At 47.0% G+C, this 72,089-nt stretch overlaps 1 protein-coding gene across 2 annotated transcripts; it reads right to left on the bottom strand.

The window, feature by feature from the left end:
* Positions 1-29,234: 29,234 nt before the first annotated feature.
* LOC123041010 (uncharacterized) lies at positions 29,235-65,326 on the bottom strand. 2 transcript variants are annotated; one of them, XM_044463711.1, is made up of 22 exons: positions 64,275-65,326; positions 63,465-63,580; positions 62,013-62,221; positions 60,467-60,586; positions 60,263-60,391; positions 60,048-60,173; positions 56,119-56,174; positions 55,914-56,013; positions 55,689-55,806; positions 35,226-35,435; positions 34,815-35,127; positions 34,070-34,163; positions 33,627-33,735; positions 32,957-33,228; positions 32,737-32,864; positions 32,326-32,560; positions 31,741-31,929; positions 31,375-31,661; positions 31,115-31,295; positions 30,765-31,007; positions 30,146-30,228; positions 29,235-29,884 (listed from the first exon to the last, which is right to left on the bottom strand). In XM_044463711.1, the coding sequence occupies exons 1-22, from the start codon at positions 65,126-65,128 to the stop codon at positions 29,740-29,742; spliced, it is 4,317 nt and encodes a 1,438-aa protein (XP_044319646.1). In that variant the 5' UTR covers positions 65,129-65,326; the 3' UTR covers positions 29,235-29,739. The 2 variants fall into 2 exon arrangements, with proteins under 2 accessions (XP_044319646.1, XP_044319652.1); XM_044463717.1 differs by lacking the exon at positions 62,013-62,221 and having other exon boundaries at positions 64,275-64,883.
* Between the last annotated feature and the right edge of the window lie 6,763 nt (positions 65,327-72,089).

The following is a 72,089-nucleotide window of genomic DNA, read 5'->3' as shown; positions in this document are numbered from 1 at the left end:
CTAACAAACAAAAACCGTTCGTTAAAATGATCTAACCGGTGAACGTTCGCTAAATAAAGTAAAACTAAAACGAAAAACAGATCTAAACTAAACCGATCTAAAAAACCGAGAAAAATCGAACGGTTTTATACTGTTTAACTAGAGAACCAGCGGCGGCGAGATCCGGCGGCTCCGGTGGTGGGGCGACGGCGGCGAGGCGACGGCGAGGCGGTGGTGCAGCGCAGGACGGCGGCGGCGACGGGCGGTGGCACGATGCGGCTCGGCGGCGGGGCTGCGGCGGCTGTGTGTGGAGGTCGAGAAGGGGGTGGCGGCTTTCAAAGGCCAGGGCGGCGGCGGCGGACGACTTGGAGGAGGGGTCGGGCGGTGGTGGCGGGGCGCGCTCGGACTCCTCCGGAGTCCGGCGGCGCGGCACGGGGAGGCGGTGGCGGCCTGCTGGGCCAAGGCCTGGCTCGGCTGGGCCGGCCTAGAAACTTTTTTTAAAAATAAATTTCGCCGCGGAAGAAAAATCCTAATAAAATATAAAAAAATTCTAAAAATACCAGAAACAATTTTCACCGTCCAAACTAAATATTTAGGACAAGATGAACATTTTTCTAGACTAAATGCAATTTTCAAAAATGCATGTTTTTCTCTAAGTCAAATAAAATCACAAAAAATACGAATAAATATTAATTTGATTTTAAAATTTCTTCTCCAATATTTCTCTTCTGTTGAAGAAGTCATTTTATCTTCTCTCATTTATTTTTGTTATTGGAAATTGTTGGAGAGAAAATATAAAAATCAAAATTTATCCTCTTTTCAAATTTGAAAATAAATTCAAATAGGAAGATTTGTGAAACCTCCAACTCTCTCCTTGGGTCATTGAGTTGCTTAAGATTTCTAGGATCACAACCAAATGCAAATAAAAATATGATATGCATGATGATCTATGTATAACATCCAAATTGAAAATTGGGATGTTACATTATATAATAAAGTTTAGTATGAGTTTTGCTTTCTTTACTTTCATGTTGCAAATAAAGAAAATAAATTAGAAAGAAATAAATGAAGAAAGGAAATAAATCAATAACATTATATACTAATCATATGGTAGGTGATAGCACCACATAAGGAAAAGTATAAGTATAAAATTTTATTAGAGATTGACAAACATATCATTAGTCAATGATGCAACTCATGAAAGAATTAATAAGGGAAGAGAAGATTCACATGTAGATATACTATCCTAGAAATCTTTTGTGATTGTGAGCCCTCATCAAAATATTATATGCCAAAAAAATTGACATTGGACAAGGAAGACAACTTAATGGTTTATGTTTGTTTATATTCACATAGAAGTCATATTGTCATAGATCCTTTAACATGTGGTGCTTGCTCCCTATCTTTGCTAGCCAAAAATTATGTACTAAGTAGAGATACTACTTGTGCATCCAAAAACCCTTAAACCCAAATCTTTTTCAAGTGTCCACCATACCTACCTAGGGATTGAGCAAGATCCCTCAAGTAAGTTGTCATCGGTGCAAAAAGGCAATAAAAATTGCTTCTAAAAGTGTGGGATCATTTAGTGTAAGAGAAAATTGAGCATTGTACGAACTTGTATGACAAATAATAAAAGTGACAAACTGCATAATAAAGGTTGTCATCTTAAGGGGCAATACAACATGACGTTCCCTTGCACTAAGGGATTGAGCATACAAACAAATAAGCGCATGGCAACCTCTGCTTCCCTCTGCGAAGGGCCTATCTTTTACTTTTATGTAAAGAGTCAAAGTTTTTCCCTCTATTCCTTTTATTTTTCTCTTTGGGCAAGCATTATGTGGTGAGGAAAGATCTAGGCACATATGTCCAGTTGAATATAGATGGCATGAGTTATTATTGTTGACATCACCCTTGAGGTGAATATGTTGGGAGGCGAAACTATAAGCCCCTATCTTTCTATGTGTCCGGTTGAAATGTTTTGCTCATGGGTACGAGGTGAGTGTTAGCAATCATAGAAGACTATGTGATGGTTGAGTATGTGGACTTGCCTAAAGGCTCCTGTTGGGGAACGTAGCAATAATTCAAAATTTTCCTACGTGTCACCAAGATCAATCTATGGAGTCATCTAGCAACAAGGGAGGAGTGGATCTACATACCCTTGTAGATCGCGCGCGGAAGCGTTCAAGAGAACGGGGTTGATGGAGTCGTACTCGTCGTGATCCAAATCACCGATGATCCTAGCGCCGAACGGACGGCACCTCCGCGTTCAACACACGTACGGAACAGCAACGTCTCCTCCTTCTTGATCTAGCAAGGGGGAGGAGAGGTTGATGGAGATCCAGCAGCACGACGGCGTGGTGGTGGAAGTAGCGGGATTCCAACAGGGCTTCGCCAAGCGCTGCGGGAGGAGGGAGATGTGTCATGGGAGGGAGAGGGCGGTGCCAGGGCTTAGGTGCAGCTGCCCTCCCTTCCCCCCACTATATATAGGGCCAAGGGAGAGGGGGGGCGCAGCCTTGGCCCTTCCTCCAAGGAAGGGTGCGGCCAGGGAGGAGTCCATCCTCCCCAAGGCACCTAGGAGGTGCCTTCCCCCTTTAGGACTCTTCCTTTCCCTTATCTCTTGGCGCATGGGCCTCTTGGGGCTGGTGCCCTTGGCCCATATAGGTCAAGGCGCACACCCCTACAGCCCATGTGGCCCCCCGGGGCAGGTGGACCCCCTTGGTGGACCCCCGGACCCCTTTCGGCACTCCCGGCACAATACCGATAATGCGCGAAACTTTTCCGGCGATCAAAACAAGACTTCCCATATATAAATCTTTACCTTTGGACCATTTCGGAACTCCTTGTGACGTCCGGGATCTCATCCGGGACTCCGAACAACTTTCGGGTTACCGCATACTAATATCTCTATAACCCTAGCGTCACCGAACCTTAAGTGTGTAGACCCTACGGGTTCGGGAGACACGTAGACATGACCGAGACGACTCTCCGGCCAATAACCAACAGCGGGATCTGGATACCCATGTTGGCTCCCACATGCTCCTCGATGATCTCATCGGATGAACCACGATGTCGAGGATTCAATCAATCCCGTATTCAATTCTCTTTGTCTAGCGGTATTGTACTTGCCCGAGATTCGATCGTCGGTATCCCGATACCTTGTTCAATCTTGTTACCGGCAAGTCTCTTTTACTCGTTCCGTAACACATCATCCCGTGATCAACTCCTTGATCACATTGTGCACATTATGATGATGTCCTACCGAGTGGGCCCAGAGATACCTCTCCGTCACACGGAGTGACAAATCCCAGTCTCGATTCGTGCCAACCCAACAGACACTTTCGAAGATACCTGTAGTGTACCTTTATAGCCACCCAGTTACGTTGTGACGTTTGGCATACCCAAAGTATTCCTACGGTATCCGGGAGTTGCACAATCTCATGGTCTAAGGAAATGATACTTGACATTAGAAAAGCTTTAGCATACGAACTACACGATCTTTGTGCTAGGCTTAGGATTGGGTCTTGTCCATCACATCATTCTCCTAATGATGTGATCCCGTTATCAATGGCATCCAATGTCCATGGTCAGGAAACCGTAACCATCTATTGATCAACGAGCTAGTCAACTAGAGGCTTACTAGGGACATGGTGTTGCCTTTGTATCCACACATGTATCTGAGTTTCCTATCAATACAATTCTAGCATGGATAATAAACGATTATCATGAACAAGGAAATATAATAATAAATAATTTATTATTGCCTCTAGGGCATATTTCCAACAGTCTCCCACTTGCACTAGAGTCAATAATCCAGTTCACATCGATATGTGATTAACACTCAAGGTCACATCCCCATGTGACTAACACCCAAAGAGTTTACTAGAGTCAATAATCTAGTTCACATTACCATGTGATTAACACTCGATGAGTTCTGGGTTTGATCATGTTATGCTTGTGAGAGATGTTATAGTCAACGGGTCTGCAACATTCAGATCCGTATGTACTTCGCAAATCTCTAGGTCATATTATAAATGCTGCTTCCACGCTCCACTTGGAGCTATTCCAAATGGTTGCTCCACTATACGTATCCAGTTTGCTACTCAGAGTCATTCGGATAGGTGTTAAAGCTTGCATCGATGTAACCCTTTACGCTGAACTCTTTATCACCTCCATAATCGAGAAACATGTCCTTATGACCCCAAGGACAATTTTGACCGCTATCTAGTGATCCACTCCTGGATCACCTTTGTACCCTCTTGCCAGACATGTGGCAAGGCACACATCAGGTGCGGTACTCAGCATGGCATACCGTATAGAGCCTATGACAAAAGCATAGGGGACAACATTCGTCCTTTCTCTTTGTTCTGCCGTGGTCGAGCTTTAAGTCTCAACTTCATACCTTACAACTCAGGCAAGAACTCCTTCTTTGACTGATCCATCTTGAACACCTTCAAGATCATGTCAAGGTATGTGCTCATTTGAAAGTACCATTAAGCATTTTGATCTATCCTTATAGATCTTGATGCTCAACGTTCAAGTAGCTTAATCCAGGCTTTCCATTGAAAAACACTTTTCAAATAACTTTGCATGCTTTCTAGAAATTCTACATCATTTCTGATCAACAACATGTTAACAACACATACTCATCGGAAATTCTATAGTGCTCCCACTCACTTCTTTGGAAATACAAGTCTCTCATAAACTTTGTATACACCCAAAATCTTTGATCATCTCATCAAAGCATACATTCCAACTCCGAGATGCTTACTCTAGTCCTTACAAGGATTGCTGGAGCTTTGCATACTTATTAGCATCTTTCAGGATTGACAAAACCTTATGGTTGTATCACATACAACCTTTCCTCAAGAACATCGTCGAGGAAACAATGTTTTTTGACATCCTATCTGCAGATTTCATAAATAATGCAGCAATCGCTAATATAATTCCAACAGACTCTTAGCATCGCTACGAGTGAGAAAGTCTCATCGTAGTCAACTCCTTGAACTTGTCGGAAAACATGTTGACGACAAGTCGAGCTTTCTTAATGGTGATACTTACCATCATTGTCCGTCTTCCTTTTAAAATCCATCTGTACTCAATAGCCTTACGACCATCGAGCCGTTCTGCCAAAGTCTACACTTTGTTTTCATACATGGATCCTCTCTCGGATTTTACAGCCACGAGCCATTTATCGGAATCCGGGCCCACCATCGCTTCTCCATAGCTCGTAGGTTCATTGTTGTCTAGCAACATGACTTCCAAGACAGGATTACGTACCACTCTGAAGTAGTATGCATCCTTGTCATCCTACGAGGTTTGGGAGTGACTTGATCCGAAGTCTCATGATCAATATCATAAGCTTCCATTTCAATTGGTGTAGGTGCCATAGGAACAACTCTTTGTGCCCTGCTATACACTAGTTGAAGTGACGGTTCAATAACCTCATCAAGTCTCCACCATCCTCCCACTCAATTCCTTCGAGAGAAACTTTTCCTCGAGAAAGGACCCGATTCTAGAAACAATCCCTTATTGCTTTCGGATCTGAGACAGGAGGTATACCCAACTGTTTTGGGTGTCCTATGAAGATACATTTATCCGCTTTGGGTTCGAGCTTATCAACCTGAAACTTTTTCACATAAGTGTCGCAGCCCCAAACTTTTAAGAAATGACAGCTTAGGTTTCTCTAAACCATAGTTCATACGGTGTCATCTCATCGGAATTACGTGGTGCCCTATTTAAAGTAAATGTCGTTGTCTCTAATGCCTAACCCATAAACTATCGTGGTAATTCGATAAGAGACATCATGGTATGCATCATATCCAATAGGGTGCAATTATGATGTTCGGACACACCATCACACTATGGTGTTCCAGGCTGTATTAGTTGTGAAACAATTTCCACAATGTCTTAATTCTGTGCCAAATTCGTAATTCAGATATTCATCTCTATGATCATATCATAGATCTTTTATCCTCTTGTCACAACGATCTTTCAACTTCACCCTGAAATTACTTGAACCTTTCAATAATTCAGACTCATGATTCATCGAGTAAATATAATCAACATCTACTCAAATCATCTGTGAAGTAAGAACATAACGATATCCACTACATGCCTCAGCACTCATTGGACTATACACATCAAAATGTATTACTTCCAACAAGTTGCTTTCTAGTTCCATTTTACTGAAAATGAGGCTTTCAGTCATCTTTCCCATGTGGTATGATTTGCATGTCTCAAGTGATTCAAAATCAAGTGAGTCCAAACGGTCCATTTGCATGGAGTTTCTTCATGCATATACACCAATAGACATGGTTCGCATGTCTCAAACTTTTCAAAAACGAGTGAGCCCAAAGATCCATCAACATGGAGCTTCTTCATGCGTTTTATACCGATATGACTTACGTGGCAGTGCCACAATTAGGTGGTACTATCATTACTATCTTTTGGCATGAACATGTGTATCACTACGATCGAGATTCAATAAACCATTCATTTTAGGTGTAAGACCATCGAAGGTATTATTCAAATAAAAAGAGTAACCATTACTCTCTCCTTAAATGAATAACCGTATTTCGATAGACATAATCCAATCATGTCTATGCTCAACGCAAACACCAATCTTGATGGTAGAGGGAGCGTACGATATTTGATCAGCCATGGAAATACTTCCAACACATATCGTCATCTCACCTTTTGGCTAGTCTCCGTTTATTCCGTAGCTTTTATTTCGAGTTACTAACACTTAGCAATCGAACCGGTATCTAATACCCTGGTGCTACTAGGAGTACTAGTAAAGTACACATTAACATAATGTATATCCAATATACTTCTATCGACAGCCTTCTCATCTACCAAGTATCTAGGGTAATTTTGCTCCAGTGGCTGTTCCCCTTATTACAGAAGCACTTAGTCTCGGGTTTGGGTTCAACCTTGGGTTTCTTCACTAGAGCAGCAGCTGATTTGCCGTTTCATGAAGCATCCCTTTTTGCCCTTGCCCTCCTTGAAACTAGTGGTTTCACAAACCATCAACAATTGATGCTCCTTCTTGATTTCTACTTTTGTGGTGTCAAACATCGCGAATATCTCAAGGATCATCATATATGTCCCCGATACATTATAGTTCATCACGAAGTTCTAGCAGCTTAGTGGTAATGGCTTCGGAGAAACATCACTATCTTATCTGGAAGATCAACTCCCACTCGATTCAAATGATTGTTGTACTCAGACAATCTGAGCACAAGCTCAACAATTGAGCTTTTCTCCTTAGTTTGTAGGCTAAGAAAATCGTCGGAGGTCTTATACCTCTTGACGTGGGCACGAGCCTGAAATCCCAATTTCAGCCCTCGAAACATCTCATATGTTTCGCGATGTTTCAAAACGTCTTCGGTGCCTCAACTCTAAACCGTTTAACTGAACTATCACGTAGTTATCAAAATGTGTATGTCAGATGTTCGCAACATCCACAGACGATGTTCGAGGTTCAGCACACTGAGCGGTGCATTAAGGACATAAGCCTTCTATGAAGCAATGAGGACAATCCTCAGTTTACGGACCTAGTCCGCATAATTGCTACTATCAACTTTCAACTAAATTTTCTCTAGGAACATAACTAAACAGTAGAACTGAAGCGCGAGCTACGACATAATTTGCGAAGATCTTTTGACTATGTTCAGGATAATTAAGTTCATCTTATGAACTCCCACTCAGATAGACATCCCTCTAGTCATCTAAGTGATTACATGATCTGAGTCAACTAGGCCATGTCCGATCATCACGTGAGACGGACTAGTCATCATCTGTGAACATCTTCATGTTGATCGTATCTACCATACGACTCATGCTCGACCTTTCGGTCTCCTGTGTTCCGAGGCCATGTTTGTACATGCTAGGCTCGTCAAGTCAACCTAAGTGTTTCGCGTGTGTAAATCTGTCTTACACCCGTTGTATGTGAACGTTAGAATCTATCACACCCGATCATCACGTGGTGCTTCGAAACAACAAACTGTCGCAACGGTGCACAGTTAGGGGGAACACTTTCTTGAAATTATTATGAGGGATCATCTTATTTACTACCATCGTTCTAAGTAAACAAGATGCAAAAACATGATAAACATCACATGCAATCAAATAATAGTGACATGATATGGCCAATATCATATAGCTCCTTTGATCTCCATCTTGGGGCTCCATGATCATCTTGTCACCGACATGACACCATGATCTCCATCATCATGATCTCCATCATCGTGTCTCCATAAAGTTGCTCGCCGACTATTACTTCTACTACTATGGCTACCGGTTAGCAATAAAGTAAAGTAATTACATGGCGTTGTTCAATGACACGCAGGTCATACAATAAATAAAGACAACTCCTATGGCTCCTGCCGGTTGTCATACTCATCGACATGCAAGTCGTGATTCCTATTACAAGAACATGATCATCTCATACATCGCATATATCATTCATCACATCCTTTGGCCATATCACATCACATAGCATACCCTGCAAAAACAAGTTAGACATCCTCTAATTGTTGTTTGCATGTTTTACGTGGCTGCTATGGGTTTCTAGCAAGAACGTTTCTTACCTACGCAAAAACCACAACGTGATATGCCAATTGCTATTTACCCTTCATAAGGACCCTTTTCATCGAATCCGATCCGACTAAAGTGGGAGAGACAGACACCCGCTAGCCACCTTATGCAACTAGTGCATGTCAGTCGGTGGAACCAGTCTCACGTAAGAGTACGTGTAAGGTCGGTCCGGGCCGCTTCATCCCACAATGCCACCGAATCAAGATTGGACTAGTAACGGTAAGCATATTGAACAAAATCAACGCCCACAACTACTTTGTGTTCTACACGTGCATAGAAACTACGCATAGACCTAGCTCATGATGCCACTGTTGGGGAACGTAGCAATAATTCAAAATTTTCCTACGTGTCACCAAGATCAATCTATGGAGTCATCTAGAAACGAGGGAGGAGTGGATCTACATACCCTTGTAGATCGCACGCGGAAGCGTTCAAGAGAACGGAGTTGATGGAGTCGTACTCGTCGTGATCCAAATCACCGATGATCCTAGCGCCGAACGGACGGCACCTCCGCGTTCAACACACATACGGAACAGCGACGTCTCCTCCTTCTTGATCTAGCAAGTGGGGAGGAGAGGTTGATGGAGATCCAGCAGCACGACGGCGTGGTGGTGGAAGTAGCGGGATTCCAACAGGGCTTCGCCAAGCGCTGCGGGAGGAGGGAGATGTGTCATGGGAGGGAGAGGGCGGCGACAGGGCTTAGGTGCAGCTGCCCTCCCTTCCCCCCACTATATATAGGGCCAAGGGAGAGGGGGGGCGCAGCCTTGGCCCTTCCTCCAAGGAAGGGTGCGGCCAGGGAGGAGTCCATCCTCCCCAAGGCACCTAGGAGGTGCCTTCCCCCTTTAGGACTCTTCCTTTCCCTTATCTCTTGGCGCATGGGCCTCTTGGGGCTGGTGCCCTTGGCCCATATAGGTCAAGGCGCACACCCCTACAGCCCATGTGGCCCCCCGGGGCAGGTGGACCCCCTTGGTGGACCCCCGGACCCCTTTCGGCACTCCCGGTACAATACCGATAATGCGCGAAACTTTTCCGGCGATCAAAACAAGACTTCCCATATATAAATCTTTACCTCCAGACCATTCCGGAACTCCTTGTGACGTCCGGGATCTCATCCGGGACTCCGAACAACTTTCGGGTTACCGCATACTAATATCTCTATAACCCTAGCGTCACCGAACCTTAAGTGTGTAGACCCTATGGGTTCGGGAGACACGTAGACATGACCGAGACAACTCTCCGGCCAATAACCAACAGCGGGATCTGGATACCCATGTTGGCTCCCACATGCTCCTCGATGATCTCATTGGATGAACCACGATGTCGAGGATTCAATCAATCCCGTATTCAATTCCCTTTGTCTAGCGGTATTGTACTTGCCCGAGATTCGATCGTCGGTATCCCGATACCTTGTTCAATCTCGTTACCGGCAAGTCTCTTTTACTCGTTCCGTAACACATCATCCCGTGATCAACTCCTTGATCACATTGTGCACATTATGATGATGTCCTACCGAGTGGGCCCAGAGATACCTCTCCGTCACACGGAGTGACAAATCCCAGTCTCGATTCATGCCAACCCAACAGACACTTTCGGAGATACCTGTAGTGTACCTTTATAGCCACCCAGTTACGTTGTGACGTTTGGCACACCCAAAGTATTCCTACGGTATCCGGGAGTTGCACAATCTCATGGTCTAAGGAAATGATACTTGACATTAGAAAAGCTTTAGCATACGAACTACACAATCTTTGTGCTAGGCTTAGGATTGGGTCTTGTCCATCACATCATTCTCCTAATGATGTGATCCCGTTATCAATGACATCCAATGTCCATGGTCAGGAAACCGTAACCATCTATTGATCAACGAGCTAGTCAACTAGAGGCTTACTAGGGACATGGTGTTGTCTTTGTATCCACACATGTATCTGAGTTTCCTATCAATACAATTCTAGCATGGATAATAAACGATTATCATGAACAAGGAAATATAATAATAACTAATTTATTATTGCCTCTAGGGCATATTTCCAACAGCTCTGACACGTGACCCTTCCTGAAAACATGATGAATTGTAGTTGCAAAGTTGACTGAGAACGTAGTTTGTCTGCTTCTAATAGAGTTTTTGCTTTATACTTAGATTGTGTGATGAACTATTACTTATTCATGAGAAGCATATGATAAAAGTTCTATGATAAAAGTCCTATGTTTAATTTTGTTGCTGTTATAATAATCAACATGATGCTTCTGTGTCTGTATTTTGTTTTTATCGACACCTCTCTCTCAAAGCATGTGGACATGTTTTTCGATTTCGGTTTTTGCTTGAGGACAAGCGAGGTCTAAGCTTGGGGGAGTTGATACGTCCATTTTGCATCATGTTTTCTTACTGTTATTTATAATGTTTTTATCCATAATAATGTTTTGGAGTAATTCTAATGCCTTTTCTCTCATAATTTGCAAGGAACACACCAAGAGGGAGAATTCCGGCAGCTGGAAATCTGGACCTGGAAAAGCTACGTCAGGCTACCTATTCTGCACAACTCCGAATGAGATGAAACTTCATGGAGATTTTTTATGGATTATTTAAGAAATACTAGAGCCAATAAACACCAGAGGGGGGCCACCAGGTGGGCACAACCCACCTGGGCGCGCCAGGCCCCCAGGCGCGCCCTGGTGGGTTGTGGCCTCCTCGGCCCACCTCCGATGCCTATCTTCTGGTATATAAGTCATTTTGACCTAGAAAAAAATAAGAGGAGGGCTTTCTGGATGAAGCGCCGCCGCCTAGAGGCGGAACTTGAGCAGGAGCACTTTTGCCCTCCGACGGAGCGATTCCACCGGGGGAACTTCCCTCTCAGAGGGGGAAATCATCATCATCATCATCATCATCACCAACAACTCTCCCATCTTGGGGAGGGCAATATCCATCAACATCTTCAACATCACCATCTCCTCTCAAACCCTAGTTCATCTCTTGTGTTCAATCTTGTTACCGGAACTATAGATTGGTACTTGTGGGTGATTAGTAGTGTTGATTACATCTTGTAGTTGATTACTATATGGTTTATTTGGTGGAAGATTATATGTTGATATATATTATGCTATTTAATACTCCTCTGATCATGAACATGTTTATCATTTGTGAGTAGTTACTTTTGTTCTTGAGGTCACGGGAGAAATCATGTTGCAAGTAATCATGTGAACTTGATATGTGTTCGATATTTTGATAGTATGTATGTTGTGATTCCCTTAGTGGTGTCATGTGAATGTCGACTACATGACACTTCACCATATTTGGGCCTAAGGGGATGCATTGTGGATTAGCAATTAGATGGTGGGTTGCGAGAGTGACAGAAGCTTAAACCCCGGGTTATGCGCTATTTCGTAAGGGATCGATTTGATCCAAAAGTTTAATGCTATGGTTAGAATTCTTAATACTTTTCTCGTAGTTGCAGATGCTTGCGGGGGGGTTAATCATAAGTAGGAGGTTTGTTCAAGTAAGAGCATACCTAAGCATAGGTCCACCCACATATCAAATTATCAAAGTAGCGAACACGAATTAAACCAACATGATGAAAGTGACTAGATGAAATTCCCGTGTACCCTCAAGAACGATTTGCTTATCATAAGAGATCATTTTGGCCTGTCCTTTGCCTCAAAAGTATTGGGCTACCTTGATGCACTTTTGTTACTATTATTTTTACTTGCTCGTTACAAAATTATCTTGCTATCAAACTACTCGCTACTTACAATTTCAGCACTTGCAGACAATACCTTACTTAAAACTACTTGCCATTTCCTTCTGCTCCTCGTTGGGTTCGACACTCTTACTTATTGAAAAGAGCTACAATTGATCCCCTATACTTGTGGGTCATCAGGTCGCGCTCCCACCCTTTGTCCAATTCGGACTGCTAGGGGGGCGCCACCTCCTGTGGCCTGCCTCCTCCTCTCCACTATGGCCCATGAGGCCCATTAACATTCCCGGGGGGTTCCGGTAACCTCCCGGTACTCCTAGAAATCCCTAAACCTCTTCAAAACCATTCCAGTGTCCGTATATAACCTTCAAATATATGAATCTTTACCTCTTGACCATTTTGAGACTCCTTGTCATGTCCGTTATCTCATTCGGGACTCCGAACAAACTTCGGTCACCATAACACATAACTCATAATACAAATTGTCATCGAACGTTAAGCGTGCGGATCCTACGGGTTTGAGAACTATGTAGACATGACCGAGACACATCTCCGGTCAATAACCAATAGTGGAACCTAGATGCTCATATTGGTTCCTACATATTCCATGAAGATTGTGGGAGTCCTGGATTAGGGGGTCTCCGGACAGCCGGACTATCTCCATTGGTCGGACTGTTAGACTACGAAGATACAGGATTAAAGACTTCGTCTCGTGTCCGGATGGGACTCTACTTGGCGTGGAAGGCAAGCTAGGCAATACGGATATGTGTATCTCCTCCTTTGTAACCGACCTTGTGTAACCCTAACCTCTCCGGTGTCTATATAAACCGGAGGGTTTTAGTCCGTAGGACAACATACAATCATACCATAGGCTAGCTTCTAGGGTTTAGCCTCTCTGATCTTGTGTAGATCTACTCTTGTACTACCCATATCATCAATATTAATCAAGCAGGACATAGGGTTTTACCTCCATCAAGAGGGCCTGAACCTGGGTAAAACATTGTGTTCCCTGCCTCCTATTACCATCCGCCTTAGACGCACAGTTCGGGACCCCCTACCCGAGATCCGCTGGTTTTGACACCGACATTGGTGCTTTCATTGAGAGTTCCTCTGTGTCGTCGCCGTTAGGCTTGATGTCTCCTACTATCACCGATAGCGATGCAGTCCAAGGTGAGACTTTTCTCCCCGGACAGATCTTTGTGTTCGGCGGCTTTGCACTGCGGGCCAATTCTCTTGGCCATCTGGAGCAGATTGAAAGTTATGCCCCTGGCCACCAGGTCAGGTTTGGAAGCTTAAACTACACGGCCGATATCCATGAAGACTTGATCCTCGACGGATTCGAGCCTCTGCCTTGTGCTTCACGCGGTCACGATGAGTACGATTTAGCTCCACCATCGGACAGTGTTCAGGAGATCGCACAGGCAGCCGCTCCGACCCTCAATTCGGAGCCAGTTGCGCCATCCATGGACGAGTGAATGGACCCCGCCATGGAGGCCTTACCCTCAGCGGCGATCGAGCCAAACATCGACCTTACCTTTCACAGGAGCCGTGGTGTTAAATTGTCGGATCCTTCTCCGGCCACGGACTTCGAGCCGCCTGCGCCCGTTCCTATCGAATCCCATTGGGCGCCGATCATGGAGTTTACCTCCGCGGATATTTTTCAGCACTCGCCCTTTGGCGACATACTGAACTCATTAAGGTCTCTCTCCTTGTCAGGAGGATCCTGGCCAAACTATGTCCGGCAGGACTAGGATACGGACGATGAAGAAATTCGCGGCCCACCCACCACCCACTTAGTAGCCACTGTCTACGACTTAACCGACATGCTCGACTTCAACTCCGAAGACATCGACGGTATGGAGGACGATGCGGGAGACGAAGAGGAACCACTGCCCACAGGGCACTAGACAGCCACCTCATCATACGATATATACATGGTGGATACACCCAAAGAAGGCAATGGCGACGAGATAGCAGAGGATGACCCCTCCAAGAAGCAACCCAAGCGCCGACGTCAGCGGCGCCGCTCTAAGTCCCGCCAAAGCAAAAGTGGTGATACCAGCACAGGAGATAATAACACTCCGGATAGTGCCGAAGACAACAACAATCCCCTCCAGCAAGATTTAGAGCAGGAGGATGGAAGAGTCGGCCCTCCTGAGAGAGCGGCAGATGGAGAGGTGGAGGATGATAATTACATGCCCCCCTCCGAAGACGAGGCAAGCCTCGGCGATGACGAATTCGCCGTGCCAGAGGATCCCGTCGAACAAGAGCACTTCAAACGCCGGCTTATAGCCACGGCAAATAGCCTTAAGAAAAAGCAGCAGCAGCTTCAAGTTGATCAAGATCTGCTAGCTGACAGATGGACTGAAGTCCTCGCGGCCGAGGAATATAAACTCGAGCGCCCCTCCAAGAGTTACCCAAAATGCAGGTTGCTACCCCAACTGGAGGAAGAAGCATATGACGCGGCTGATTGGCCACCTCGTGGCCGTGATAGAGAGGCATTCTAGCCAAAAACTCAGCCTGCACCCCGACGCCATTCAAATAAAAAGGCATGGGGAGATATGCCAGACCTGCGAGACATATTGGAGGACAAAGCAAAGCATGCAAGATCGATCTACGGATCACGAGGGCGTGCCACTATGCGAGACGATAAATATCACACCAGATACAGTAAAAGTAAATCCAGCCGGGCCGAACACAGCGGGCAAGACCCATTCGAGCTGCGTCGCGATATAGCCCAATACAGAGGTGCCACACACCCCTTATGCTTCACAGACGAAGTAATGGATCATCAAATCCCAAAAGGTTTCAAACCTGTAAATATTGAATCATACGACGGCACAACAGATCCCGCGGTATGGATTGAGGATTTCCTCCTCCACATCCACATGGCCCGCGGTGATGACTTACACACCATCAAATACCTCCCACTAAAGCTCAAGGGACCAGTGCGGCATTGGCTTAACAGCTTGCCAGCAGAGTCCATTAGTTGTTGGGAAGATCTGGAAGTCGCATTCCTTGACAACTTTCAGGGCACTTATGTGCGGCCACCAGATGCCGATGACTTGAGCCACATAATTCAACAGCCAGAAGACTCGGCCAGGCAATTCTAGACTCGGTTCCTAACAAAGAAAAATCAAATCGTCGATTGTCCGGATGCAGAGGCCCTAGCGGCTTTCAAACACAACATCCGCGGCGAATGGCTAGCCCGGCACCTTGGTCAGGAAAAGCTGAAATCTATGGCAGCCCTCACGACACTCATGACCCGCTTTTGTGCGGGAGAAGACAGCTGGCTGGCTCACAGTAATAACATATCAAAGAACCATGGTACTTCGGATACCAAGTACGGCAATAGCAGGTCACGTCGCAACAAACATAAGCGCCGCATTAATAGCGATAATACCGAGGATACGACAGTCAATGCCGGATTCAAAGGCTCTAAACCCGGTCAGCGGAAAAAGCCATTCAAACAAAGTACGCCGGGTCCGTCCAGCTTGGACCGTATACTCGATCGCTCGTGTAAAATACACGGCACCCCAGAAAAGCTAGCCAATCACACCAACGGGGATTGTTGGGTGTTCAAGCAGGCTGGCAAGTTAATTGCCGAAAACAAGGACAAGGGGCCACATAGCGATGACGAGGAGGAGCCCCGGCAGCCACACACCGGAGGACAGAAGAGGTTTCCCTCACAAGTGTGGACGGTGAACATGATATATGCGTTGGAGCCAGTCGCCCCAAAGTTCAACCCATGGTCCTCCTATCCGATCACTTTCGATCGTAGGTACCATCCCACTAGTATCCGTCATGGCGGATTCGCCGCACTGGTTCTGGACCCAATCATTGACGGATTTCACCTCACTCGAGTCCTTATGGATGGCGGCAGCAGCCTGAACCTGCTTTATCAGGACACAGTGCGCAAAATGGGTATAGACCCCTCAAGGATCAAACCCACAAAAACGACCTTTAAAGGCGTCATTCCAGGCGTAGAGGCCCATTGCACAGGCTCAATTACACTGGAAGTGGTCTTCGGATCCCCAGATAACTTCCGAAGCGAAGAGTTAATCTTCGATATAGTCCCGTTCCGCAGTGGTTATCATGCACTGCTCGGGCGAACTGCATTTGCGAGATTCAATGCGGTACCGCATTATGCCTACCTCAAGCTCAAGATGCCAGGACCTCGCAGGGTTATTACAGTCAATGGAAACATAGAGCGCTCTCTCCGAACGGAGGAGCACACCGCGGCCCTCGCAGTAGAAGCGCAAAGCAGCCTCTCAAGGCAATCCACCAGTTCGGCGTTTCAAGACCCAGACACCTTCAAGCGCGCTCGGAGCAATCGACAACTAGACCGCCTGGCGCGATCTGAGCTCGCGTAGCAATGCGGCCCCCACCCCAGTACCAGCCGAATGGCGAAACTCGTGCCACGCATACATCATTACGCATTAAAAATACCATGGGCACAGGTGGGGAGGGGAGCACAACTGCGGCACATCCCAAGACGCGGCTTAAACCGCACTAGGGGCTTCCCATTTGGTTATCTTTCTCTTTTTCAGGACCTTAATCTCTGGAAACCCTGTCCGGCAGCACTATTGCCGAACACATGATGCAGCAACCAAGGAGGCAGAAAGCTACGTCACACCACGGAATTCCCAGGTGGATTACAATAATGAGCGAAATATTTGATTTAATACTGTTCCTCAGCTTGCCCCTGGAAGGGACATAGTCCTACTATTTGCTTATCGCACCATCTGTATCATTCTGCTTTAAATGCACCTTTTTGAATAAACAATGCATAACATTACGACTATTATTGCATTCTTGTTATACATATATGTGTTCATTAATGATGCCTTGCAACCGTACACTTTGGTACGGCCAATACACCAGGGGCTTACGAACCCCACAATATGGTGTGAAAAGTCCAAACACTTTCACAAGTGCGGCACCCCGAACTTATTGCATTATATGCATCAGCTTCGAATCATGTCTTTGGTCAAATGTTGGGTTTGCCCGGCTCCTATGTTTTGGTACCTTACGTTTTGCTCTATCGGCTAAGGTAGCGCTAGGAGAACTACTGCGATTGTGCCCCGGTTCTGCTGGGCTAAGCACCTCAGTAGAGAAAGCTAAAACTGACTGTCATGATAAGGTGAGAGACTGGTCGCTGTTCGGCGAGGTTTTCGAGTCCCTAAAGACTTATGCCGCTTAGAGCGAGGGGCCAGCCCAGTCCGGCTTAAAGGCGTGTATCGCGCCCCGAATTCGGTCTTCCAAATACTAGGGGCTTCGCCGAAATTTAAAATTATAGAATTCTATGGCTAAGTGAGAGTGGTAAAGCATTATTAGCCCGATTGTGCTGAGGACCTCCCTCGAAGGACCCAAACATGGGAACAAGAGTGCTCAGGTTTATCCAGAACACCCCAGCACTCGTGGCATGGGGGCAGAAGCCGAGGACTAGCCATCTCTCAGATTGGATAAACAGCCTAACAGAAGGTAATATTTTAAATTCACACAAGCGTTGCATAGCGCATATGAAACAAGTTTTCATCATACAGGATCACACGAGCAAGTTTACTCAAATATTACATCCTTTGAACATTCGTCCGCTACAAGACGGGCACCCTTCAGGACACCCTCATAATAAATTTTGGCGGTGCGATGCTCCTTGCCTGCGGCGGCCCTTCCTTGATCAGCTTCACGGCGTCTAGCTTGGCCCACTGCACCTTCACACGGGCGAAAGCCCGGCGTGCACCTTCGATGCAGACGGACCGCTTGACGACCTCTAGCCGTGGGCAGGCATCCACAAGCCGCCTCACCAGGCCGAAGTAGCTATTCGGAAGGGCGTCGCCAGGCCACAGCCGGACTATAAGGCCCTTCATGGCCTGTTTGGCCGCCTTGTGCAGCTCGACCAGCTACTTTAGCTGGTCGCTCAGAGGCATCGGGTGTTCGGTCCCAATATACTGAGACCAGAACAGCTTCTCCATTGAGCTTCCCTCCTCAGCCTGGTAAAACTGTGCGGCATCCGACACGCTGTGGGGCAAATCTGCGAATGCTCCTGGAGAGCTCCGAATTCGGCTAAGTAATCGGTAATTTACTTTTACATGCTTGCTCTGCATACAGAATGCCTTACCCGCCGCTATCTTCTTCATTGCGTCGATCTCCTGGAGGGCCTTTTGGGCTTCGGCCTTGGCACTTTTTGCGCTCTCGAGGGCCGCGGCAAGCTCAGACTCTCGCGTCTTCGAGTCAAGCTCCAACGCCTCGTGCTTCATCACAAGAGCCTGGAGCTCTTGCTGCACCTCGCCCACTCGAGCCTCTTTCTTTTCTCGCTCGGTGTGCTCCTTGGCCGCTTTATCTTCGGCCTCGGACAGCTTGCTTTAGGGTCACCACTTCGGTCGTGGCCCCTAGCAAATTCATGATGATCCTGTCATTTTGCAATCGCACTCTTTTTATACATATCCACAGACTAGGTACTACTTACCTTTGTTCTCCTTGAGCTGCCTCTTGGCAAGGCCGAGCTCGTCCTGGGACCCCTTAAGGTCCTGCTTCAGTACGGCGACCTCCGCAGTCAGTGCGGCAGACGCCAGCAGCGAAGCCTGCATATGCATATTGACATACTCATATTAGACTCCTGCGATATTGTTTGATCCTCTGTTCGGCTTTTCTTTGCGAACACCGAACAGAGCATCAGGGGCTACTGTCTATGCGGTAATATTTTCCTATATTTTAAACACTTACCTCAAAGCATGTTAGAAGGCTGGCACAGGCTTCAGTCAACCCGCTCTTGGCGAACTGAACCTTCTGGATCACCGCACCCATGATAGTGCGGTGCTCCTCGTCGATGGAAGCACTGCGAAGCGCTTCCAGCGGATTGTCCGGCGCCTCTGGATGGACAGAGGTCACCGGTACAGGCGTCTGGCCCCTCTTAGAAGGAGGCCGCCTGCCCGAGTCCGGAACCACTGGAAGTTCCGGCGCGGTGTTCGGCTGAGGGCCGAACTCGGAGCTCTCAAGGGCCTTGTCCCCTCGGCTCCCGGAGTCCGGGAGGCCGCCTTGAGGCGCCTCCAGGACTGTCTCCCCTCGACCCGGTGCCTCGTGAGACAGCACCTCGGCGTCGTCCGCAGGATGAGGGGAGGTGGCGGTCGGGACTGGATTGCTATCCATATCCGACGAGCCCAGGGAGCCGTCCGATGATACATCAATACGTGCTCGGGGCGGCCTACATGATCATATTTCGGCGTTAGGTGAAGTAGTGCGACAAAGGAATGCTATGAGTTACTCTGGTATCCGAATACTTACGACTTCCCAAGGGGCTTGGCCCTGGGCAGCCACTCGTCTTCGCCGTCGGCGGCGGTGGTAGAGCTGTCCGGAAGGAGAGTCCTCCCCTTCTTGGACCCTTTGGCCTCCCCAGTTGGGGCGGCCTTCCTTTTCTTGTCTCCCCCGTCTGGAGGGGCAGCATCTTCTTCTGCCTCCTCGTCTTCAGGGGAGGATTGCGCCGTAGAGTCCTCGGACGGTGAGTCCGATGATGCCTGGTGTCGGGAACTCTTTCGGATTCCCTTGGCCTTCTTGGTCTTCTCCGGCACCGTATAAGGAGCCGGAGTCAGCATCTTCGTCAGAAGAGCGTCTGCTGGGCCTTCGGGCAAAGGAGCCGGATAGTCGATCTGTCCGGCCGTCTCCTGCCAGTCCTGTCAAAGGAACGGGAGTTTAGATCCCGCATGGAGTCAATCTATGAAAAATAAGTATCATGTAAGAGGTAAAGCAGCTTACCGCACTGGCTTGGCACTTCGCGCGGAATCCGCGATCCTCAGTAATGGGAGGGGGGACCTTGGCGCTCTTGAACAGCACCCTCCAGGCATCTTCGTGAGTTGTGTCGAAGAGCCTATTCAGAGTTCGGTGCTGCGCCGGGTCGAACTCCCACAAGTTGAAGGCTCGTTGCTGGCATGGGAGGATCCGGCGGTGGAGCATGACCTGGACTACGTTGACCAGTTTGAGCTTCTTGTTCACCATGTTTTGAATACATGTTTGGAGTCCCGTCAGCTCTCCCGGACTACCCCAGGACAGGCCCTTCTCTTGCCAGGAGGTAAGCTGTGTGGGGAAGTCAGATCGGAACTCGGGGGCCGCTGCCCATGTAGGGTCACACGGCTCGGTGATGTAGAACCACCCCGATTGCCACCCCTTTATGGTCTCCACGAAGGAGCCCTCGAGCCATGTGACGTTGGGCATCTTGCCCATCATGGCGCCTCCGCACTCTGCCTGGCGGCCGCTCACTACCTTCGTCTTGACATTAAAAGTCTTCATCCATAAGCCGAAGTGGGGCTTGATGCGGAGGAAAGCCTCGCACACGACGATAAACGCCGAGATGTTGAGGATGAAGTTCGGGGCCAAATCGTGGAAATCCAGGCCGTAGTAGAACATGAGCCCCCGGACAAATGGGTGGAGAGGAAATCCCAGTCCGTGGAGGAAATGGGTGAGGAACACTACTCTCTCATGGGGCCTGGGGGTGGGGATGAGCTGCCCCTCCTCCGGGAGCCGGTGCGCGATGTCGTCGGGCAAGTATCCGGCTCTCATCAGCTTCTTGACGTGTCCCTCCGTGACGGAGGATACCATCCACCTGCCTCCCGCTCCGGACATGGTTGGAGAAGGTCGAGGTGGGAAATGCGAACTTGGGCGCTGGAGCTCGAGTGTGCGAAGGTGGATGAGCAAAGGAGGAAGAAGGCGTGGATGAAAATGTAAATCCTTACCCCTTTATATGGGCGGACGAAACTATGTGTCCCCACTACCCTCGTAAAACTCGCTTTTCCCTAAGCGTCGTAATCGATGGCACGGTTGAGTTACCCACACCTGTATTGATGAGAATCCCATGATAAGGGGACACAATCTCTGCTTTGACAAGACGTGTCAAAAAACTGCCTCGCGTTATGTGCGGGGCTAGTTAAAGGAAACGGTTCGAATAATCATCGGGCCTTGACATAATGTCGTTGCCAAAACAAGTCAGCAAATTGGATTTGTGGAAATATTATTCTCTCTATGGTGGTATGTGGAACTTATTTTGCAGGGTCGTACACTATCCTTATGTTCAAATTCTTTCGTGGTATATTCGGAGGAGGAACCCGCCTTGCAATGCCGAAGACAATACTGCGTGCCGGACTCATCGTCATTGAAAGCCTGGTTCAGGGGCTACTGTGGGAGTCCTAGATTAGGGGGTCTTCGGATAGCTGGACTATCTCCATTGGCCGGACTGTTAGACTATGAAGATACAGGATTGAAGACTTCGTCTCGTGTCCGGATGGGACTCTACTTGGCGTGGAAGGCAAGCTAGGCAATACGGATATGTGTATCTCCTTCTTTTTAACCGACCTTGTGTAACCCTAACCTCTCCGGTGTCTATATAAACCGGAGGGTTTTAGTCCGTAGGACAATATACAATCATACCATAGGCTAGCTTCTAGGGTTTAGCCTTTCTGATCTCGTGGTAGATCTACTCTTGTACTACCCATATCATCAATATTAATCAAGCAGGACGTAGGGTTTTACCTCCATCAAGAGGGCTCGAACCTGGGTAAAACATTGTGTTTCCTGCCTCCTGTTACCATCCTCCTTAGACGCACAGTTCGGGACCCCCTACCCGAGATCCGCTGGTTTTGACACCGACAAAGATCTTTATCAGTCAAACCGCAATAACAACATACGTTATTCCCTTTGTCATCGATATGTTACTTGCCCGAGATTCGATCGACGGTATCATCATACCTAGTTCAATCTCATTACCGGTAAGTCTCTTTAATCGTTCTGTGATAGATCATCCTGCAGCTAACTCATTAGTCACATTGCTTGCAAGACTTATAGTGATGTGCATTACCGAGAGGGCCCAGAGATACCTCTCCGATACTGGGAGTGACAAATCCTAATCTTGATCTATGTCAACCCAACAAACACCTTCGGAGACACCTGTAGAGCATCTTTATAATCACCCAATTACGTTGTGACGTTTGATAGCACACAAGGTGTTCCTCCGGTATTCGGGAGTTGCATAATCTCATAGTTAGAGGAATATGTATAAGTCATGAAGAAAGTAATAGCAATAAAACTTAACGATCATTATGCTAAGCTAACGGATGGGTCTTGTCCATCACATCATTATCTAATGATGTGATCCCATTTATCAAATGACAACAGATGTCTATGGTTAGGAAACTTAACCATCTTTGATTAACGAGCTAGTCAAGTAGAGACATAGTAGGGACACTCTGTTTTGTCTATGTATTCACACATGTACTAAATTTCCGGTTAATACAATTCAAGCATGAATAATAAACATTTATCATGATATTAGGAAATATAAATAACAACTTTATTATTGCCTCTAGGGCATATTTCCTTCACCAACGCCCACCATTGTTATACTACTACAACTGGCAGGCGGGCGCCTGCCATGCCCGCTACTGATGTCGTGTTGGCAGTGGAGGGAGGTCAATGGCAGGCGGCCCTGAGAGCCTGGCCTGCCATTGCTGGGCTTTTGGCGCCCGCCACTGGTAGGCATTCCTGTAGTAGTGAGCAATTTGGCAAGGTGTGCATGATTGGTTTCATGAGCAAAAACAATATGAGCCCTATAACAGGGAAATGATCCATAATATAATCCGATCGCTAAGCCATTGATGGTACACCATTCAAAAGGCCATCAACAAGTATTGTGGTGTGTATGCACGAATGGAAAAGCGGTGGCCAAGTGACGCATCACTCCTTAGCTTATAAGTTTTTGCATCATGTTGTTGCATATGTTGGTCATTTGATTAATTTTCTCTATGTTGCAACTTATTAAACATGTCATTATTTACTTTCCTACCCCGGCCATGTTGCCATGTTGTGCCACAAGGCCGAGCCAAGCCATTCATGATGATGCACTGTTGGGAAAATTTGAATGCGCAACATTGTTCTGTCAAAACCGACAACGCCAAAGCAAGTAATGAAGGTAGGCGGTGGAGTTGGAGGAGGGCTTGCACCGGCCATCCATGTGGCTAGGTTGAAGGAGGTGTAGGCGGGTGGGAGAACGAAAGGATATGCAAGAAGGGGTGGCAACCAAGATAACAGAGAAGTTTAAGAACAACATGTTCAAAAAGGGAGAGGCATGTGCCAAGCATAATGAGATCAAAGATGAAAAGAAGGCGGAGTTGTTTAGATTGTTCATGGAAATTCAAAAGAAGAAGATTGAGCTAAAGTAGAGGAAGCTTGCAATCAAGGAAAGAGTGTGAGGAAAAAAAATGTCTTATACGTTAAGGTAGACGATTTATATCCTGATGCGGTGAAGTTTGTTCATGACTTGTGTGATAGCAAGTAAACAACTTTGCGGAAAAATAAGGGTGGTGAGAGGCCAAAAATAGAGGCATCTAGTAGGGACATCCGTTCATTTGGTTTGATGGGTCTTCGTTCATACGGAGCTGCTTGCAACTATAAAATTTATTGAACATACGGTGCTTTTGCTATTAGATGCATTTGTTTGCAAAATGTACGATCAAATTGCTATTAATTTAGAAAATTTGACAATCATTAGAGACCAAATAAATAGGGAAGAATATAAATGACATAATTGGATGACCTCCATCTAGTCGTATGTGGACAGACACGCCCTACCATGTTCACATACATTTGAAGGTGTCCATTTTGATGATGCCCTAAGTGGTTGCTCATGAGCTGCCAACAAGGCGTGTCATGTTCGTTGAGCATCACGAGCCGTGGTTTTAGAATAGTTCATGTTCTAAGAACATCTCGAACAGTTAGATTAAAAACTAGATATCTAAAAATAATGGAGAGAGAGAGAGAGAATGTTTTAAGTAGGCAAAAAATTGTCTACTTTTATAGCATGACTAAAAACTGGATACCTAAATTTCAGCTCCTACTTCTATCAAAAAAATTGTACGTAATGCTCTAAATAATATGAAACTCGTGTCAAATAAATTGTAAACAAATAAAACACAAATATTACTTAATTGCCATGCTTCGGCCGCTTGTTTTTCTCCATGTTGATCAATATGATCATGGCACTCATCTTTGGGTGGCAGCACAGGGAACAGCCATAATCAGCGGAATAGGGCAGCGGTGACCCAAGCTTCAGCAGCGGCCGTGACAGATGTCCCAAGTGGCGGTAATGAGCGGCGGGGCTCATGGGGGCTCGGGACGGCGATGGCGTCCAGCGGCTGGAATTGGGCAGGGACCGGGGTGAGGCATCCCGGCAGCGGAGAAATTTCAAGGGGCGGTAGTTGGCGTTCCCATGACTATGATTTGGCTTTAGGCTTTGGGTTGGTGGAAGCCTATATTTTGCAATTGGGTAGAAAAATATAGGTAATGGCCAAACAAATAGTAATCCGTAAAGATTTAGATTAGTTGTTGGAGCTGTTTTTTGGCAAAGAAAAAGGCAAAGAAAAAGCCCAAATTTTAGTTTTTTGGTATTCACCTCATTTTTAGGCTAGCTATTGGAGATGCTCTAAGCATCTTAAATTTTAGGAGTGACTTCATCGAACAAAGTTCCATCAGTGTCACCCATCATTTAGCTATGCATTGAATTTTTGTCCCCAAAAACATATATGTTAAGATTGATGTCCAATTTGAGATCCGTTCAATAAAATCTATCGTTTCACATTTTTCAAATTCCTAACCATTGTTTATCTTGTAGATATATTTGAATCAAGATCAAGGCATTCGTTGTTTTTCATTCAAAGGATTAGAATTTTGGAGGCCACGGGCATGGCGTCGTGCGAGCTTACTTAGCGGTGGCTGTCGGCAGTCACGGGGTTGTGTGCCCCCCCCCCCCAGTCCACTGGGACTGGTTGGGAATACGGGTGTGGGCGCCTCCTAGCGGAGGCGTCGACCCAAACTTCGTGGCTGATGTCGGGCTAGGAGTGGAAGGAGGCGCCTTCGACTCTTTCTACCATGGTTGGTACTCCATGATGTGGGCAGTTGGTGGTGTCTTAGACATGGATGTCTGGGTGGCGGCCCAGGAATACGGTCCGCATGGTTGGCTCTCCAGCGGGCGACATGGCGGTGGTGGAGGCTCCCCTTCTTGCTCGTGTGGCAGCAAGAGGGGTAGCGGCTGGTAGCTCGGGCGTGTCTCTATCATTGGCAGTGGCATTGCCCAGATCCGCCCATGGGGTTTTGAACTCATCGCGCATGTCTTGGAGGCCTGAGGTTGACATGGGTGAGCCGCCAAGAGAAAGCTCCACGCTTTGCCATTGACACGACGACGCTTGCAGGTGCCACTCTTCTTAAAGCCATTGTCGTGGTTCTCCTCTCCATGTTAGGGTTTCGGGTGAAGATCCTTGTCCGTTTTGGACTTAGCAGCGGCGACGCTTAGCGCCATTATCCCTCTTGGGGGCGTTGTCGTGGAGTTTAGGTTTGTTAGGGCGTTGTGTGGTGTTGTTTCAGCTCTTCCTATGTTCTCTTTCGGTAGCATAGCCGCTTGCGTTCTACGTGATTCGGTTATCTTAGAATCTGCTTTGTAAGAGGGTTACCTCTTCACCTTGTATTGTTCGGCCGTGTACTTTGATTTGTTGCTTTATATATAAAGCGGGGAGAAAGCTTTTTCCGGAAGGAGGATTTAAATCCTAAGGAATTTTTTCTACATGGGTTGTTTGATTCATAGGATGACACTCTAGTGGATTTTTTTTCTTAAGATTCATTTGTACTAGATTTTATAGAAATAATAGGAAAATTCTATCTGTGTTTAGATCATGCTTTACTTCATGTTATCTCCCGTTATGCTTAAGATAGTCTATTTGTTTGTTCGTCTGATTTTCATCTATAGCTACTTAGTTGTCTTTAGCTCTAATGAACATCTCATAATAGCTGGTTAGTTTTTATCTCAGTGTTTTCCTTCGGTAGTTTATTTTCAGTAAACCTGCTTCTAATAGTTTATTTCCGATGTGATGTGTTAAGAGTTATGGAGTTTCAAAAGAAATTTTACTCCGATCGATATACTTAGATTCTAGACATACGAAAAGTGATTAGTTTCCATATTACTAAAGAAAGAATATGTGATGTCATGCAAAGAAAATTTAAAATAAATCAGAGGGGGTGTGAATTGAAGGGAATTGAGATGTCGGGCAAATAAAATTGAAAATAAATCAAATGGAAACGATTGCAAATAAATAAAATTATAAATAATTCAGATGAAAATAAAATAAGATAAATTAGTGTGAGGGGGTGTGAATCAAAGCGAGAATATCACATGGAAACCAATATCCGGTGGAAACCATGCCGAAATGATGTTTTGAAGTTTCAAGAAAAAATGTGGGGTGCTAAGGGCATTTCTAACCGATCCCCCTAAAAGGCCATACGGGAGTAAAAATTTCGGTCTACTCCCTTATGGCGGACCTAGCCGATCCCCTAAAATAGTTAACGGAGTAAAAAAAATTACTCCAACTCCCTATTCCTCAAAAAAAACTAAATTTACTTCAACTTTGGGCGACCGAGTAAAACTGACTCTCTCCCTCCCACGTCGCATTGCCTCCCGCCCCCGCCGCCGCCACCAATGACCTCCGAGCCGGCCAGAATGCATAGCCAACACCCCCCGCTCACCCCGCCAGCTGCCGGTGCCGGCGAATCGCCACCGGAATCCACCCACGCGCCGCCGCCGGTGGCGAAAAAAAGCTTGGGGATGACAAAGAACCACCGCGTCCAAGCTTCGGCTCCAACCGCGCGAATGGTGTTCAGCGTGGCCACTGCGTCTTCGGCAAGGGCAGGCCGCCTTCCCGCCGCACCCACCGGAGGCAAACAGTCTCGAAAGCCGATGGCGGCGGCGGCGATGCTCACCGAGGCGGCCGCCAAGAAGAAGACAAGAAGACCGTGGCGTCGACTCATGCAAGGCTTACGCCTCGTGCGGCAACTCTGGCTGCCCCTACGGCGAATGCTCCGACTCGAGAAGCGGTCGCGGCCGACAACAAAAAACGCGGCTGCCAAGTGCTCGATGAAATGCTAACAAGGTAAAAAACTCGTGTCCCGTTGGAATTCGATAGTGATTGTTCGTGATCAGTAGTGAGGATCTGTAGTTCTTGCTTTGACATTGTAGAGCGGAGATGACCACGACCGAATTCCTTGCATGGTTGGAGTCCTGGGCACCGTTGGCCTTGATGATTTCAACTATGGTGAGTCGTTTTTCAATCATTCGGCCACCCAAGACACGGAGGAGGCCGAGGAGGAGGTGGTGGAGGTAACTGAATCAAGCATCAAGGCCGCAAGGGCCCTCACCCAAAACTACAACCAAAAGGAGGACCTTGCACTTTGCGATGCTTCGTGTGCCATCTCCATGGATGCAACAATCGGAACGGATCAAACAAAGACCATGTTTTGGGAGAGGATCACCGACTTCTACAACTCCTCCGTGAACGTGCGATCAAGCCGTACACAAGGTTCGCTTGGGCATCGTTGGAGCACCATCCATGATCAATGCAACCGGTCTTCTGGTTGCATCGACCAAGTGAACCATGCTCCACTGAGTGGTGTGCAAGTGGCGTAGTATGCCCCCTACATCCAAGAGCTATTCAAGCATCGAAACACCAAGTTCAGCCACAAGCCCTTCACTTTGCATCATTGCTACAAAGAGCTATGCAAGAATGAGAAGTGGATCCAAAGAATTGCGAAGACCACTCCCAAGAGGTCAGGGTTGAGCATATCATGTTCATGAATCCAAACACAATGGATGAAACGCAAGAGAGTATTGGGGGCTCACTCATGGAGAAATCTCGGCCTCTCTTTGGAATGTTGGTGGTGGCCGAGGGGGTGGTGATGGTGCTCATGGCGATGGTGGTGATGGTGATGGTGGCCGAGAGGGTGGTGGTGAGGGTGATGGTGGCTGAGGGGGTGGCAACGTTGATTTCTTTGCGAATGACCTTGTTTGAATGGTGGTGGCCAAGAGTGTGGTGGTGCACATGCCAATGATTGGCTGGATCCACAACATATACATATGCTATGTTTGTGGTGATTTTGAATCAAACATTATGTTTGAACTTTGAAGTGATGTTTTTTTGGGTGAACTTCGCATGTTTAAATTTGAAAAACGCGATGATGAAACTTTATGTTATGACGATTATTGCTATCCATGCTTTCATTTAAATGATTTTAAGATATGTATTTATGTAGTGTTTGAAATTGGTGTGGCTAGGACACAAAATCAAGACAATTTTATGTTTACTCCACTAACTTTTAGAGGATCGGCTAGGTGCGGCCACCGTTGGTGAGGTAAAATTGTACTCCACTAACTTTACTCTGCCATTTACTCCCTTAAGTTTCAAAGGATCGGTTAGAAATGCCCTAAGATGGTGACATTTAATTGCCATGAGAAAATTCAAGCTCAAACATATCACAGGATGCAAGATATGGAAAGACAAAATCCTGAAGTGTTAAACAGAAACATCACTATTCATAGTTAATTTGTTTTCCATAACTTTCAACTTGGAATTTCGCATGACAATAAAACTTGCCCCTCTTAACATTTCATGTATTTCCAGTTTTTCTTTGATAAATTTTTCTTGGAATGCTGGTTTTCATGTGATACCCCCCCCCCCCCCCCTTATTTGAGACCGTGTGACCAAAATGCCATTTGTGAGGAGTGTAGAAACATCTCGATTCATAGTTTCAAAACCTTGATCATATACTTCTGAAAGGTTAATAAACATGAAAACCAGATGCAATCGACAATATCTTTCTTTGAATGTTGGTTTTCATGTGATATTATTTCTTATTTGAGACCGTATGACCAAAATGCCATTTGTGATGAGTGTAGAAACATCTAGATTCATAGTTTCAAACATATACTCCCCCAAAGGGGGGGGGGGGGGGGGGGGACATAAAGATCAGATGCAATTGATAATAGACCTTTGTACTCCCTCCGATCCATATTACTTGTCTTGGATTTATCTAGACATGGATGTATCTAGACAAATCTAAGACAAGTAATATGAACCGTAGAAAGTACTAAAAATAGGAATGCATTCGTTACATAACACAATGCTTCAGATGGAAACTTCTAGCTTATCAAGCCAACATTGAGCATGATGCATCAGCCCACTAGATCACCCCAGCAACTAACGGCGGGCATGATGCATCAGCCCACTAGATCAAACAAAAATGCCAAAAATGGTAATTTGTTGTGTTCATCAAACTGGACCACGAACAGGGTAATTTCATATTTGATCATTTGCACTCACCCACCCCGCTATCTGTATATGTCGGTGATTAGCTCTGGTAAAGTTGTAAGCCTATGGTGTCTAAATCCTATAATGAATGGATGTGTTAAACCTTCTTATCTACAAGGAAAATGTTATGGCTGCGCAAGATTAACAGCAAACTATAAGCATGCATATGTAGGAATTCTACTTTGTGCTTGCTTCCTCTATCTGGCCGACAAAGAATGGGCTAGCTTTCTAGCCTTCGTTTTATCAACTCCCAAAAACTCGAGTTGCAAAAAGCTCCCATGACCACTTCGGTGATCCGAATGCCATCACTGCCAGAATATAGTTGGGTCGTTGCTGTATACCGCACGATCCTGGATCTCTAAGATGGAGACGTGCCAATCAACAAGCCTTGCTTGGATCAATTTACACGACACGAGTCCAGTTGGGAATAACCACCAGCTAGTTTCATCCCTGAAAAGATTTGAACTCCGAGTTGTTAGGTGCTACACCCTCTGTTCCTAATTGAACTGCAAAAATGTCTTACATTTATGAACGGAGGTAGTTCCTCCGTTCCTAAATACTCCCTCCGTTCGGAAATAACTGATGTGGTTTTAGTTCAATGAACTAAAACCATATCAGTTATTTCCGAACAGAGGGAGTATAAGATATGGCCGACCAATTGCATTTAATGCTCATGTAACCCTTCTTCACAGAGCGGGCAAAGATGCTTACCCGCCCAAATTCCATGGCTGCATGCTTGGATGTCTTTTTGTTGATGACTTATAATGCACAAGTCCACATACAAAGGCCACGACCTAAGTCAAATGCAAATAGGTTACAAAGAGCTTAAAAAACATTGAAACTGGTATTGGAATAGCAAGCACAAAAACATGATAATGATAGGTATAGCTGAACTTGCTAGTATTCAGCCAGAGTAGAATATGATAATGATTGTATAGTCGTAAAATCAGTAGGCATGCTTGTCTGTGAAAGGTGCAACAAACTCAAACACTGACAATATATTACTGTTGTAACGAGCAAATATTCAAATGACATGAATCTGATTCTGCATGACATCCAGACAAACCACTGAACATAATTGCCTAGTTTTACAGCTCGATAAATACGGATAAGTAATATTATATGTGTATGTGCTCTGTTTTGTTTGTGAATGTGTGTGAATATGTGCATGTGCAAAAACTTTATGATAATATCAAACACAATAAACCAATGAAAAACCCCTCCAGAAAACAGTGATAATTTTAACCCTGATTATAGTCCCCAAAATATACAACATTCGAAATGAACTAGTAATAGCAAAATATATATACAGGCAAAGAAGGGTACTTACAACATTAACCAGAGATGTAATGTTCCACAACGCATACACACGAGCAAGGCCTGCTGAGCGACGTGGGCCATGACTAAAGAGAGCATTTATCCCAGCTGGAAATGGTGCCAGTATTCCAAGAGGAAGAACAAACAAGACTAACAAAATGTCGACCATAGAGTAAGAATATAGCTGGAGAGACGTAAGCAACACTAAGCTAAAATCTGCAAGAAGCAATATTGAGATGACCAGACCAACAAGATCCTGCAGTTAAGAAAGCAAAATACCCATGACAAGTGTAAGATACTCTGAATCTCTTCGTAACCACACTAGGGGTTGAAATAATGGTCAGTCTCTGCAAAACAAGTCACCTGATGTCCAACCGGTTTAGTATTATGCAAGATAAGAGACAGGGGATGAAACAAATCACTCCTGTCTTTGAGCGTCATCAAGTTGTCAACATTGAGAATTCCACCGGTTATTCTTTTACACATATAAGCATCATTGCTCCTTGAGTGGCCTAGTTGAGAGTCAGCATCTTCATTCTGGTTTCTGCTCGACATAGGATCATTAGTTAAATTGTGATAAGAGAAGAAAATGAAGAATAACTGGAGCTAGTAACATAACTCACAATGAATGTTGATCAAATATTATTCTAGAGCCACTTTGAAGTTCAGCAGCCACGGCTTCTCCCTCCACAGCATGAATAACAAGACCGTATTGACAGTATCCTAATGCTGTAGCTTGGAACCATGCAAGGTCAACACGTACATGGTATGTGTCTAAGGCAGGATTTGCATGAGTTTCAAGCCATTTGAGCATAGGAAGAAAGGTTACTTTCAAATTTCCATGACGAACCAAACGCAGCTGGGCATTCAGTCCAACAACAAGACGGTGCCATATTGATGATGGTACAACCTACAAAAGATATTTATCAGGAACTGAATAAAACGTTATTTCAGTGATTCGGCACAGAAGGAAATGTTTCAGAATCAACCTGGCTTATAAGACTTATGACTACACTATCACTGTGAAGTGAAAATGGAGCCATGTAACTTCCATCACCGCCAAAAATCAAGGACATTGGAAATCTTTGATGAAGACGAGTGGGCAGATCGGGCCTTTTCTCATCCCCACCAAGGTAAAAATCCAAATAACCCAGCATTAAATCTGGAGTGGCAGCTACCTATAAATCGGAAAAAAGAGACCACCCTCAATCCATAATATCAGACTGCTAGTTATATAACAACTGGAATTGTAGGTGGCAAGGTGCAACCTACGATGTGTACTGCTATAGCAGCCAATAATGCACAGTCAACATGGCCACACTTATAAATCAAACACCACATTCCTTTTATCTGTTTGGATGCCCTGGATATTTCTAGTTATTCTGTGGTGGGTGGGAGTACTATGCATCTGTGGACTCAAAATATTGGATAATTCACTTAAATCAAGTAGATAACACTTAGACATTGGTTTCGTATGAAAAAGTGATACCAAACAGCCTAATTTCAAGAAAAAAATTCAACTCATAACAAACTGCAATTTTCTATGAAAAAATTGGTATTGGAAAACACAATACCTTCAGTCCTTCGTAAAGGGCACGTGAACGGCACGACCGTAAGCACGAATGATCATATTCAGATCGAACAAACTCACGTAGTCGTTGTAACTTTTTTCTTCGGCGCCACTGTTGCCAGGACCATGCCAAGGGGTAGGAAAGTATACACAGAATACTACAAATCGATCCCTCCCACCACTGATAAGCTGCCAGAGCATTGATCTCATCGACAAACTTGTTAAACGCATCCTCGTATCTGACAAAAGAAGACAAACAGCACAACAGCAGTCAATACTCAGTTATATATTTCTATAAGACAAAGGGCTACGTAAAATTCATGAAAAAAAACATGAATATTGGGAAAATTTATAACAAGACAGCTAAATGACTTAAGGGAATTTGTGCAAATGTAATCTTGACCACGGGCATTACACAATATCTGTAATCTGTTCAGGTGGCGTGTGCGGGAGATGCCAAGGTTCACTGAAGGTATTTGGGCCCATGAAAAACATCCTGTGCACATGGCAGTGAGATTCTTCGGCCCTATTTGTTTCCAATACCTATCACATTAGCAGAAATTTCAAACACCACCCAGCATGATCATGCAACAGCTTAATGCACTGAGCCATGACAACAGAATGTATTCCACTACCTCATTCAGTGATTCTAGGAAGGGAAAAGAGTGATCAATTTGGGAGCCATGTTGAGTTGGTGCTGGTCCAGGAAACTCATCAGTACCAACAAACTTCATCCGAGCAATACTCAAAACAAGAGCCAATAAAACAAGAAGGCCTGAAAGAAGCAAGCCAAAGAACCAAGGTCCACCAAAAGTGTATATTAGCTCTTCAAGAGCAGTAAAACAGTGAGGCATACGATATCTATCTGACACACATTTGTACGGGCATGGGGTTTCAGCGACACCTCCTGTGAAAAATGTTATTTAAGATTAGAAAATCAAGGTTAATCTAACAGAAATATTGATTGTGAACACAAATGTTCTGAAACTATAAAAAATAGAAGTGTAACAAAAGAACACAAAAAAAACTTGTAATCCAGTTTCTTGAACATAACACAGTGAGCTAAAAGCAAATGGCTCAGTGGTTGAGCCACACACAAAGCTCTGGCATCTACCCACAGGTTCTTTTGCAAACAAGACCATTAGGTATATGAATTTATAAATAACACCACATCATAAAAAAAAAGATCCCACAAGGTATGTATTTTTGTATAAAATACATGTATGATACACTGGCTATTGAATTCATTTGACCTGTACTGAAGATACATATTTCTCATACAGCAATAAATACAGTAAGAGTTACCTTGGATATGCATGTATATAGCCCGATGAGGGAGCTCATATGCAGGGCATGGAGAACACAAGGACTTAGAAGACCCGGTAATGTTCTTGTATGTTCCTACAGGACACTCCTGCATTTCGCCGTAGAAATTATTGCAACAATGCTAATTAGTAAATTTAGTTACATTAGTTAACTGAGCTAAAATGATAATAGGTATGACAATGGCACGCTGCTATCTCGGTACATTTATCCTATCTGTCTCAAACACTGAAACATGGTAAGCGCACCAATATTCAATATTCGAAAATAGCAATGCACCAAATGGTGCCAATAAAAAAGGTATTATGTGCCTCAAGAAACCGTAATAGACAGAAGAAGAAAAAAAATAATGGGCAACTGACCTTCTGCTCATAACATAATAAATAACGGCACAAAGGAGTGAATGAAACGTGCTTCTCGTTTACCTTGCAAAATGTACCATAAAGACCTTTCGGGCAATCTTTTGCTGTAACTGTGCCATTCTCACCAGGAAAACCTCGGCCTTCGACAATTCCTCCTCTGTAATAACAACACAGAGTCAGCCTACAGGTTTACCAATGTTCTGTGCATTAAGACATCTTCAGTTGTTCGACAACAAATAAGATGGCAGTAAAAATCATAGAACCCTGACACGGCAGAGGGAACATGAAGAAAGGGATTTTTTTTAACGGAGCCCCGACAGTAAATTTTACTGAAAAGAGATGTACTTACAGGAGAGGGGACTGTACAAGGGAGGGGAAGAATTGAATTGGCTGGGGGGAGGGGGGGGGGGGGGGGGGGGGGGGGAGCTGCTATACAGGACTAACAGAGAGCCAGAGCTGGAGGGGCCCTGCCAGCACCTCTTTCATTTAAAATGAGAGAATAAAGAGACAAGAAGCAACTTAACACCAGTAGGAAATAAGTTTTGAATAAAAAACAAGGTATACAAAAACTGCCTTTAGACAAGACAAAGCCACCCAAAATCCTTTAAACTACTCCAAGATTCAAATTAAGGAACTGCAAAGCTACATATATTATTCTGAAACACCAGTGCAACACGGAATAGCCTTAAAAAACTTATAATACAAATAAAAAGCTAAAAAAAAAGACAACCTTACTTCCTGAATAAAATAGCAGGTTGAACGACAGGGAAAAGGCCAACAGAGAAAGCATCAGATTTTCAGGACGCACCTCGCAAGTATTGATCCTTTGACAGTTGCAAAAGGAACATAGTCATCTCCAGTGGGAATGTCGGACCAGTGGAAGTGAATGCGACCGCCTCCACCTCCACCACTACCATTGCTTCCAACCCCACCAACACTAGAAAGTACAGAGTTGTTCTCTAAGGATAAAGTCCGCACAAATAGAAGAATTGTGCCCCCAGAACCACCACCAGGTTCTCCATTTGCAGCATGAGTCGCCACACCAGTGAAACTGCCACCGTTGGCTTCCACTGAACCAGAGAGAGAGAGAATAGGCAGAGATTGCTCCAAAGAACCCATCACTGAATGTGGAAATGAAAAGGCAGTAAAGGCCAGTGCTATTAAGAATATCATGACTTGATAGAGGATGGTCATGGTCCATGTACACCATCATTGTTACCTATTATACCACCACCAGCTGTTGAAGATGTTGTACTGACATTACCACTGCCACTGCCAAGTTCACAAGGCAAATCAGCACTACCATATGCAGCTCCGCCACCTGAATGCTTGCCGCTGTAAAAACCATCCCCGCCTTTACCACCATGCCCACCCCCACCACTAAGGCCACTGCTTAACATTCCTCCTCGTCCAATTCCACCTTGGCAGCCTGCCATCAGAAAAAGGAAACTTAAATTCTACAAAAGTTGGTAGAAGACACATGGCCAGAAGACAAGACATCGAAAGAAGCTTAATACACATGCCTAGAAAATTAGACATATGTAAGCACTGACAAATTTAAACAAGGGTCATTTCTTTCTTGACCTGCATACAGATAATTATGACAGTTCACCTCAAACTAGAAAACTGAAAACTATATAACATTGAGTAAGAAGGGAATGAAGATAAATGTAAACAGCAGGCTGCACAAATAAATGGCAAAATAGCAATTCAACCCAGAGAACTAAATCAATTGCTAGTTGAAGAGGCATAAGATTATATTTGTCGGTACTAAAATTATGACATGTTATTGAGCCTCATGCCTAACAGGACGAGTGGATAGTGAATATCATCAGGCACAAAAGCACATTCAAAACTGTATAGGTATGTTTGTAGTAGGAAAGAATTTACAGAAAATCTCACGCCGCTGCAGCGAGGTCTGCCTCCCAGCTATAACTAGCCACCATGGAAAATATGCTACATAGCAATTTTTGGTGGCCTTAAAATTCACAGTACAAAAGAATTAGCAATTAGAAGATAAACATAATGATCATAACAGCACTATGTCCAAAATAATCATTTTCTTCCTTTAAAAAATATAAAACATATAGTGCGATATATATGCATGATTGTAAATTTCCTGATTTCCGTTGCAGTTCAAGGATTTCATACTACATGATAAATGAATTGTGAATCAGACCTATACTAATCTTAGTTTAGTGAAAAAAGTAACTCGATTTTCATTTTTGTGCTTAAATTTAGAAGTAAAGTTCTAGATAGAACCTAAGGGCAACTCCAACGCGGTTCATCAAAGGAAAAAGTCCAAAACAAACCTTGAAGTTGTAGGTGAAAGCTAAATCAAACCCTGAAATTTGAATCCCGGAAATTGGCACTCTGAACTTGCAATCCCGGTCTATTTTAAACCCTAGACCTGTTTGGCACACTGGGAATACTACAATCCCGACCGGGATAACCTGCTACTCTGACGGACGAGAATTTGGGCCGGCCCACTATACCACAACAGGAATTCGTGAAATCTAATAAATGTTCGCACATTTCTAAAATTGTTCAGAAGTTAAAAAAATGTTCCTGCTTTCTATTTTGACAAAACTTCAGTTTCCTTTTGTGTTTTTTAAAACATGTTTGGAATTTTGAAATTCTATTCACATTTTTTTAAAACTGTCCGTGATTTAAAAAAAATCACATTTGTCAAAAACTATTCAGAGTTACAACAGCTTTTCACATGCTATGAAATGGTTTATGATTTTAAAAAATTATTTTACATTTTTCAAAAATTTGAAACCTGAACATATGCGTAAAGAAATGTCGCAGCCAAAAACTGAACCGAGTATGGACACAGCCAAAAACGATGGACCAGTGTCTCGTCGCGGCCACATGCAATACAGTACACTCCCGGTTTTATTTTCCTCCGCAATAATTCATCTGCTACCGCTAGTCCATTCCGGAGTAGTCTCCAAATATGAATCAGGTTTTAGAGTGTAGCTCTGCCACTGGCCGCCAGTAGCAAATCCAGCCACTCAAAAATGTACGTGGCATTACAAAAAAAAGTATGTACAATGTAAATAATATTCGCGTGATTCAAACAAATGTTTCGTCAATTCAAAAAATGTAACATTTCAAGAATGTTCACGAGTTTAAAAAAATGTGCTTGTGACATATTCAGAACAAAGTATATGCAATATAAAAAAAGTTTGTGTGATGTAAAAACATGTGTCATACCCTTATAAGAATATACGTGACATGTGTTTGAAAAAAGTTTATTCAATTTTAAAAATGTTTAACAATGTAAAAATGTTCGTGTAGTTTAATAAAATGTTTATTGTCGTTAAGAAATGTAAAACGTGTATTTGGAAAAATATGACCGTGTATTCATTTTTTTAAAACATGCATTTAAAAAATGTAAATAATTTATTTGAAATATGTTGAAAGTGTATAAAAATTATTTGTGCTAAAAATTTACATTGGGTACTAAGAATAATTAGAAATGAGTAAAAAAGAAAACCGGTTACCGGTAAAGAAACAAAACAAAAGGAAAAGGAAAAATCAAGAAAATCAAGAAAGAAACTAAAGAAAGGAAAAATATAACAAAGAAAGAAAAACCAGATAAAACCAGTGAAAAAACAAAATATAACGAAGGAAAAAACCAAAGAAAAAACAAAGAAAACAAAGAAAACCAGACCAGTGTGAGATACTGTGCCAATGGGCCGGCCCAATTCAGCGTATACCGGCTAAATCCTCTCAAGGTTCAAAATAAACCGGGATCAGAAAGTTTGGTGTGCTGATTTCAGGGATTGAGAGTTCGGGGTTTGATTTAGCTTTCGCTTATAAATTCAAGGTTTGTTTTGGACTTTTTCCTTCATCGAATGTCCGCGGACACGTCCGGACTTGTCTGGGGAAAGCATTAGGGGAGCCAGCCATCCAACTCTATGCACCAAATGTCCAGCGCTAGTTTAAACATACACCTTAAAAAATGAACGATATTTGCTAAATTTCCAAATATTTGAACCAAAACGGACAAAATTTAACAAAGTTTTAACTAATAACAAACAAAAAAACTAAGCAAGGTACCGAACGGTGACCTCATAGGCATGGCAGATTGCCGAACTCTTGTCCCTCCCCTCCTACTCTTGTCCCTCTCGCTTCTCCACCAACCTCCTCTGCTCTCTTTCTTCCATGTTCAGTTGCTCACTGCTTGCTGCTTTGCTGGTGTGTATGCCTAGTTGCCTACCAAATTCTACTCTATTCTGCTGCTTAAAACTCTCTAAGGTGTTGCCTTACCGCCCCCACCCCCCCTCCCCCCGCGCGTGGCTTAACCGCCTTAAAAACATTGTGTGGCGGCCCCACGATCCAGAGTGTTAGCCCAACTACAGTCTAGCTAGCTCTCCCGCGAGGATCGAACTACGGACCTTCAGGGAATAATATTTCTAGTAGGATGTAAGGACACAAGCAGTGTACTCTCACGCACACATGCACTGGATACTGCTCACATAGAGCTACTTGCTCAAGTACTACTAGTTTGAAGCTGAAACTGGATGGCTTAATTTACAACTGAGGGACTCAGAGTCCTTATACAGGGGAATACAAGTGAGCCCTTGAGCTGCACAACACACACACGAAGCTACCACGAAGGTGCCCAGCACTTGCGTGTGCTACTACTCAGCTCAGCCTTTTTACTAGGTAAAGGCTACTACTACTCTCCACCTCAGGCTTTTAACAAGAGAAAACCTACATGCAACGGCAGCTATCAAGAGAAAGCCTACATGCAACGGCAGCTGTCAAGAGAAAGCCTACATGCAACGGCAGCTGTCAAGAGAAAGCCTACATGCAACGGCAGCTGTCAAGAGAAAGCCTACATGCAACGGCAGCTGTTGAGGGAAAGCCTACATGCAACGTCCTGTAGACTGGGATTGATCAACAATCTCCCCCTCAACCCTGTCGAAGGGACTTGACGTTGATGATCCCGACTTTGTCGCGCAGCTCCTGGAACCGAACGCGGCCAAGAGCTTTTGTCAGGATGTCCGCCTTCTGCTCACCGGTCCTGATGAACTCCACTATCACCGTGCCCTTCTCCACACAGTTACGTATGAAGTGATAGCGGAGATAGATGTGCTTGCTGCGGTCATGAAGCACTGGATTCTTCCATAGGGAAATCGCCGACTTGTTGTCGACGAAGATGTGTGCCGGGGCAGTGCCTTGGTTTAGCATCTCGCCAAGAAGGCGAGCCAACCAGGTTCCATGACATGCCGCTGTAGCTGCCTCGATGTACTCCGCCTCGCACGAAGATGCGGCAACAACCTTCTGCCCCATTGATTGCCAGCTGACGGGACTATTCCCGAGAAGGAATAGTATGCCCGAGGTGCTCTTCCAGGAGTCTACGTCACCGGCATGGTCGGAGTTGCTGTAGCAGACCAAGCTCTCGCCGTCACCACGACGATACACGCATCCATGCGTGAGTGTACCCGCGATGTACCGGAGCAGGTGCTTGACGGCAGCAAGGTGATCGCTTGCCGGGGCTTCCATGAACCTACTCAGGTACCCGACAATGAACGTGATGTCCGGTCGGGTGTGCATGAGATACCTGAGGCTCCCGATGATGCTGCGGTAGAGCGTAGCATCCAATGCCTTCTCGGAGCTATCCTTGCTGAGCTTCAGCCGTGCCTCCATTGGAGCATGCACGGCATGGCATTCCTTCATGTGCTCGCTCGAGCATCTTGGTGGGGTAGGCCGCCTGCGTGATCGTGATGCAACCACCCTCCTGGTTCACCTCTAGTCCAAGGTAGTACCGGAGCAGCCCGAGGTTGCTCATGTTAAAGAGACGATGCATCTCTCCCTTGAAGGGTCGAACCTCTTCGGGCTCTGCCCCGGCGAAGACCAAGTCATCGACGTAGATGCCGACGATGAGCAGCCTGTCCGCGGTGCCACGCGAGTACACGCCATGCTCAGAAGCACTGCAGGAGAACCCAAGGGATGCGAGGCTTGCATCGAGCTTGGTGTTCCACGCCCTTGGGGCTTGCCGGAGACCGTATAGGGCCTTGTATAGCCTCTACACGCCCTGCTCGTGGTTCTTGGCAACGAACCCTGGAGGCTGGGAGACGTACACCTCCTCATTAAGGTCGCAATTGAGGCCGACTTCACGTCCATGTGGTGTACCTCCCACCCGCGGTGAGCAGCCACGGACTCCAGCCTTGCCACCGGAGCAAAGACTTCCTCGAAGTCCACTCCTTCACGCTGCACGTAGCCCTTTGCGATGAGGCGCGCCTTGTGCTTGACAATGGCGCCGAGCTCGTCCTTCTTCACCTTGAACACCCACTTGAGCCCGATGGCTTGGTGCCCAGCAGGCAAAGTGGTGAGTGTCCAAGTAGCGTTGTCGTTGATTGACGCCAGCTCGTCTAGCATCCCGCGGCGCCAACAATCCTCTTGCTCGACCTCCGCAAACGTGGTTGGCTCCTCGCCGGCCATCAGATGCAAGACGTCGTCATCATCAACGTCCTCTTCCTCAGGTTGTTGCGGTGTTGCCGCAGCCTCGCCGAGGAGATCCGCCATGCGCCGAAACCTGTGAGGGGCGCCAACGCTGTCGTCGGCGTCGAACAACTCCGACCTTCCTGTTGGCGGGGTCGCGAATAGCCTCCCGGGAACCACCTTGCTTGACGGTGGGGTATCCGGGGATGCTATACCCAGTGACCGTGTTCTCGGGGTTGCAGTCCCAGATCCACACCTCCCGGGCTTCCTGGGGGTTTGCTTCCATGGTGGCACTTCCCGGGGTCTTGCTCCCCAAGGTTGTAGAGTACATAGGGTACTCTACGATGAAGGAGTTGCTTGCCGGGGACTCCCCCGGCGCCTGCCAAGTCCATCGCGCATCTTCGTCGAAGATGACGTCACGCGAGACATGCACACGCTTCGCGACAGGGTCGTACATCTTGTACGCCTTGGAGCCCATCTCGTAGCCCATGAACACCATCGGGGTGCTCCTGTCGTCGAGCTTCTTCAGCTGAGGGCGCGTCGTCTTGACGTGCCCGACGCAGCCAAAGGTGCGGAGGAAGCGTATGTCGGGCTTCCTCCCATACCACGCCTCGTAAGGTGTCTTGTCGTCGACACCCCTTGTGAAGGAGCGGTTGAGGATGAAGACGGCCATGAGCACGGCCTCCCCCCAATACGTGCTCGGCACCTGCTTTGCCTTGAGCATGCAGCGTGCCATCCCAAGCACCGTTTGGTTCCTCCGCTCGACGACGCCGTTCTGCTGCGGCGAGTAGGGGGCCGTCAGGTGACGTTGTACCCTTTGTCGTCACAGTGCTTGTAGAACGTGGCCGACGTGAACTCGCCGCCACGGTCCGTGCGTAACACGCGCATCTTGTGGCCGCACCCAACCTCTGCTGCCGCTTGCTGCTTGACGATGGCTCGCTCCGCCTCGTCCTTGGAGGCGAGGAGCAGCACCCACATGAACCTGTTGTAGTCGTCGACGAGCAGCAGGATGTAGCGACGCCCTCCTGGCGTTGCCGGAGTGATTGGGCCGCAAAGGTCCCCGTGAACCAGCTCCAGGGGTTTCTGCGCCCGATAGTGTGCCTTCTCGGGAAAGGGCAGGCGCCGCTGCTTCCCGGCAAGACACGCATCACACAGCTCGTCGGCGTGCTCGATGTGAGGTAGCCCGCGAACGATGTGAGGTAGCTCGTCTAGGCCTTCGACTCCTGTACGCGCTCTACGCCGATGCGCAGAGTCTTGATGGTGTCCCATGCTTCCTTGTCCGTCTTCTTGGCGCCAAGGGTGAACACCATCTCCGATGGGATGGAGCGCAAGATCGCCTCCAACGCCAGCCGGTCCTCCTCGTACCCGACATCGCCGGTTTCCACGGCTTTCCACATATGTCGTGCCTCCATGATGACTTTCATCAGGAGCGACCAAGTGGGGTAGTTGGTCCGCATGAGGAGAGGGAAGGAGGTACTAGACATGCCCACGTCTCGCACGAAGCGTGGCGCACCCAGCTCGCCTCCCGGCCTGCCTCGCAGCGCGAGCGCGTCTGCCGCACGGGCCTCCTCAACCGAGCTTTGCTCGGCGGTCTTGGAGCCGTCGCTGGCGACGCCTTCTTTCGGCATAACCTGAGGCTCTGATGCCAATTGTTAGCCCAACTACAATCTAGCTAGCTCTCCCGCGAGGATCGAACTACGGACCTTCAGGGAATAATATTTCTAGTAGGATGTAAGAACACAAGCAGTGTACTCTCACGCACACATGCACTGGGTGCTGCTCACATAGAGCTACTTGCTCAAGCAGTGTACTCTCACGCACACATGCACTGGGTGCTGCTCACGAGCTACTTGCTCACGTACTACTAGTTTGAAGCTGAAACTGGATGGCTTAATTTACAAGTGAGGGACTCAAGGTCCTTATATAGGGGAATACAAGTGAGCCCTTGAGCTGCACAACACACACACGAAGTTACCACGAAGGTGCACAGCACTTGCATGTGCTACTACTCAGCTCAGCCTTTTTACTAGGTAAAGGCTACTACTACTACTCTCCACCTCAGGCTTTTAACAAGAGAAAGCCTACATGCAACGGCAGTTGTTGAGGGAAAGCCTACATGCAACGTCCTGTAGACTGGGATTGATGAACACAGAGCTCCCCGCGGATCCATGTTTCGGCACGGAGAACCACCTGTTGTCGGCAACGCTTCAGCGCTGGAGCAGCGGCCCGGGTAGGTTTCTTGGTTGCCCGCGTCCTCATTGAAGCAACGCTGGTCAGCCGTCCAGTCAGGTCACGTCGGTCTGACCGGCATGAATGCGGTTGGCGCCCTTCTAGCCGTGTCCGCTCTGAGCGCATTGTAAGCGTCTCAAGAGACGGGGCCACACCGATCCACCGGGATGTGCCGACCCCAGTGTTGAAGTGCATATTTGGATTGCCTAGCCCTTTCCATTGGTTCGGACTTTTGGTTGCGTTGGCTAGTGCATGAAGCTTAACATGGTGTCAGAGTCTAAGGTCTCCTAGCTTTCGCAATTTATTAAAAAGTTGTTGTTGCCGCCCTGTCCCCCTTTGTGTTCACGTATATTCACGTGTTGACTTTCCGTGTCACGCGTGAGGGGGTGTTGAAGTGTATATGTGGATTGCCTAGCCCTTTCCATCAGTTCGGACTTTTGGGTGCATTGGCTATGATGGATAAGTCTGTGTACTAGGGTCCTTGTGGGGCTGCAGCACATGGTCCTTGTGGCAGTTAGGAGGATAAAGTCCTGGACCATCAAGGACTGGCTGTTAGGATAGAGCTCTGTTCTTGACCATCAAGGATTGTCAGTTAGCATCTTAGACTAGCATCTTAGACTAGCATCTTAGACTGGCATCTTGGCAGCATCTTAGCATATGCCTTGGCTCGCTAGCAGCCTATAAATATGTATCCCCAACCCCTCGGGTTGGCATGGCATTGTGTGAGAAATAAACCAACAAAAATTGTCCCAACTCTCCTAGTGTCATCCACATCTATCAATGCTCAGGCTGAAAGGTCTAACAAGTGGTATCAGAGCCAGGTTAACCTGCACCCTGAGCATTTCCTGTGAGCAGCCCAAGTCGGTAGCAGCAGCTGCTCCGTCTGCCTCTGATTACCTTCCTCCCTCCGGACTGTCGAGCAGCAGCTCGTCTTCATCAGCCTCCTCTTCACGCAACAGCCCCCCTGCAGCGAGCCATGTCTGCAGGTCGCTCTCAGCACACGGCTACCTCGAGCATGCGGCGCCGGCAAGAGGCCGAGCGCGCCGTGGCAGAGGAGCGTGAGCGAGCGGCTGTAGCAGCGGCTGCTGCGGCGGCAAGAGTGTCGAGGCTGGCTGCAGCGGAGCTGGCAGCAGCCAGAGCGGAGGTAGAAGCAGCCAGGGCGGAGGTAGAAGCAGCAGCAGCAGCAGAAGCAGCCCGTGAGGCTACGGCGGATGCCAAGGCACTCCGCGGCAGCCCCGGCAGCTCCAGCAGCTCCGCGCCTGCGGACGACGGCGCCGACGCAGATCGCGCCAAAGTGGCGCAGGAGCGGACGGCGCAGTGGGCAGCCGAGCACGCCCGCGCTCCAGGTGGAGGCGCGCACCGCGACGGCGGCTGCAACGACCAGGACCGCGGCCTCTACGAGGTCCGGACTGTGGTCAGGGATGTTGGTTCCAGTGTTGGGTGGCCTACCCTCACTAAAACCAACTACGTCGAGTGGGCCGGGATCATGAAGGTCAGGCTCCAGGTGCGGCGCATGTGGGAGGCAGTCCAGGACAGCAACGTCGACCACCTAGAGGATCGACGGGCACTGGACGCCCTCATCGCCGCAGTCCCGCCCGAGATGCAGTTCTCGCTTTCCAACAAGCGGACTGCCAAGGAGGCTTGGGACGCCATCGCCGCAGCACGCATCGGCAGCGACCGTGCTCGCAAGTCCACCCTGCAGGCACTTCGTAAGGAGTGGGAGAACCTGGGCTTCAAGCCAGGTGAGGACGTTGATGACTTTGCTCTCCGTCTCAACACTCTGCTGCAGAAGATGGTGAAGTTTGGCGATGCCACCTACACCGAGGAGAGAGCTGTCGAGAAGCTTTTTCGGTGCATTCCCGAGAAGTACAAGCAGATGGCTCGCTCGATCGAGTCGTTGCTGGACCTCTCCACGATGACGATCGAGGAGGCGATAGGTCGACTCAAGGTCGTCGACACCGACGAGCCACAGCCCCCCTCGGGGCCCGTCACCACCGGCGGGAAGCTGCTCCTAACTCGGGAGCAGTGGGATCCCAGCCTTGGTGACAGGAAGAAGGGGGAGCCTTCCTCCTCGACGGGCGGCCGCAAGCGTGGCAAGCAGCGTAAGGCGCGAAGAGGCCCCCCGGGCAGGGCACAAGGACGTGCCGAAGGTGACGCCCGCGGAGGCGCCAAGGACGGCGCCGCTGGCAAGCCCAAGCCGGCACAAGACAACAGTTGCCACAACTGTGGCCGGTTTGGCCATTGGGCCAATGAGTGTCGGCAACCACGACAAGGCCAGGCTCACGTCGCACAGGCGAAGGAGGAGGAGACGGCTCTGTTCATGGCGCATGCAAGCATTGAGCTACCCTCGGCGACTCCAGTCGCAAAGGCTTTCATCCACCTCGATGAGCCAAAAGCACACGCTCTTCTCGGCGATGGCTCCGGGAAGGACAAGGCTACGGGGTGGTGCCTCGACACCGGCGCCACCCACCACATGACCGGTCGAAGGGAATTCTTCGCCGAGCTCGACTCCGATGCGCGAGGCTCCGTCAAGTTCGGGGATGCCTCCGCTGTGGAGATAAAGGGCGTCGGCTCCGTCATCTTCACCACCAAGATGGGAGAGCACCGGCTGCTCACCGGTGTCTACTACATCCCCGCGCTAAGGAATTCCATCATCAGCTTGGGACAGCTGGATGAGAACGGCTCACGCGTGCTGATTGAGCATGGGGTCCTACGCATCTGGGATCGCCAGCGTCGCCTTCTCGCCAAGGTGCCCAGAGGTGAAAATCGACTCTACGTCCTTGATGTGCAGGTGGCACAACCGGTCTGTCTCGCTGTCCGTCGAGACGACGAGGCGTGGCAGTGGCATGAGCGCTTTGGGCACCTTCACTTTGAGGCCCTGAAGCGTCTAAGTGCCAAGGAGATGGTGCGAGGCCTGCCATGCCTCGACCATGTGGAGCAGTTCTGCGACATCTGCGTACTGACAAAGCAGAGACGACTCCCCTTTCCCCAACAGGCGAGTTTTCGGGCTAAGGAGAAGCTGGAGCTCGTGCACGGAGACCTGTGCGGCCCGGTGACGCCAGCCACACCAGGAGGTCGACGCTACTTCCTGCTGCTCGTCGACGATCTCTCCCGCTACATGTGGGTGATGATCCTCGGCAGTAAGGGAGAAGCGGCGGACGCCATCAGGCGCGCGCAGGTTGGTGTGGAGGCGGAGAGCGGCCGCAAATTGCGCGTGTTGCGCACTGACAACGGCGGCTGAATTCGCGTCGTACTGCGCCGATGAGGGCATCCAGCGCCACTACTCCGCGCCGTACAGCCCGCAGCAAAACGGCGTCGTCGAGCGGCGCAACCAGACGGTTGTGGGGATGGCTCGGGCTCTCCTCAAGCAGAGAGGGATGCCGGCTGTCTTCTGGGGAGAGGCGGTGCTAACGGCCGTCTACATCCTCAACCGCTCTCCTACTAAGGCACTCGACGGCAGAACTCCGTACGAGGCCTGGCATGGGCGGAAGCCGGCGGTCTCTCATTTGCGGGTCTTTGGCTGCCTTGCGTTCGCCAAGGAGCTCGGCCACATCGGCAAGCTCGACGACAGGAGCACTCCGGGAGTCTTCATCGGCTACGCGGAGGGCTCAAAGGCCTACCGCATCCTCGACCCAAAGACACAACGTGTGCGCACAGCGCGAGACGTCGTGTTCAACGAAGGGCGAGGGTGGCAATGGGACAAGGCGGTGGACGACGGCTCGACGCCGACGTATGACGACTTCATTGTCGAGTACGCTCACTTCAAGGAAGCTGGGGGAGCAAGCAGCTCCTCTTCACCGGGCACGTCTACCCCGGCCCCCAAAACTACATCGACTCCGGCGCCTGCTACACCGACGACACCACAACCGGCGACGCCGCATACTCCAGCCCCGGCGGTCGCCACTCCGGGCTCGTCTTCATCAGCACCAGCTCACGCAGAGCACAACCCGATGAAGTTCGCTTCCCCGCTCACTCACGACGAGGAGCGGTCGACGCATGGTATGGAGGCGAACAGCTGCGGTATCGCACGATGGATGATCTACTCGGCGACCAGCCGGTGCCGGGACTGATGCCACGTGACCTGGAGGCGCAGCTACAACTCGCGTGTGAGGACGGCGAACCACGGTCCTTTGCAGAGGCCGAGAGAGATGCGGCATGGCGCGCCGCGATGCAGTTGGAGATGGATGCGGTCGAGCAAAACCGCACCTGGGAGCTCGCTGACCTCCCCCGTGGTCATCGCGCAATCACCCTTAAGTGGGTGTTCAAGCTGAAGAGGGATGGAGCCGGCGCCATCATCAAGCACAAGGCTCGCCTGGTGGCCCGAGGCTTCTTGCAGCAGGAAGGAGTCGACTTCGACGACGCCTTCGCTCCCGTGGCACGGATGGAGTCCGTGCGACTTCTCCTTGCGCTGGCTGCCCAGGAGGGCTGGCGTGTCCACCACATGGACGTTAAGTCGGCATTCCTCAACGGCGACTTGAAGGAGGAAGTCTACGTGCATCAGCCACCTGGGTTTACGATTCCCGGCCAGGAGGGCAAGGTGCTCCGCCTGCGCAAGGCTCTCTATGGCCTGCGGCAGGCACCCAGGGCGTGGAACGCCAAGCTGGACTCCACGCTGAAGAAGATGGGTTTCGAGCAGAGCCCGCATGAGGCTGCCGTCTACCGACGGGGGAGTGGAGGAAATGCCCTGCTGGTGGGCGTCTACGTTGACGACCTGGTGATCACCGGCACCAAAGGTGCAGAGGTGGCGGCGTTCAAGGAAGACATGAAGGCCACGTTCCAGATGAGTGACCTGGGGCTCCTCTCCTTCTATCTAGGGATTGAGGTGCACCAGGACCACTCCGGGATCGCGCTTCGACAGTCCGCCTACGCCAAGCGCATCGTTGAGCTAGCTGGGCTCACCGACTGCCATCCAGCTCTCACTCCGATGGAGGAGAGGCTGAAACTGAGCCGCGACAGCACGACGGAGGAAGTGGATGCTACGCAGTACCGACGCCTTGTGGGGAGCCTTCGCTACCTCACTCACACACGGCCGGACTTGGCATTCTCCGTCGGCTATGTCAGTCGGTTCATGGAGCGACCAACGTCGGAACACCAGCAGGCAGTGAAGAGGATCGTCCGCTACATAGCAGGGACCCTCGACCACGGCCTCCACTACCCTAGGTGTCCTGGGGCGGCACACTTCGTCGGGTACAGCGACAGCGACCACGCCGGCGACATCGACACCAGCAAGAGCACGAGCGGGATCCTCCTCTTCCTCGGCAAGTGTCTCGTGAGCTGGCAATCAGTCAAGCAGCAGGTGGTGGCCCTGTCCAGCTGTGAGGCTGAGTACATAGCGGCCTCCACCGCCTGTACTCAGGCGCTCTGGCTTGCTCGACTGCTTGGTGATCTTCTCGTTCAAGACACCAGAACGGTGCAGCTCCTGGTGGACAGCAAGTCCGCCCTGGCCCTGGCAAAGAACCCCGTGTTCCACGAACGGAGCAAGCACATCCGACTGAGGTATCACTTCATCCGCAGCTGTGTGGAAGAAGGGAGCATCGAGGCGAGCTACATCAACACCAAGGATCAGCTCGCAGACCTGCTCACCAAGCCCCTTGGGAGGGTCAAGTTCCTCGAACTTTGCTCCAGGATTGGGATGATTCAACTCTCCCACAAGACGACGTACAAGACTTAGGGGGAGAATGATGGATAAGTCTGTGTACTAGGGTCCTTGTGGGGCTGCAGCACATGGTCCTTGTGGCAGTTAGGAGGATAAAGTCCTGGACCATCAAGGACTGGCTGTTAGGATAGAGCTCTGTTCTTGACCATCAAGGACTGTCAGTTAGCATCTTAGACTAGCATCTTAGACTAGCATCTTAGACTGGCATCTTGGCAGCATCTTAGCATATGCCTTGGCTGGCTAGCAGCCTATAAATATGTATCCCCAACCCCTCGGGTTGGCATGGCATTGTGTGAGAAATAAACCAACGAAAATTGTCCCAACTCTCCTAGTGTCATCCACATCTATCAATGCTCAGGCTGAAAGGTCTAACAGGCTAGTGCATGAAGCTTAACACCCGATACCACGCCAGCCCAAAAAGTGCGCCGGCCCAAAAAGTGTGGACCGAGGGCAAGCGGGAGCCCGGGTTGTTTTCGTGCATCCCAAGCGTGTTCCCCGAGCACCCCTTCCCATGCACCTATGACGATCGGTCAGCCCTGCCCTCCCAGAGGAGGAATGGTTGGCATGTCTTTGGGCGCTCGAGGGCTCGGATGCCCAAGAAAGGTCTGGCCAGGTTAGCGGGTACGACCGCGAAGGGGCCTGCCCTTCTGCAACAGCCCTGCCACCTGGTGGTCATCATGATCGGCACGATGGCCAATGACGCCCATAGATCGGACTTGTCATCCGACGAGCGAGATGAGCTTGCAAGTCCTTTTGGCTTCGGCCTCTCCTAAGGACGACATGGCGTTTCCCGCCCATCCTTGATGACGGTTAGATCTGACGGAACAGTCAAAGACATGGCATTGCGTCGCTATAGGGCGTTGCCGCTAGCTTCTACCAACTACGCGGGCACATGCTGATAAGACCCGGGCAAGTCAAGAGGATGGGGGTTCAACTGACCCCGGCACCAAAAAAAGTATATTGTGGTTGCCCCCGTGATATATAAGGGTGGAACCGGAGCCAGGAAGAAAGAGGAGCAATCTTGTAATCGCACACACACACACTTGTCTCCAGAGCAAGAACTACCACACATGACGTAGGGTGTTACACCTCTTGATGGCCTCAACCTAGATAAACAAAGCCTCAATCCTTGAAGCGTTTGACCCCTGGCCGAATCTCTAAAAGGGGATCCCCATGATCTTTGATCTCAACAATCACCCGTTAACATCTGGCGCGCCAGGTAGGGGGTCAAGGCTTCGGTTTCTCTTTAGACCATCATTGTCAACCATGCCCTCGCGTGGATCGCAGACACAGCGGCCAACAAGCTGAGAACCACCCAGCGTGGGACATCGTCGCGGCCACCCCCCCCCCCAAGCCGTTCCCACAATGTAGAGCATCAACCAGCGCGCCGCTGTTCGGGCGCTGACGAGACCACCTAGGTGGCCGCGCTCCAGACCGTGCACGTTCTCCTCCGACACCCGCTTGTGCCGTTGGAAGAGGAATCCCCCATGCACCCGTGGCTCCAGGAAATCACCAGAATGGTGGAAATTGCTCGCCGCCGCCCAACATCTAGGGACGCCAGCGCTTCCTCAAGGGAAAGCCCCCTTCGGTCACTGGAGGGATGTCGCCACCACCTCCGTAGGGGAGCCCCGCGGAACAGGTGGCCATCATGCAGGCCTAGTCTTTCCGAGACCACCACCGCCCGTGTTGCCAGCCTTGACTGTAAGAGGGGAACCGGCGCTTCCGAGGAGGACACCGGCAAGTAGTACCCAGTGCATCTTTCCACCAGGCAGAGAGGTGATTGAGCACCACTTATCCGTGTGCCCAGGCGCGCACCCCGTCCAGCAGAAGGGAGTGCCGACAAGCACCCGAGCGACAAGATTTCATCTGTGCGGAGGAGAATCGGCTTCAGGAGGCTCGTTTCATCCGCGAGGTGATTCACCCTGAGTGGCTTGCCAATCCCATCAATGTGTGGTCCTCAGTTCCTGATGCGCACATGTCTAACATGGCTGCAATTTTTTGGTCAATTCCCAAGCTCTCTGTTCTAGTACTTGTCCAACTCTTTATTTAAAGGGACAATTCCGTTTCTCCCCCTAACTTGAACCCACACCTGGCATTTACCCCTAAATTTTGAGTATGCTCAAAAATGCCCCTCTTCCGTCAAAGCTTCTTATAGATATACCCTTCCGTACCATTTCCGTGTGGTCAAGGGCGTTTGACTAGCTACGGGACATTTTCTGGCCAGTTTTGCCCCTATACGCATATGACACTTATAGGTGGGACCTGCCCTAGGGAAAAGAAAAGAAAAAACTCTCTCACTCTCTCCCTCACCCCCTCTGTCACTTACAGGTGGACCCACCAAAAAAGTAAAAAGTTGTATTCTCTCTTACCTCTCTATGTCTCTCTCTCGCTCACCTCCGGCGGCGGCCAACATCTGACGACGGTGGCCAGCTTTAGGCTCGCAGGCGTGGTTTGCGGCCGATTAGATCGAGCACTTCCCGATCTATTTTCCAGCAGGATAAATCAGACCGAGGCACCCGAAATCGACGGCTCACTCATCATCTTTCCCAACTCCGGTGGATTGCGGCCGCTGCCCGATCTCCTCTAGCCATGAATCTAGGAGGATTCCCCCTTGTTACTCAGCTCCAAGGCAACCTCTCGAATGTCCTGGTGCACCCTCGAGCTTCCCTGCATCACCGAGAACCCCTCCCCATGAGCGCCGCCCATCGTCGCCGCTCGAGCTCACTATTTCCCATCCTCACAGCCACCGCACGGTCTCCGACCAACTCAGTCCAGTTCGTCTTCATGCCCGCAGCCTCGCAGGACCGCTCTGAAGCCCACATACCTCTCCGGCATCCTCCCGTACGTCGCCGGGCGCCGGCGTTTAGCCGCTGTCGTTAAAAAGCGATTTAGGCTAACCCTCCAGTTAAGTGTTCCACTGACTCATGGGCCCTTTACTAACTATAAAACAATTATAAAAACTTTAAAGAGAGAATGACATGTGGGCCTCCAAAACCAAATTTGACCAGTCTCTGTTGACTAGTCCAACTTTGACTTAGTTTTTTTTCTTTACCGAAATGTGGACTAGTACCATCCAGGGGCATTTTGGACAAAGCACATGGTCAAACCCCTTTGACCTAACAGAAACGGCGCTCAGGGGTATTTCTATAACACCACCTAACGGCGGAGGGGTATTTTTGAGCATACTCAAAATTTAGGGGTAAATGCCAGGTGTGGGTTCAAGTTAGGGGGAGAAATGGAATTGTCCCTTATTTAAACTATACTCCATTTAAGTATTTGTGTGTAGATGTTATCTTGGCACTAATTTACTTCGTGTGATGTTGTCTCAACATAGCCGGTCCCAAGCCCGGGTAAAGGAGGAGGGTTGTCATAGGCTTGGCGAGCCAACGTAAAAACTCAGCCACTATTATGGAGATGAAGGTGATACCTGGAGAGAGTGTTGTACCTCAGCATAAGCTGGTGGTTGCTGACTTCCGCTTTCGGATTCGTGTCCAGCGGGATAAGCGTGCCAAAGTCGCTAGAACAAAGTAGTGGAAGCTCAAGGGGGAGGTAGCTCAGGCGTTCAAGGAGAGGGTCATTAAGGAGGGCCCTTGGGAGGAAGGAGGGGATGTAGACAATGTGTGGATGAAGATGGTGACTTGCATTCGTGAGGTAGTCTCGAATGAGTTTGGAGTGTCCAGGGGAAGGAGAAGCGAAGATAAGGATACATGGTGGTGGAATGATGATGTCGAGAAGGCGATCAAAGAGAAGAAAGATTGCTTCAGAAGCCTATGTCTGGATAGGAGTGCAAACAACATAGAGAAGTACAAGATGGCGAAGAAGGCTGCAAAGCGAGCTATCAGTGAAGCAAGGGGTCGGGCATATGAGGACCTCTACCAACGGTTAGGCACGAAGGAAGGCGAAAGGGACATCTATAAGATGGCCAAGATCCGAGAGAGGAAGACGAGGGATATTGGCCAACTCAAATGCATCAAGGACGGAGCAGACCAACTCTTGGTGAAGGACGAGGAGATTAAGCATAGATGGCAAGAGTACTTAGACAAGCTGTTCAATGGGGAGAATGAGAGTTCTACCATTGAACTGGACGACTCCTTTGATGAGACCAGCATGCGTTTTGTGTGGCGAATCCAGGAGTCTAAGGTCAAGGAGGCTTTAAAAAGGATGAAAGGAGGCAAGGCGATGGGCCCTGATTGTATCCCCATTGAGGTGTGGAAAGGCCTTGGGGACATAGCGATAGTATGGCTAACCAAGCTTTTCAACCTCATTTTTCGGGCAAACAAGATGCTAGAAGAATGGAGACGGAGTATATTAGTACCAATCTTCAAGAACAAGGGGGATGTTCAGAGTTGTACTAATTACCGTGGAATTAAGCTGATGAGCCATACAATGAAGCTATGGGAGAGAGTCATTGAGCACCGCTTAAGAAGAATGACAAGCGTGACCAAAAATCAGTTTGGTTTCATGCCTGGGAGGTCGACCATGGAAGCCATTTTCTTGATACGACAACTTATGGAGAGATACAGGGAGCAAAAGGACTTGCATATGGTGTTCATTGACTTGGAGAAGGCCTATGATAAGATACCATGGAGTGTCATGTGGTGGGCCTAGGAGAAACACAAAGTCCCAACAAACTACATTACCCTCATCAAGGACATGTACGATAATGTTGTGACAAGTGTTCGAACAAGTGATGTCAACACTGATGACTTCCCGATTAAGATAGGACTGCATCAGGGGTCAGCTTTGAGCCCTTATCTTTTTGCCTTGGTGATGGATGAGGTCACAAGGGATATACAAGGAGATATCCCATGGTGTATGCTCTTTCCGGATGATGTGGTGCTAGTTGACGATAGCCGGATGGGGGTAAATACAAAGTTAGACTTATGGAGACAAACCTTGGAATCGAAAGGGTTTAGGCTTAGTAGAACTAAAACCGAGTACATAATGTGCGGTTTCGGTACTACTAGGTGTGAGGAGGAGGAGGTTAGCCTTGATGAGCAGGTGGTACCTCAGAAGGACACCTTTCGATATTTGGGGTCAATGCTGCAAGAGGATGGGGGTATTGATGAAGATGTGAACTATCGAATCAAAGCCGGATGGATGAAGTGGCGCCAAGCTTCTGGCATTTTCTGTGACAAGAGAGTACCACAAAAGCTAAAAGGCAAGTTCTACAGGACGGCTGTTCGACCCACTATGTTGTATGGTGCTAAGTGTTGGCCGACTAAAAGGCGACATGTTCAACAGTTAGGTGTGGTGGAGATGCGTATGTTGAGATGGATGTGTGACCACACGAGGAAGGATCGAGTCCGGAATGTGATGATATACGAGAGAGTTGGGGTAGCACTAATTGAAGAGAAGCTTGTTCAACATCGTCTGAGATGGTTTGGGCATATTCAGCGTAGGCCTCCAGAAGCTCCAGTGCATAGCGGACAGCTAAAGCGTGCGGAGAATATCAAGAGAGGTCGGGGTAGACCGAATTTGACATGGGAGGAGTCAATTAAGAGAGATCTGAAGGATTGGAGTATCACCAAAGAACTAGCTATGGATAGCGGTGCATGGAAGCGTGCTATCCATGTGCCGGAGCCATGAGTTGGTCGCGAGATCTTATGGGTTTCACCTCTAGCCTACCCCAACTTGTTTGGGACTAAAGGCTTTGGGACTAAAGAGAATGTGTGATGTACTGCATCTGCATGTTGCTTAAGCCCCAAAAGAACTGGCCCTAAATTGGAGAACATGGGAAATCATCTCCTGAAGTGGTTTCTGAATAAAAAAATCAAGAAAACGGATCTTTGCGCTTCATTGCATTGAAAAGATGGGAAAGTACAATCCTCCTAGGAGGCTGGTGTTACATGGGTCAAGCTCCCAATCAATGGACATCCCAGGATGTGGGCAGAACAACCTTGAGCCCCTGTGCCCCGGCTTGTGCCCAACATTTGGCCTCAGCTTTAATCCTATCCATTAATGCTTCGGTCGAGGGTTGCGCGTTTTCAAAGACGCATTTGTTCCACTGCTTCCAGATCATCCAGGGTATGAGCACGGCGATGGATTGCAAGCCTTTGCGCAGCGCGTTAGTAGTTACTTGTTACAGAAATCTGTTTTCTAGAATATATTTGGGTCAAAGTGTCATGCCCCATATATTAAGACACAATTGAGGGTATTTTCTAGAATATACCACACATTTAAGACATCTCTCCAACAGAAGATGTTCCACAGATAGAAAAACATATAAGGAAAAAATGTGGATATCACTAGTCTTTGGGGAACTCATTAAGGTTTTAACAGTTTAAAAGTTCTAAAAATTATGAAAATAATACTTGAACATCACGATTACGATATAAGTCGATCCAACAGAACAATTGCAAAAGGACGACTTCATGTACCCACGGCGGAAAAAAAACAATCATTGCAGCTAACCGCGACATAGATGAACTCAACTATATGTTTTTTTCGTCTGGGGGGATATAAAGCCGTAGTTTTTCAACCGCTCTGCTCGACCATCTTTACATCATAATCATAGTGTTACGGCGTTCTTTTCATGATTTTTAGGAACTTCTACACAGTCAAAACCTTAGAAGAGTTCCACAGTAACCATTGACAGAAAATTCTTTACGTACATGTGTACATACACACATTTATGTTAGTTCAGAAATAATAATTGAGTTACTACTTTCAATGCTTTTAGGTCATTATGCAATATAAAGTACCACTATATGTTTTTCTATCAAAAATGGAGCATCTTTTCAACTGGAAATAAAAAGTATATTTACTTATATACGAATTGAGGCCTTGTATTTTTGTCTCACCCCGGGGCTTCCAATATCGATATGTCAGGACCAGGCCTGCTCACAGCTAACGCTAGATATTTAAAACGCAAAGTATTGACACATGGTGAACAACTAAATGCGAAGAGGACAAGTAAGTACCCTATGAATTAGGTGTCCAGACTGAAGTCAAGCAAAAATAACTAAGCAGAGTATGGTAATTGGTAACACCAAACACCTGAAACTTCCAATAGAGCAATGGCAAACATATAGCAGACACATGCAATGTAACATACATACAAATATAGTCACAGAACATGTTATGCAAGCTGTCTGCAGGGTTATAGACATAAGGATCAATTTGTTCTTGTGATGTTGTGCGATGCTGCCCTACAACATCTAGTTAGTTATGGGAATCTTTACCAATTCTAGTAAGTTTGTTCTGTAGTGGATTCCAAGAGGATGGTTTCAGCTAACTGTGGCATCCAAAAGTAGAAAAAGTGGTTTTTAAAAGCAGCGACAGTGACAACAAAGACTTAATAGCAATTCTGGCAAACAAGAAACAGTGATGTGTTACCTAATCCTGTTGCACTAATGCTCCCATGTCGCTGTATGGTGACATTTCTTGCTCTATTAAAATTTATGACAGTTCCTTGCACAAGGCCAGACACATCAATATCTTCAACACGGCATATCTGCATGACAAAGTCCGCCATGGATTACATGTTAATAGGTATTATAAGAAATAAGAAATATGTGAAGCATCACTGCATGTGGGATGTTTAAAATTTTAAGAGTGCACCTGTAGAGTAAAAGACAAGGAAGAATTCAGATTGCAATCCTCAGGCGGATGAAAAATTTCCATAGGACAACTCTCATTTTCGCAATTCAACTTTGGGGCCCTAGAGTAGCCACAAAATCTCATTAACCATTTGAACATCTCCATTACAAAGGAAAATAGCATAAGATAAGTATTTAACACTAGAACTGAAGGACGTAGTATTTACACATCATCACCGCTCGCGTTTATAAGTGGGCCCCGTAGAACAGCTCCACGTCCAACCTAAAACGATTTATGAATCAATTAGCACATTCTGTTCTTTGAATGATCATGAAAGATCAGAAACATCTAAGTGCAAAAATGGTGTATGAAACTGAATAAGTTAGACTGCAAATATCAAAAACCGCAAAAGGGTTTATGCTAATGTACACCGCATAAGGAATAGAAAACAGAAGGAATACTTCGAATGTTTGTACTCTGCATTGTAAACAATTGGCAAAAATATTGAACAGTTCAATTACAACAACAACAACAAAGCCTTTAGTCCCAAACAAGTTGGGGTAGGCTAGAGGTGAAACCCATAAGATCTCGCAACCAACTCATGGCTCTGGCACATGGATAGCAAGCTTCCACGCACCCCTGTCCATAGCTAGCTCTTTGTCGATACTCCAATCCTTCAGGTCTCTCTTAACGGACTCCTCCCATGTCAAAATCGGTCGACCCCGCCCTCTCTTGACATTCTCCGCACGCTTTAGCCGTCCGCTATGCACTGGAGCTTCTGGAGGCCTGCGCTGAATATGCCCAAACCATCTCAAACGATGTTGGACAAGCTTCTCCTCAATTGGTGCTACCCCAACTCTATCTCGTATATCATCATTCCGGACTCGATCCTTCCTCGTGTGGCCACACATCCATCTCAACATACGCATCTCCGCCACACCTAACTGTTGAACATGTCGCCTTTTAGTCGGCCAACACTCCGCGCCATACAACATTGCGGGTCGAACCGCCGTCCTGTAGAACTTGCCTTTTAGCTTTTGTGGCACTCTCTTGTCACAGAGAATGCCAGAAGCTTGGCGCCACTTCATCCATCCGGCTTTGATTCGATGGTTCACATCTTCATCAATACCCCCATCCTCCTGCAACATTGACCCCAAATACCGAAAGGTGTCCTTCCGAGGTACCACCTGGCCATCAAGGCTAACCTCCTCCTCCTCACAGCTAGTAGTACTGAAACCGCACATCATGTACTCGGTTTTAGTTCTACTAAGCCTAAACCCTTTCGATTCCAAGGTTTGTCTCCATAACTCTAACTTCCTATTTACCCCCGTCCGACTATCGTCAACTAGCACCACATCATCCGCAAAGAGCATACACCATGGGATATCTCCTTGTATACCCCTTGTGACCTCATCCATCACCAATGCAAAAAGATAAGGGCTCAAAGCTGACCCCTGATGCAGTCCTATCTTAATCGGGAAGTCATCGGTGTCGACATCACTTGTTCGAACACTTGTCACAACATTATTGTACATGTCCTTGATGAGGGTAATGTACTTTGCTGGGACTTTGTGTTTCTCCAAGGCCCACCACATGACATTCCGCGGTATCTTATCATAGGCCTTCTCCAAGTCAATGAACACCATATGCAAGTCCTTCTTATGCTCCCTATATCTCTCCATAAGTTGTCGTACCAAGAAAATGGCTTCCATGGTCGACCTCCCAGGCATGAAACCAAACTGATTTTTGGTCACGCTTGTCATTCTTCTTAAGCGGTGCTCAATGACTCTCTCCCATAGCTTCATTGTATGGCTCATCAGCTTAATTCCACGGTAATTAGTACAACTCTGAACATCCCCCTTGTTCTTGAAGATTGGTACTAATATACTCCGTCTCCATTCTTCTGGCATCTTGTTTGCCCGAAAAATGAGGTTGAAAAGCTTGGTTAGCCATACTATCGCTATGTCCCCGAGACCTTTCCACACCTCAATGGGGATACAATCAGGGCCCATCGCCTTGCCTCCTTTCATCCTTTTTAAAGCCTCCTTCACCTCAGACTCCTGGATGCGCCGCACAAAACGCATGCTGGTCTCATCAAAGGAGTCATTCAGTTCAATGGTAGAACTCTCATTCTCCCCATTGAACAGCTTGTCGAAGTACTCCCGCCATCTATGCTTAATCTCTTCGTCCTTCACCAAGAGTTGGCCTGCTCCGTCCTTGATGCATTTGACTTGGCCAATATCCCTCGTCTTCCTCTCCCGGATCTTAGCCATCTTATAGATGTCCCTTTCACCTTCCTTCGTGCCTAACCGTTGGTAGAGGTCCTCATATGCCCGACCCCTTGCTTCACCAACAGCTCGCTTTGCGGCCTTCTTCGCCATCTTGTACTTCTCTATGTTGTCTGCACTCCTATCCAGGTATAGGCGTCTGAAGCAATCTTTCTTCTCTTTAAGCGCCTTCTGGACATCATCATTCCACCACCAGGTATCCTTATCTTCGCTTCTCCTTCCCCTGGACACTCCAAACTCCTCCGAGGCCACCTTACGAATGCAAGTCGCCATCTTCATCCACACATTGTCCGCATCCCCTCCTTCCTCCCAAGGGCCCTCCTTAAATACCCTCTCCTTGAACACCTGAGCTACCTCCCCCTTGAGCTTCCACCACTTCGTTCTAGCGACCTTGGCACGCTTATCCCGCTGGACACGAATCCGAAAGCGGAAGTCAGCAACCACCAGCTTATGCTGGGGTACAACACTCTCCCCAGGTATCACCTTACAGTCTAGGCACGCACGCCTATCTTCTCTTCTCGAGAGGATGAAATCAATCTGGCTAGAGTGTTGGCCACTACTAAAAGTCACCAGATGTGATTCTCTCTTTCTAAAGAGGGTGTTAGCTACAATCATGTTGTAGGCTAGAGCAAAGCTTAAGACATCTTCTCCTTCTTGATTCCTGATGCCATAGCCAAAGCCCCCATGCGCCCCTTCAAAACCTGTGTTAGATGTACCCACGTGGCCATTGAGGTCTCCTCCTATGAAGAGCTTCTCACCAATCGGTACACTCCTAACCATGTCTTCCAAGCCTTCCCAGAACTCCCTCTTGGTGTTCTCATTGTGGCCTACTTGCGGGGCATATGCGCTGATAACATTGAGAACCAAGTCCTCAGCTACCAGCTTGACCAGGATAATCCGGTCCCCACGTCTCCTGACGTCTACCACTCCATACTTGAGGCTCTTGTTGATCAAGATGCCTACGCCATTTCTGTTTGCAGCCGTCCCCGTGTACCACAGCTTGAAGCCGGTATCCTCCACCTCCTTCGCCTTCTGTCCTCTCCATTTGGTTTCTTGGACGCAAAGGATATCAACACCTCTCCTCACTGCTGCATCAACTAGCTCCCGAAGCTTCCCTGTCAGAGACCCTACGTTCCAGCTACCTAAGCGAATCCTCCTAGGCTCGGCTAGCTTCCTTACCCTTCGCACTCGTCGAGTCAAATGCGAAGACCCTTGCTCATTTTCCACTACATTCGGGCGCCGATGTAGCGCGCCACTAAGGATGCGACGACCCGATCCTCGCTCACTAGCCACCGTATCCGGATCAAGATACGGCGCGCCACTTGGGGGGTGACGGCCCGGCCCTTGCCCATTTTCCACCACACCCGGGTTCCGATGTGGCGCGTCGCTGAGAGGGTTACGCCCCAACGAAAATCTTTTGGGTTTCATCTCCATAAGAGTGGCTGAGTTTTTACGTTGGCTCGCCAAGCCTATCACAACCCTCCTCCTTTACCCGGGCTTGGGACCGGCTATGTTGAGACAACATAGGCGGAGTTATTGAACAGTTCAATTATGAAAAAAAAAATAGTTCATCACATAATATAAGTTCCAACAATCAAATTCAGCATCTTCATTCTTGAGTTTCAAGAGAAATGAATAAGTGAATAACAGGATGAACAATACTGTGTATAGAACATGCAAACTGGTGATCAAGCTCCTAAAGAACAGCTTCACGATGCATCAAATTAAGATGACATCAATGGCAGTACCAAACCTCTGGATACAACTTAACTCAAGCCCAGAAAGTTCTCCCAATAAAGGCATAAAGCACAATAAGTAAAGAAAACTTTCGCCCAATCAATAAACAAACCAAAATCACTTGATTTACCAGTATGTTGTAGAATAGTGATAAAATAAGACGTTGTGCCTCAATTGTGTCTCCATTTCCGGATAAATTCAGAACGCCTTGACCATGAATTCCAAGATTAGCATTAGAATGTAACACTGATGATTCCTGACAAGCACATAAACAAAAATATCATACAGAAGATAATGGCAGGTAAAGGGGGGTGTACAACTTACAATAGTAGGCCAATAACGTACCCTCAAAACTATCAAATTGCTTCCTTCCAGTAAAGAAGTTGCAACTCCTGAATCTCTGCCACCATCAATAACCATCCTAGAGTTCCACATAAGGAGCATCTTTACGGACATTCTTAGAGCACCAAAGACCTGAAATTGTTTAGAGTGGTGAGGTGTAAATGCACCAAGTAGAGGGCCAAAAATTTCTGAAAATAGGTAATGAACCTGTATTGTAGAATCACTCATAAGAAGTTCCTCAGCCAATAGTTCAAACTCTGAATATGGGTAATGTGTCAGGCCAAAAGTTAGAGTAGCCCGAGATAGAAGACTAATTTGTCCTTGTGCCTGAAAATAAGAAAGCAAACACAAATGATTATTGGAACACCTTTTGGATAGGATGGAATAAACAAGTAAAGAAAACATGAGTCCGCTTATAGTCACAATACATGTTTACCAGTTGACCTTTTCATACCAGTGCAAACAATAGGTGATAGGTAAGTCTTAGGCACTAAGGGCATGTTTGGTTGGAATCCTGGACACTTGGTGCCTGGCCTGAAGCCTCCCTGAGAAGTGCCTGGTAGATGTTTGCTTGCTGTCCTGGACAAGGTGCAAAGTAGCCTGGCCTGGACTTTCATTAGCCTGGCTTGACACCCGGCAGCTTCATTAGCCTGGACCAGGCGTCCTTTTCCCCACGCCTGGCCGGAGCAACAGCAGCCTGGGACTGCTAATTCCTCAAGTTAGCATCTGATGTGACGTTTTCTATTCAGGTCTAGTACACCTTTTTGTCTTTCACATACTCTTCTCACACCCAGGCTTGAAGCCTCCAACCAAACACTCCACCGTCAGACATGCCTCACCAGGCAGAAAAACAGCTGCTCTCCAGGCCACTACCAGGCACTACTTTTTCCCAGGCATGCGACCCTGGTCACGAACCAAACTGCCTCTAAGTCAACAGAAGCAAAATTTGTTTTGTCATCCTGTTTAGCAGCCACTTGTACTCTGTAACTTGAGGTGTAAACACTAGCTAAAAGTTTGTGGGCTGTCAGGTTCCTTATACAAATCGACTTACCTCTGTACCGACCTGCCCCTTGTTCTCTCTCTCTCTCTCTCTCTCTCTCTCTCTCTCTCTCCACACACACACATAGATATATACACATATAGCACGTAATAAACCATCTAGCCGCATACCTGATACCTGTGTATGTTAGGAAGAAAGATTTCCCACAAAAGGTACTATTCTACTCCCTCCATTCAAAAATAGAAGCCGCATTACTATATGTGTGGTCAATGTTTTAAAACTTGCCACTAATATATGTGGAAGTATATGGATTGGCATGTAAGAATGTTATCATTCTATTTGAATTGCAAAACACGTTTATGTCATATATCATTTTACGAAAACAATTTTTGTGAAAATCGCACATTGGAGGCTGGAAAGTCAAGCAATGCCATATATTTTGGAACTGGGGGGGGGGGGGGGGTTACATATTTCAGGCAGCTAGCTTCGCTAGCAGGGAGCTGCGACTACTGACGAGAAATGCAGCACAAAAGTATACAAAGACATATTATGTGACTTTGATGGTTCAAGAAAGCACAAGAGAAGTCACCTGAATAACAGCAATTATGTATCTGACTAAAATGACAAGAGGATTTCTGTAAAGAAAATTGTTGCGCGAGTTTATCTCCACAAAAGTAAGAGAAACAAATGCAGTGCTAGTAGCAAGATCATTATAATACACTGTCAATGGAGATGATATTTTAGGCCTCAGACCTGAAGACGACTCCAGCGCAGGGGCAGAGAAACTTTTGCATGATTCTTGATAAAAACATTTGTCCAGAGTGGCTCATATGGGGGGTCTAAAAAAACTGTATCAGTTTGTGTGCTCAAGTTATTGTTGCTAACAGTAATACTCTTAGGTACTTCTTCATAAAGTGTCCCAGCTGCTCCTGCATTGTCTGGACATCCTGAACTCCTCCCCCCTTAAACGTAGCATAGGTCAAACACCAACAAAAAGTATGTCAATAAGCTTATACAAACTGGCCATTTAATGGCGCTTGAGCTCCATGGAGCCCGAAAGTTAACAAGTTCAAAAAATAAATTTTTAGGTTTCAAAAAATTATGAAAAAAATACACACATACCTATGGATGTATACAACTTATCTGTAAAGTTTCATGGCAAAATAAATTTTTATGCAAGCTATACAAAAATAACAAAATCATGTATATCTAGCACATGTACTGTTTGCTATAAAAGTACATGATTTTTTTTGTACAGTCACATCAATATGTATTTCATAATGAAATTTTACACACATCTATTATACATCTATAAGTACTTGAGTATTTATTTTCAGAATTTTTTGAAACTTAAAGAGTCGATTTTTTAATTTTTGAAAATCCTCACTCGATAGCTAGTCCTTTTATAATGAATGACCTTATAAAATATGACCAAAAGATAGGGAGTATTATTAAATTGACCAATTTGTTTGGTAGCAAATTACAGCTACAGATTCCAACATAAAATACTTTGTCAAATTAGAGAGTCAAAACTCTGGACCAGCACGATAAAGCTCGCTACCTAACCTAGATCAGATCACGTAGTTTCACTTCACAATCTACATGAGAATGAGGAGAAGTCGAGTACATCATTTTGTCATTCCTCTCTCAGAATTTTTTGAAGCATATCAGGAACTGAAGCTACCCTCTTCCAGGACACCAGTACCACTTTCTAACAGGTTATTGGCAAAAACTAGTGGTTCTGGTCAGTAAGATTCATGATGTTTAACCCAACTCCATAACCTAAATTTAGTCAGAAGAAGTTATGCTCATTGAAAATTTAGGCTCAGGGGAAATCTGGGCAAACTTTTCAACCAAGTTAATTTTTTCCATTCAAAGGTTAGTTTGAAGTAGTATGCTTAGTTGGTCAGATTAATAAAAATGTAAAAGGTTCCCAAAATAGGCCACAATATTACAATAACTAAACCCTATGCAATGGCTCTCCAAACCTGAACAAAGTAGCATCCATAAACCAAATCAACATTCTTTTGCACCTTGATTAACATTTAGCCCAAACAATTGTGAAGACCAGAAAATAAATTCAACTCTATCAGAAAAAAGTGTGAATAGTATGAATGTGGCATGTTATAAGCAAAGATAACTCCATGCAGCCCATCAGCTAGAACAGAAATGCAACGATCCAACTGGAAGCCCGTATTGGATTACCATGAACAAAAAAACAGGTGTCATCATGCCTACTGAAAACATCAATAGAAACACGTCCTCCACCTCCCCCAGACAAACCATTGCCTCCACATGCACTTACTTTGCCACCGCCTTGCCTGTTCCAACAAAATATTAGATAGGGTCAACTGAATTACCAATGGCCTATAACCAACATATTTGAGTAAAATGGAATTCTAGATCATCATCAACTAATTCTGTTTTTAGAAACAGAGTCTTGATAAGCATGAGTTAAAGTTCTTCAAAAATATATAATAAGTTTGAGAAATGTACATATGAAGGGCCCTGTACTTATAGCAGAGAATGATAACATGAATGTATGCTATCATTCCATCAAGCCTAAAATGAGAATGATAACATGAATGTATTACTATCATTCCATCCATCAAGCCTAAAATGATTCAAATATCACTCCCTCTTCACATTCTAAGCAGATCAAAACACTGTTCCTAAACTAGAGATGGTGAAATTGCATTGAGTGCACTTCACTGGTGCATGTAGCTCCCGCTTGCGCAGGGTCCAAGGAAGGGTCCGACCACTTTGGGTCTATAGTACGCAGCCTTTCCCTACATTTCTGTAAGAGGCTGTTTCCAGGACTTGAACCCATGACCTCATGGTCACAAGGCAGCAGCTTTACCACTGCGCCAAGGCTCCCCTTCATTGAGTGCACTTCACTATTGAATTAAATTCTAAACTGTTCCAAAATCAGGTAGGTATGCACACTATGAAGTGCAGATGTTTATCAAAATCTTTCTAAAAAAATTGCACCAAAATCATTGCAAAAATACTCACATGGTTGCAGCCTTAAGATAGATGCTTCCCCCAGAGCCACCCCCACCCTTGGTGCCACCATTACCGCCATCTGCAATAACTGTTCCGTTCATGACAATTTCATCTGCAAACAACCACACTACTCCGCCACCCCCGCCACCATAGTCCTTCTCGACGCTAGTAGATCCCCCTTTGCTCCCATAGCTATTCGGGGTCTTGAGCTCAGACCACGCATAGGTATCGCCACCCCACGAGTCCTCCTGCGTTTGCCCCTTATTGACGTAGCAGCTTGCGCCGCGGCCACCATGCCCACCACCATCTCCATATGTCCCGGTGGGTACGCCGCTGGTCTTATCCGGCGGGTTGCCGGCAAGCGCAGTGGCGACGATAACGGCGTCGTCGCCGAGAGTGATGTTGGTGGCCGCGAGAGAGACCCATCCGGCTACGACACGGGCGCCATGGCCGAAGCGGATATCACCAGACAAATTGGCGGAGACAACGCACCCTGGCCTCTGGCAGGTGACAGAGACACCGTCGAGGAGCTGGAGGCTGCCATTCCCGCTGATGAAGACGCCACCGCCCTCGAGCCGCACGGACGCGGGGACTACGCAGCGCGTGTCGAGGTCGCCCACGCCACCGAGGTCGCCGGCGCAGGTCGCCGCCGGGGCGGCCGGCGGGGGCGGCAGCGCTGGGGGAGGCGGCGGCGTGTAGTCATGAAATGTCAGGATCGAGTACGCCTCCGCTTCGTCGGCCCCCCGATCGTACACCCCGGGGCTAGGGTTACCTGATGCGACGGCGAGGAGGGCAAGGAGGAAGAGGTGGTGGAGGCGGCGACGAAGGGGAAGGGGAAAGGGACGGGGAATGTGGTGGGCCATGGGGTGGGAAGCATCAGAGTACGAGCGCCACGGGCGGTAATAGGGGCAGGGTTGGGGTTGGGATCAAGGCCAGCGCGGCGACGGCGATCGCCGGAGACGGCGAGGTGGGCCGTCGGGGCTGGGGTTTGGTGATGGTTGTTTGCTTTCCACTCTTCAGTTAGCGAATGGGATTCAGTGCGCACGCTGCGGCGGGAGAGAGGAGAGTTGGGCCGTTGGATGTGCCTAGTGATGTGGTCGAGTTAGTGGGGTCGTGGTGCAGAGAGGCAGCGGAGAAAAGGATCAGCCATTTTCGCTTTCCGGATGTTTGAGATGTGTTTCTGTTAATCGGTTTTTTAGTTTGAAACTTTTGATTTTGCTCATTCTAAATAGTTTCGATTTTATTGACTAATTCGTTTTCTCATTTTCTAAAAAAGTTTAGGTCGTATTTTTAACTAAACATAGATCAATTTAGGCATAAAGAAATTGAACCGGCTATTTTTTGAAGAAAAATTCAACCGACTTAAGTGCAGATAGATCCTTGTTTACAATATTTTTAACTGTGATGTGCTTGCTGCCAACAAATTGGACGTCTTCGGTAATCACTATACCATATTGTATTTTTTTATTTAGTACAACATGTTAAGCAAATGGTAAAGAGTTATGGTTTTGATATCTTATACGTAGGATATCATCTACACGGCAAAGTCATCTTCATAGAGATCACGTTTCTTTTATACACATTTTTTCTCCATGTCATGTCTTATTTATCTTCCACGTTAGCATATCTCGTGAATTCTAAAGAATTTTGTCGCCCATAACTCAACGGCACGGTGCATCAGGTGGTGGTGTGATTCCAAGCAAGGCCATGTCACATGGTAAAGGATTCCCACAAGATAGTGCACAACGAACTACTTATTTTGCACGTATCACCTTGGCTCTGCAAGCCACTAGGTTGGAGTAAGCTTGCGGGTTTATGCCGACATATGCACTCGAATAAAAATCTCTATACTAAAGTGTTTACACGTTATCTTTTTATAGATAAAGTTGTATATCATATCTTTTTCTATAGAAATAAATGTAAACTTTGATACTATACTTAGATCTAAAATACGAAGATGTTGTTTCTCATGTTCTTTAACTGCTACTGTGTCATCTCTAGGAAAAACAACAACCATACGCTTCTTCACGAGAGACTTCTACACGTCTTATATACCTTACTTGCCCATTTGTTAGTGGGGTTATCTTAGGAGCGAGAGTGTTTGTTCTCTGAATTCAAAATTTAGATTCTTTTGTAAATATTGATGCTACATTGATTAAATACTTGTCAAGTTGAAAAAACAGTCTCTTTACCAAAATAAGACATAACTAAAACACAATGCAATGTTGGCTATTCTTTGATATTTAGTTAAGCTTTGTCGCTCTTTTTAGTAGGACCTAAAATATCAAAGAATGGCCTCTTGTTCATATCAATGAATATATTATATATCGAGAACATAGCGTTAGTCTTGCAGCCATGCTCCGGTGGGATATTCGATCAATGTATATTCAACCAACATATATTAAATCATAAATACCTTGGTATTACTTAACTATCTTTTCTATGTTGTTTTTCACCGTCAACTACATTTAAGGACTCTCACTAATTATCTATGAACATGCTAGTTATCGACTAGAGGGGGGTGAATATGCGATTTTTATGAAAGCCTTCAAGATAGGCAATGTCTTCGAAGACAGACAGTAAAAACAACAACTAACAGAACACAACGGAAGATAAACTACGCTAGCCATGCAATAGAGTCAGAGTACAATACAGGGAATGCACGAAGACAAGTAGTAGCTTGGTAGATATATCAGAATTGGAAGATAGTATGAAGCCATATATGCAATTAGGGGTGAATGTCTTCACACAATGAAGATAATGAGAGCATGCAAGCAATGACTTCACGAAGCTAAACTTTAAGTAAAGGGGTCAAAGTGATAGAACCATTTGCTTGACGAAGACAAGGATTTGGTAGACCAGTTCCAGTTGCTGTGACAACTGTATGTTTGGTTAGTGAGGGCGAGATTGAACTCAGAAGACCACGTCTTCACCTTATTCCCCTTGAGTTAATGCCACTTAGTCCTCGCCCAATCACTTAGGCCACTTAGTCCTCGCCCTTCAAGGTAGTCTTCCAAAACTTCACAGACTTCGTTCACCGGCGATCCACAATGACTCTTGGATCCTCAGAATGCAATGCCTAACTGACTGGAAGATCACAGTCTTCAAGTGTAATAAGTCTTCAGATCACGCGGACAGGAAGACTTCATTAATGCCAAACACTCTTTGGGCTTTGGGTGTTTTGGGTTTTTTCCTCGCAAGGATTCTCTCTCAAAGGCGTCGGAGGTGGGTTGCTCTCAAACAACAAAAGTCGTACACTAACTCCGAGTAGCCACAATTTATGGTGGAGGGGGTGTCTATTTATAGCCAGGGCAACCCAACATAATTTGTCTGAAATGACCCTGGGTCATTGGGGAACCGGCACGTGTTCAACAGTCAAATTTCAAACACACGCGACAGCTTGACTTGGGCTACAAGTAAAGTTGACTTATCCAACCCAGGATAAGATTTTCTCTCATTGTCTTCACTTGAAGACATATGATTTGGGTTGAGCATCATGTCAGTTTTCTGACTTTGTTCACTTGAACCCCACTTGACAGTTCGGTGGTTCCTATGACTCGAGAAATAAGAAAATGAAACTATGAAAGAAACTACGTCTTCGCACTCCATTGTCTTCAAGCGAATGTCTTCACGCATCATTGTCTTCGACGCGAATGTCTTCCCGAACCACCAATGTCTTCATACATTTTTAGGTGTCGTCTTCGATGGGTAAACCGAATCAATAGGGACTTCTACCTGTGTTTTCTTGTGAATCTCACAAACACATTAGTCCCTCAACCACGTTTGTCGTCAATACTTCAAAACCAAGTAGGAGTGGCACTAGATGCACTTAAAATCTCCCCCTTTTGGTGATTGATGACAAACTGGTTGAAGTTTTCAACAGGGATAAAAGTATATAAAAATTAAAGAACGTGGTCATTGGCTTCATGAAGTTGAAGGGCGTCCCTTGAAGATGTGCATATTGCAGGTTTTGCTTTGTGGATATCTTCCTATATTCATGAAGTCAAATCAAAGTACATACAGAAATGTATTGAAGATAATGACATGCACAATGACAAATGGGCGTCTGCAGAATGACTTCATGCACATAAGATAGAGTTTAAATGGCACATAACCAAAAACAACAAGTATAGCAAACTTCCATCGGGACTTAAGTGTTACAACTCAAAACCAAATGTTCACTAACGAGAGTTGCAAACTTAATAAAAATAGCATCCGACCCAATAATCCCGCTTGAAGACTATCAACCCACATGCTTCTCCCCCTTTTATCATAGAATGACCAAAAAGGAATGAAGACATAGGGTGTCTAAGCGTTCTCGGAAGGCGGTTGTGAAGATGTTGTTGCAGCCGGGTTGACGTTGGAGTTGGGTGGTGCAGTGGAGCCTAATGCAGCATCTTGGTGCAGTGAAGCTATTGCTAGGGAAGTGGCGTCGTCCTCCTCATCAATGACGCGCGCAACAACTGTTGGGGAGGATGATGAGTAGTCTGAATCTTCGATTGATGGTGTAGGACGCCACTTAGCCGATTCTGGTGTCTTGGAGTCAAACTTGAAGTGCTTTGTGAAGCCATCAACAATGAGATCATCTTCAGAACAAAGCAGTGTGAGGCTCTTCCAAGCTCGCTGGCAGGCTTCATGTGCGACAAAGGAATTCTTGGTGGAGAGATTGCAGATGCGATTGACGTCAACAAGAAGACTTTGCATTTGGCGTTTCATCCAATCATGATGCTTATCATGCTCTTGATGAAGGGAAACAAGGAGTTCCCTATTAGTCAATGTACGAGCACGCTTCTGAGGCCTTTGTGGTACTGTGTTAGTGGTTGCATCAGTGTTTGCGCGATGAGGCAGAAGGAGCTGACCTACAAGGGGACCGGGAGCAACATTATTTGGAACATGAATGGCTTTAAGAGGAGCGGAGAAGCTTTGATAAGCAGCATTGTCTTCACGGAGTGGTTCTTTGGCTGACTAAGGATAGATGGCTTCATGCGACATATCAACATCAGGCAAGAAGACAACATGATTGCGAGTTGAAGCTTGATAGTTGATGGTGGAGCGAAGCTTAATCATCCGCATTATCCATGGAGCATAAAACTTCTGGCCAAAGAGATCAATGCCTAAAGCAGCCAGTTGTCTGATGAAGAAATCATGCGTGTTGAAGCGTATGCCATTGAGAATATAGAAGACCAATGTCTTCATGGTGCCTTCAAGTTTTTTAGAAGATGAGTGCCCTTTGATTGGCCACAGAGTATGCCTCACAATGTGATAGATGGTACGGGGAAAGTACTCGAGGTCATTGACAAAAATGAGTGGGGTACTCAGCATCAGCAGGCAATGGCTTCATCTTGCAGATCATCTAGCTCATGTTTGGCTCTGACTTCTGAAAGATGCTTTTCTAACTCCTTCTAATAGGCTTGGCAACCTAGCTCATAGAGATCACCAGGAGTGGGAAGGGATGTGAGCTCGAGGATATCTTGAACTTTGGCTTCATGATGGATATCGCATGTCATCCACTCAAGGACCCATGTCTTTGGATCCCTGTTGTAGCCTGAGATATGTAATGTGGCATAAAATTGGAGTAGCAGCTCCTCATTCCAGTGTTCCTTGTCGATGACAAATGGAAGCAAGCTAACATCTCTGAAGCAATCAAGAGCTTCTTCCAAGCAGGGCGGACCAGCCATGGCATCACAACAGAGCCGCTTGTGGGGGAAAAACTTGTCCTGATTGTATAGGATGCACATGTAGTAGTTGCGCTGCAGATAACTCCAGAATCTATCCGAAGACATCCATGGCTTCTTGTAAGGATTCTTGGCCCTGTCAAAGAAGGTATTGTGTTGTCTAAAGTTTTGCACACTGAAGGATCTCTCAGTTGTAGTAGCACTGGGAAGCCTTGGCATGTGGGGCATTAGCTTCTGAGTGTGAGGCCTATGTTCAACATGGTACTCATACAGAGGTCCATGCACTTCTGGAGGTGTAAGAATGGGCCATCTGACACTGACTAGTTCTCCTTCATGATTGAAAGCCCTCGCGATGGTATGCGGTATAGGTGCTGCAGCAGCAACATCAGAGGTGGATGGCTGACTGGCTTCAGTGGTGGTATTGGCTTCAATCTGCAGATTGACTTCAGCCATGATGACATCACTGGCTTCAGTCGCAGTGGCAAGTAATAGTGGCAACAACAGCAGTGGCTTCAGTGGCAGGCGGGTTAGATGCAACATTGACTTCAGGTGCAACATTGTTAGCAGCAGGAATCACAACATGTTCATCTTCAGTCTCATCGGCTGATGCAGCCGGAATGTCTTCAGCGTGTTTAGCTTTAGACTCTTGGGAAGTATTTGAAGGGATGGCTTCACGAAACACTTCATGTGCTACTAAGCTTGTGGCTTGCACATCCTCTTCAAGGATACTGGACATGGAGACAGAGGGCCTTGGGCCTTTGCGAAGCTTGCGGAATGTGGGTGACGCTTGATGAGATGGCATTTTCTTCTCCATATCTTCAGGTGTGTCTTGGGGGGGGGGTCTCAAGCACTAGAGTAGTCACTTGAGTTGGTGGTGTATGCGGGATCACTTCATGCAATGGGGAGTTGGGGTGTTGCTCTTCCCAGAATTCATCTTGAGCAATTGGCGTCATGGGACCACCAATGCTTATGGTTTCACTGTTCATAGGAACAGGTGATGATACCTGGTTCTGGATGAGCTGAGGAAGGACTTCATCATCTTGTTTTTCCACATTGTCTTTGTGACCAATGTCTTCAGCCACGATGGGTCGGTGGCTAGAATATCTTCAGTGACATGAGCCTCTGTGGGAGCAGGTTCATGCACGACCATTCTTCTCTCTCCATTTGAAGAGGCAAGAAGAGCAACTGAGATGGGCTTCACAAGCAGCGGCTTCTGAGGAGCATATGAATAGGTTGGTGCTTGTGCCCTACCCAAAGCCTTTGATGACTTCGTCTTCTGCCGCTTCTGTGAAGAAGGGGCATCAGAAGCTTCTTCGTGTTTGCGTTTCTTGGCTTTGGCTTCAGCTTGCTTGGTCTTCTTCATTTTGGAAGCAACAGATAGAGCAGACGTCTTCGAAGCAGCAAAGAAAGGAGGGAAGACAATCTTCAGCACTTCTTGTTGAGAAGCCTCAGCTTGGGGTACGACTGCCTTCTTCTTCTTCTTTGGTGCAGGCTTGGGGTCAATGCCAGGGCGGCCAAGTGCATTTCTCTTCAAAGCCTCATTGTGAGCCAGAACACATTTTTTAGCATAGGATTTCAGGCGCTCACGTGAGCCTTTAGCTTTGCCAGGACACCTCTGGAATTCAACTTTCAGGTCAGTCATCATTAGCTTGAACTTATCAATGTCAGTGGCGCTGAGCTTGGCCATATGTTTCTTGAATACTGCCTTCTGATGATCAATCTTATTTTTCTGCTCAATCACTTTCTGAGCAATAGCAAGTTCTCTGTTTAACGAAACCTTGAAAGGTAATGCTGATGCCAATGGCCATCTGCAGATCTTCAATAGATAGAGAGGGATTTTCAAACCACTCACCAATGAAGTTATTCAGAATGTCAGCATTGAACAGAGGCAGGTTCTTGAAGATATCATCCTCTTCCTACTTGTTCTTGATTAGCAGCTCCAATTCATCATCAGCATCATCAAGATCTTCATCGCTTGACAGATCAATGATGTCACCATCATCTCACGGAATTCTGGTTAGAGGAGGGGCACGACCAACAGTGTCCTTTGTCTTCGGAGAGGTCTGAGACAAATCTTCTGAATGCACACTAGAGTTAGGAGGTGCAACTTTCAGTGGTCTCACTCTTGAAGCTTTTGTTGCAGAAGTAG

The sequence above is a fragment of the Triticum aestivum genome, chromosome 1A, assembly GCF_018294505.1.
Source record: "Triticum aestivum cultivar Chinese Spring chromosome 1A, IWGSC CS RefSeq v2.1, whole genome shotgun sequence".
Lineage (NCBI taxonomy): Eukaryota > Viridiplantae > Streptophyta > Magnoliopsida > Poales > Poaceae > Triticum > Triticum aestivum.
Note: the sequence above shows the minus strand (reverse complement) of the source record. Positions and strands in the feature narration are given on the sequence as shown.

Bases quoted from the DNA above. Each gene is read 5' to 3' on its own strand.
- LOC123041010 (XM_044463711.1), bottom strand. From the start codon at position 65,128: ATGGCCCACCACATTCCCCGTCCCTTTCCCCTTCCCCTTCGTCGCCGC. The intron at 31,930-32,325 runs GTATTGTGTTTT...TCCGATTTATAG, and splicing joins CCCTTTACGAAGGACTGAAG to GTAGCTGCCACTCCAGATTT. The intron at 31,296-31,374 runs GTGAGTTATGTT...TATGTCGAGCAG, and splicing joins ATATTTGATCAACATTCATT to AAACCAGAATGAAGATGCTG.